This window comes from Mytilus californianus, unplaced genomic scaffold (assembly GCF_021869535.1).
Source record: "Mytilus californianus isolate M0D057914Y unplaced genomic scaffold, xbMytCali1.0.p SCAF_11, whole genome shotgun sequence".
In the NCBI taxonomy this organism is placed as follows: domain Eukaryota; kingdom Metazoa; phylum Mollusca; class Bivalvia; order Mytilida; family Mytilidae; genus Mytilus; species Mytilus californianus.
The window spans coordinates 37,424,784-37,486,220 of NW_026262593.1; the positions used below are offsets into that span (position 1 = coordinate 37,424,784).

At 32.2% G+C, this 61,437-nt stretch overlaps 1 protein-coding gene and 1 long non-coding RNA gene across 2 annotated transcripts; both read right to left on the minus strand.

The window, feature by feature from the left end:
- Positions 1 to 42,869: 42,869 nt before the first annotated feature.
- LOC127720887 (deacetylase EF_0837-like) lies at positions 42,870 to 46,412 on the minus strand. Its single transcript, XM_052227629.1, has 2 exons — positions 46,382 to 46,412; positions 42,870 to 43,558 (listed from the first exon to the last, which is right to left on the minus strand). The coding sequence occupies exons 1-2, from the start codon at positions 46,410 to 46,412 to the stop codon at positions 42,927 to 42,929; spliced, it is 663 nt and encodes a 220-aa protein (XP_052083589.1). The 3' UTR covers positions 42,870 to 42,926.
- A 6,530-nt stretch (positions 46,413 to 52,942) lies between these two features.
- On the minus strand, positions 52,943 to 57,866 carry LOC127720025 (uncharacterized). Its single transcript, XR_007990586.1, has 2 exons — positions 57,694 to 57,866; positions 52,943 to 53,339 (listed from the first exon to the last, which is right to left on the minus strand). It is a non-coding gene; the product is annotated as an uncharacterized LOC127720025 (long non-coding RNA).
- Positions 57,867 to 61,437: the final 3,571 nt, after the last annotated feature.

Sequence of the window (61,437 nt, forward strand, 5' to 3'; positions counted from 1 at the left end):
GACCTATAAGCACTCTGCAACACTGATTATTAATTCGATTCAGAAGTTGTTTTGATATAATTCTATTAGCACACGCTCACTCGTTTTAGCAGATTAATTGCCATGTTTTGGATTTATTATGATTTACCATTTTAATCATGTTTTATGACGCGTTTCAAACGATAGAAAACGGGTTTAATTTATTTCGATATATAATATATTTATGGTATTGTAAATTATGGGATAAGAATGTTAAAGTCTGGAAGTTGTAAAAAATAAACTAATAGGGAAATGCCTTCATAAGAACAAAAGATAGGAATTGTCTAATTCAGTTTTGAATTGTTTATAATGTCTCCACTTTCGTATACGATGTAGGGGTTCTAAGTTTTGCAGTGAATTACAATTTCTTTAGTGAGACAAGATTTTTTTTTGTGTGCATAAAACAGCAATATTGTGAAGCTTTGTCTCCTGGAACAACAACATTTTTATCGTGACGGAAGTATAAATCATTCACAACCTTTAACGTCTTGAAAGGGGTCAAAAACTCGTTAACTCATTGTACACAGTATATTTTGAATGAGCTTCTGAGTGCATGAACGAACAGTTTTGATCCATTCAGATAAAGTGTACAATTTTTGTTCATCTGATTAGAGTTTTATTCATTTTCTGGAATAGTCATCAACTGCATCAATCATTAGCCTGCAGTTTTTCGTCCAGTTGATGGGCTTTGGAATTTGATATTTCGGGCCTTTGGCTAACAATTGGCTTCCTATGAGTTGACTCGAAGTAGCCATTAACATCTGTTTGATTTTGTCGGTAAAACGATCCGTTGTATTTACCTTTTTTTCGATTGCATTCCATTTTGTGTCTAATAAAATAATTTTATTGAGTTTAAAAGAGAGGCTAAAAATACCAAAGGAATATTTAAACTCATAGTCTAAAGTCGAATACAAACTGACAATATCATGGCAAAAATACGAAATACGATCTAAAGACAAGCAACAGTTTACAACAAAAACATTGAAAACTAAAGACTGAGCAACAAGAACCCTATAAGTTATTCATTGTTTACGATGCCAAGGTCTCCAGTTATGATCAGTGGGGAAATATTTGTATGGGGACGATACACAAGAGCAATCAAAAGTTTTGGGTTAAAGATACCAGAGGGTAAATGTCTCGTATCCCCTTTCTGTTGAAAATCATGGAAGCAATAGGTTTGGTGTAGGTATATGAAATGGCAGGTATAGTTGAAACACGAGAACATAAATTTAACGTTTGACTAAATAACCTTTATTTCTAGATTTTCCAAAAGATTGAAAGATCAAGCCAATACATATGGGTTTAGTAAACAGTTTATTAATAAATATGACCATAGCAATGATAATTCATGTCAAAACAGAAGTGCTGACTACTGGGCTAGTGATGGCCTCAGGGAGGAAAACTCCACCAGTAGTGGCATTGATCCAGTGATTGTAAATAAACTCATCATTGATATCAGGATTCAAATTGTTTATGCCAAAAAAGATCACAGCCGGAATTAATGTCTCCAATCTCTACATTCATCATGATTAAATCATTACTTCTGAAAAAGTACGGACAATGCTATACGATTGACTCATATCATTTGGAAAATGTGCATGTACAACTAAAGGGACAATTTCATAATTAGTTTGTCGCAATAGCTCAGAAATGTCTGGAAAAGATCAAATATTTTACATTATCTTCCTTAATTGGTAAAAGTGCTTGTCCATTGTAGTGCGGTGACCAAGGACATATTTTTTTTAATTGATCGCCCCACCAAATACACACCTTATGTAATTATCATTAAAAAGAAGAATCCTTGTACTTTAACAATATCCCTGTTGAAAGGTTCAGATATGGTCACATTTTTTTAAAACTAAGATCACTGGACAACTTAAAAAAATCTAAGAAAATTTGGACGGGTTTCAATTTTTGACGATTTGTTTTCCTTTCTATGTTCTGTCCTATAACATACTTAAACTTATTAATCTTAAGGTATGATGAATTGTATTTTAACAAGAAAATCCTAGATATTTGTTAACGCACATTACTCAAACGAAGTATATACAGTCAAAATGACATTGACCTTACAAATCACATACATTTCACATAAAAATCATTTGTAAAGAAAGACAATACTTCACAATCATTTTTAAGTAGCATTATTTGAATTGTATCAGCTCAGAAGCAGTAACATAGTTAGGTTAAAGATGACCTCATAATGATTTTGTAATGTTTGTTTATAACCAAGATTAGTTTCGCTGCTTCTATCAATCTGTTTCCTATTGGGTATATTAATCTGTTAAACGTCTTTTTTGATAGCTCGTTTCACTTCTTTATATTAACCCCAAGGCTGACTCGAGAATATTGTCACTCTTTGTCTTCATCCGACCAGCACAGCAGTAAAACCCTTGCTAAAGTGGGGCGTCCGTTTTGTATATGCGACTTTTTGTGTTTCTTTGGTTCTTATAACGTGACTCTGTACTTTAAAAGATCCCGTCATTATGTTATTGTTCTATTATATGTCATTATGTTATTGTTCTATTATAAATTTGAAAATACTTTGAACGACAAACGACAAATTTATTTTACTCGCGTAGTGGTATTAACCATATGTGGATTCTTAAAAATTCTAAAGAACTTCTGAACAATTTTAAATCTCGGTTTATTTCTGAAATTAATTCTAACATAACTTTTGATTTTTTAACCCTGTATACCAACATTCCCCATGTGAAATTATTAAATTGTTTTGCATGAACATTGAACGACAAAATTTCTTCTTATGTGACGTTTACATTTTCTGAAGTCAGACACGCGAAGCAATGAATGTGGTTTTTAATTTGATAGATGCGTTTGTGCTTTTTTGTAAATGATTGTTTGTTTTGATATTGTAACACAGTGATGACTGCTGTACCCATATTTTGACTATTTTATTTATTATGTCTGTTTTGTTCACGCACCGTTGTAAATATAACGGAATTTGATGAGACTGTCGTACAAGTGAGAGGTTTAGCGCTATAAAACCAGGTTCAATCCACCATTTTCTACATTTGATGTTGCCTGTACCAAGTCAGGAATATGACAGTTGTTGTCCATTCGTTTGATGTGTTTTGTCATTTGATTTTGCCATGTGATTAGGGACTTTCCGATTGAATTTTCCTCGGAGTTCAGTATTTTTGTGATTTTACTTTTTGCTGTGCGGGATATATAAATACGCAGACACTTCCGGAATGGGGACGTTATATTGGGTTCATTGTGTCGAGATATTTCCACGCTTTCTGCATGTTAAGAACCCTTGTTACAACACTTTGAGGGGTCCGTTGGTAACCTGTTGCAAGGCAAAGCTTCTGTCCCTATCAAATATACCCTCATTTTTCAGTGACCTTCATCCTGGATGGCCCCAATACAGGACCTACCTATTGTATTTATTGTTAATTTGTTCTCATCCTGAACAAGCATGAAATATTTGCCACTGGACGTTACGCAACCAACAACTATTAATCAATCTTAACATTCATATAATAGGTGTCCGTTCTATTCTTGCAGATTTTTAAAGTTCTAAGGTATGCTCTTCTTAATCGCCATTTTCATCCTTCTATTCAAGATGTGTTTTCAGGTAACCACCTAGTTTACTTGCATAACCTAAACTTAATGGTTGTGCTTGACGGATTATGTTTAAAGAAAACAAAAACTTCTGATTATTACAATTGTATAATAAATCGATTTCATGAAACACCAAAATAATTGGACAGTAGGAGAGACAACACAAACCTCGAACACGCGACTCCTCCGAAAAATTAAACGTACAGCGGTAAATGAAGGGTCCAGATAATCTGGCTGGTACAGGCGAAAAACGAGTGTTTATAAAGCTTTAAAATGCCCACATACTTTCACCTTGCCTTTCTATATCATATATGGTCACAGTTAACACGCAATAGAAAAGTCAAGGTATTGACATTATGATCATTAACTTGGAACACAATATAATAAAACTTTTGAAAAGACGGTACCTTCTTTGAAAAGCCTTTACCTTTTAAGCAAACATAGTTTGGATAATGACACTAACGAGAAAAAAGAAACAGCACTTCTTATATTTTCATAAAGTCTAAACAAGAGATCAATTGAAATCGGCAGACCTTCGAAGATCAAACTTTTTGATTGCATCACCATGCATTCCTTGTTTAAATATGTAAGAACGTTTCCGACTTTAAATATAATCGTCACAAAATATACGTCACTATTTGTGGCGTTGATCCATTTATGTGACACGCAGTTTATACTTCGTTTGTGGTGTCCTGGTGTGCTGTTGTAAGTTCATGTGAGGTTTCCGTTGTTATTCTGAATGTTCTATTATATTATTTATTCATATATTTCTCTGTGCTGAGGGTTCTTGCGTTTGTTTGTACTGTATTCCTGTCACGTAGTGTTGTCATTTTAGCGGTATTTTTAACATTGCCATATAAGCGGGAGGTTTGGCTAGCCATAAAACCAGGTTCAACCTAACATTTTTTTCTTTAAATGTCCTGTAACAAGTCAGGAATTCGGCAGTTGTTATCTTGTAGTCTGTTTCTATGTATGGTGGCGTTTGTTTATGTTGCAGTTCAGTGTTTCTGTTGTTCCGTTGTTTACATCTTATAGTTGATGTGTTTCCCTCGGTTTTAGTTTGTAACCCGGATTTGTTTTCGCTTAATCGATTTGTGACTATTGAACAGTGCTATACTACTAATGCCATTATTAGTCTTCATTGTTTTATATAATTTACGATATTTCTATAGAATATAGATGTGATACACTCTCTTAATTAAGTTTGAATGAGACAATTATATTAAAAGATATAAAGCCGATAAGGACTTAAAAGAAGTACTTGTTGGAAGTCCAAACCCCATAATTATCACACTTCCATTAATAAATATAACTCAGAACGATGATGTTAATCTGATTTCATGTGCCTCTTAGTTATCACTAGAGTAAAATTTTAATCCTGGTATCTATGGTATCTATTGTATCACATTTGTGATACGCACTTGCAATGAAATTTAATCAAACAAATAATTTAGGTAGAGATGATTTGTAATGGGATTTTGTGTTGATTTCAGAATTTCTATAATCAATTAAAAATTTGTTCATTTCTTTCCTCAACTCGATGTTGTTATTCCATAAACACCTAACAGTGTGTGTTTTTAAAAATCTGTATGTTAACCTCTTGATGTCTTTTTTAATGGATTAGTTGCAGGAATTGCTTTCTCCTTGACATATATCTCATATCTACTTGTTTTGGGTTAAATTTTGAAAAAATATTACCGTATTAAAAAAATAGTATGAAAAAAATTGACTTTCAAAATTTATCCTTTTTCTTTTTTAAAGAACACTTGTTTTTCACCTTTCAGAGAATATATCAAAGAGGGCCACCAAAAGCCATAAATCAGATAAAAACAGACCAGAAGTAGTCAAAGAGAAAAACGAATAATAGAAAAACTATAGTCTACAAAATAATATACTATAAACTATGGTCTAAGCAAATATAAACCCCTTTCAAAAACCCGGTATGGATAGGTTATCTAAAAACGTTAAGTAGGTAACGGTCATCAGGTCGCACGTAAGGGCATACGATACAGTAGAGTTCCCTCGTTGATATTTTCTTGAAATTTTGGTAGAAGGTCAATTTCAATGTGTACTTTTGAAATATGTAAAGAAAAATATACCCTCATAACTTACTTTTTGAGATAATTTGGTTTGAAATTTGCATATTTGAAGTAAAAACCATAAATAAGGACTTTTACGGAAAGTAACAATACTTTTGAACAAACAGTCATAACTTAACCGGGTTTTTTGTGAAATGTTCCCTAGATCAATGGCATCAACATGCTGTAACAAATTTAAGGTTAAATCAAATTGTTATTTTCTGAATTTATATTACTATTAGTGAAATAAAGAAATTGACAATACTTTTGCGTCTATTCAGAAGTGCAGAAAAAAATCGATCGTTGATGTTTCTTAAAATTTTGGCGGAGCGTTCTTTAAACATTACTTGATTGTTTGCAAAAGAAAAAAACTGGGGGTCCATGTGCTTGTTTTTTTCAATAAAAGCAATAAACCTTGATTTTTAATGGCAAACGGGACGTTTGCTAATCACGCGCTAAACTACGTTGAACTGAGTTTTAATCGCAACAACGTCGTGAAATCTTTCCAGCCGTTCACGACTACGCTGTTAAGTTTAGTGGTATTGCCAAGGTTTGTTTTCGAAAGCAATGATATTAATCATCAAAATTTATAAAGCTGGTTACACGTAAAATAGCATAAAATATTTGCCAAACCTTTGTGAATTGTTACGAAAAAGGCATTCTAGAAAATTACTTTTAGATAAAGAAATGTTGGGAAACAAAAAAGATATATCTGATTAGAAAACAATATGCATCTCTGTCCGACATTAGTCCTATAATTCATGTAGACAACACAACTGAGCATACTAGTTTTAATTGTTCGAAAGGCCCCGACATGACACAACGTGAAACAATTATAACAAGTAAGTGTGATAATATAACAATGATAGTATAATGCATTATGTTATTTTAACACCAATGAGTTGCAATGTGTGAACACTTTGCTGGTCTGTCAGATACCTAATTCCCGAGTGCCGATACTGCGATTTTTTCTCTCTCAATATGTACACAGGGGATAAGCTTAGCACATCAACGGGTGCGTTATTGTTTTGGTCTATAATACGGGACTTATAACTGTGTCTTTTTAACTGACAGTTCTTCTTCATACTAATATATATTCTTCTGGGTTAAATTCTAAAAATGCCGTTTAACTTTTGAATGTACCTATTCAAAGTCAGGAACATTATGAGGCGTTGTCTTTATGTATTATGTCATTTTGTCATTTTGTTGATAGTCTGTTAAATTTATCCGTAAAATTCTCCAGACGATTTATAGTTTGCCAAACAGTGTAGATACAATATATATATATATCGATACCTAAATTACTTATTGGGCGTTTTGTGTAGTTGGGTTTCTGTCTCATCGACGTATTAATATTTACATATCTTTTATTCATTTCCTATGTGAAATAAAACACATACAAAGTCGGAAAGCAAGTCCTTGGAAACGTCCGTTGTCGTTAAGCTCTATCGGCAACAATAGCAGGGGGAATTAATTAGGTGGCGCTACAGTCGTCGGTGACGTTAAAGAGTCCGCGAAATCTATCGGCTAAATACTGACGTTTAAAGTATTTTTTTCAACTTGTCATGCTTTTATTATAATTGATTTTTAAAGTTTGTAGGTTTTGTGAACAATATAGTTTCAATACGAAATAGAAACATTGTCAAAATAACTTTTATTTGCTATTTCATGTTCCTGTCCGTTCTAAAAAAATTATCAGCCATCTTGTTTGTTCGCCAAAAACATCGAATTTAAATAACTTGACGTTTGCGTATCCAAATACGGAAAAGAACGGTAAAAATCTTAAATGAAACCGGGTAACCTATTTCAAATTTCTACATAATTATGAAGCCATCATTTTTTACTCTAATACAACAATTTTAGTTTCTAGTTTAAAACGGTGAATGTTCATTTTCTTTTCATTGTACCTGTTTCCAAAATACTCTAAAATACTGATTTTATTAGAGATATGAATGAAATTGTGATTAAAAGTTGTTGTTTTCACAATTCCATACGATATCTCCATTTCAAAGTAAATAAAATCTTTCTTGATCCCCTACACAAATTGACGGTGATATTGTTTTCTTTTTCAACATACGTCATATAACGTTAACAAAATATGTGTCAGGATCATGTGCATAGTGAAAATTTACACATCATTGGAACAGTGAAACAAAGATCATCTTTATTGCGTTTGAAACTGTTCGTCTTAGAATATTTCATTCATACTGGAAACAAATCTGAAAAATTAATGATAGCCTATGGATGGACAAAAACACAAAAAATAGCAAGAGAAAATGCCTTGCAGTGAAAATTTCTGTAGGAAAAACATATGAAAAAGGAACTGAAGGTCAGTTAGTTGTACTTATAAGTTAAAAACCTTGCTTATTTGATTATCTCTTTACTAAATAAGCTACAGTAATTAGTGCAAAAACTAGCCTATCAAGTCATACAAGAAATTTAATTCATAGATATGTTTTCTTACAAAATTGAATTTATTCAAATGGCAAATTCTTTCAAATTTTACAATCATTAAGTAAAAGGCACAAGATTTGTCCCACCAACTGTCATTTGTGATATAAATATCGAAGTTTTAAGGTAAAATATACAATACTTTGTTTATAAATATGTATACCATCTGATAAAGCAACCTGAAGAGTAGAAGCCCCATTTTGTTTTTTTCAAAACATTTACTTTCATTATCTATAAAATACACTGAGAAATTTGGCAAGGGCTACTAGCTTAAGTAGCTAATCTAATAATTGAATTTTAAAATAAAAATGATTTTAAAATTCAAAATTATGTCACTTATAATTTTAAATTTTATTTTTTTCTGTAAATATTTTTGGTAAACTTATCTTTTTTTCTGTAGGATATTTTCTAGGCAGTACTGTACTGTTCAACCAAGAAACATAGGATTGAGCTAAAATGATTTTTTACTTTGAAGAAACAACTTTGACTCTTGGTCCCACTGTTTTATAGAATATAAAATTTAAATGATCAGTATTATTTATTATTTCTATTTCAGAAAGATTATTTAAATTGTGTAAAGTATGTTTTATTGCATTAAACATTGTTAGAAGTATTTAAAAACATTTCTAATATGAGTGATCCCATATCCCATTATAAAAATTACAAAGTAATTTCATCAGCCAGAGCTAATTTATATCAATTCAGCTAGGTTTCTAGTTGACATTTCTGAATTTTGACCAACTTTTTGTCTTTTAATGTTTACCTCTAATCCCTCTCTGGAAAGTAGAGAAGTCTTTCTTATTATTATAATAACATACTTGTATATCGAATTTCATTCATTTTCTTCTTAATTTTTGTAAAGTAAACTCCTTTTTATTCATTTTGCTGGGTTTATATTTTTGACTGGTGATATCAAGTGGAGATAACCGCTTACACAAGTTGGCAAAAAAACTACCGCTTCGTGTTAAAAAAAACTTGAAGTTTGCGCATCCAAAACTCAATTGCCTAGATATTCATATGAGTGTTTGTTTTAATGAGATGCTTCATCAAATCTAAATTCAGCCCATCATTTTTAGATTCCTCGAAAATATTTAGATTTTTCGATCAGGAGACTTGACAATTGTCATACAAACTTCAAGTTTGAAGATAAAATAAAGAAAAAAGAACTTTGAGTTGACGTGTAAGTTTTGACGAGATAAAACTATGTATATTCAAGATTATTTTGATCAATAAGTTTTTATCATGACAGTGGTATTTTAGTGAGTGAAAATGAGGTTTGGCTCATCCGTAGTTTTACTGAATTTTCACGGTCACGTGACTCTATTGTTGCTGATAGACTTGGGGTCAAACCGTGACCTACTTTCCAACTGTGATATGGACGATTTTCTTAGCAGGTCCTTTTTTCAAATCCATACAGCCGGGTTTATGACGTCAATGGATTTTCCGCAAATGTGAATACATCTAAAGCGATGTCGCGAAATGTAATCGTTCTTATTAGAAACATCGCGAAATTACATTTTTCTGTTTAACAACGTCGCGAAAACAACACAAACATTTTTGGAAACGTTATTATCTGCCCCTGCTACTGTATCGTATGCCCTTAGTGTCTTACTCAATATAGGTAAAAATTCGGTGATATTCGAATCCATAACTAAGACTTTTATACCACAGACACGAGTTGCCTTTTCGTATTTGGCACAACGTTTCGGAATTTTGATATTTGTTTTGGCATCATATCTGTTTTCATTGAGCGCAACTGATGAGTCGATACACGAATCTGGCAAACCATGTAATAATATCAAAAAAAAATGTGGTTTGATTGTCACCCGAGATCAAGATGGCAAGAAAAGGTCAACGAATGGCCGTAAACAATGAACAGAAATCATACCACATAGAAAGCTATACAAGCTATAATCATGGTATCTTGATGACTTCATACAATGTTAGCCAGTGATGGCACGATCGAGGTGATGATGACGAATTGTTACTACGACAAGTAATTTGACTAACGAATAACCAAGCATTTAGTTGTCCGTGAATATTTTGAGTGATGACATGACATAAACTATCATTGTAACTTTTGATACCTTGCTTCCTGGTAAGTATTAATCCTCTAGCACGGTTATCATGATAGAAAACACAAGCCATGGAATATCGATCTGACTTTAAGATAAATGTCCACTGTAAATGCGTTTACTATAATGTTGCTATACAGAAAAAGGCAAATTGAAATCGTGGTCAATTTCTAGATGGAAGTCAATGTATGCAGCAGAATCAACAGTATTATTTGTATCCTTTACTTTAACTTCGATGGGATAGATTAACATAGTCTCCAAACTTATCATTCAGAAAAAGGACATAATTTATACAGTGAATTGTGAAGATAAAAGTTTATGCCAACTTCCTTTCATATTTCCTGAGACAATTTAGCATTTAGTCTACTTAATTAGACCAATAGAAGCAAGTAGCAAGACAAGGAGATAAGTTGTGTTCCAATAGTAATGTAAAATGTCTTTTGACAAAGCACGTTCTTCAGCCGTACCAAAGATGATATCACTAGAAATAAAAAGTATCCTGATGGTATCAATTTTTCACAGAATTGTTTGTTTGAGTGGTGTTATTTACCAGGTATCATTTGTCCCTTCCTGACACAGCATATTTTTATTTGCGTTTTCCATTCTTTCAATCTCTGACGTTTAGGTATAAGAATAAGTGTGTGATAAGAGTAGGGAAGCTAAATATTATTATTGCAATAGGAGATGGTCTTAGCTTGTATGTACTTTTTCAGGTCTTTGGAATTTATGGTATTAAAATCCGGTTTGCATCGTCCTTAGAGTAAGTAGTTACTCAAACGGTCTGTTTTGATTCCTCTCACAATAAATCTAATTAATTTAGACAAAGTTACGTGGAGAACTTGGCAGATCGAGTAATTGAAGTTATTATTTTTATCACTGGTGTATTTTTGGTATCTAGTAGAGTAAAGGGGGATACTTTCTTTTTGGTTCGTTGAAATTTAAATGTACATCAAACAGATCTATGATTGTACAGAACTTTCTATGAATTATCATTGAGTGTCTCTGGAGTTAATGTTTGTTTAGTTTCTAAGTTAAAAGTAAATACTAGTATCTTATTAAGTTAACAATCAGTTAACATAATGTTTTTTACAAACTTTAACGGTATTTTGAGGCTTTATCTGAGGGCTGGGGAAGAAACGTAATTGTTATGTCAGGACAAATGCTTAGCATCATTTTGGTCTCTGAAAAAAATGAGGCACGAATGATCATAGGTTTTATGATTCTGATTTGTATCAAGGAACTCACAGGCTTAAATATTGAAAAGGTATACACATGTTCATCTCCTTTTTCATGTTTTTTTCATTGACTTGCACACTCAACGAATGCCTACTTTGGTATTTTGAAGTTTTGTATTCGATTCATGTGTTAGGTCTACGATATTTCGACCGTGTAGCGAACACATGTCTAACAAAACAATTGCAAATGTTTAGGTCACGAGTAATAACGAGGTCAACTGCATTATATCTAATATGCAATAATGATTTCTTTTTAGAAAATCACTGAACATGTTTATAAACCAATGTCCTTTAAAGTTATCAATAACTGAATATATTTGCTGCACTTAAAAAAAATCATAATCACCTGCTCCCAATAGAAAAGTAATATCGAAAAGGTGTTAAGGGTACAAACAGTTAATAAAAACCGCTAACTATTCTGAACGAAATACTTAGCATCTTATATTTGAAAAAAAAACAGTTTTTACCCATTGTGTGTCATACCAGTCGACAGGTGTATTCTTTAGCATTAATAATAATGATATGTTATGAAGTACGATTTTTGCCTACATGTACGAGGTTCAAAATCATCAATTTTTGCTAATTATGATGTAATAAATAGTATTGTGAAGCTAAAGAAGACTTTTCCATAAACCGAACAAAGATAATTATGGGAGATCACTTTCTGGAATATATAATTGAATGCACACACTTTTCTAAATTAAGGTTTTACCGTAGGAAGCTGATGCCCAAATCTCGTTAATCGGTTAGGAACATCACGGTTACAACAAAAACGTGAGGGAATTGTCTGAAATCAAAAGAAGAGAAATCGCATGCATCCAATCGAGCATCTCCTGTTAAGCATCATCTAAGTACTTATTTTTGTTTCATTCCCGCCAAAGTTGATATGTAAGATTGAAAAACTTTTCCAGTATTAAAAGTTATTAACTAGTGATTTCTCCATAAAAATTTATACAAGGTAAGTGCTTAATGTACTCTTTCAAAAATAGCCCAAAAATATATGTCACCGACCTTTAAAAAAAGTTATGAAAATGTTCATGTTTTTTTTTTTTTTGTCGTATTTTTTAAGAAAAGAGTTGTCTTTCTTTAGAGTACTGAACTAACGTCATAGAACAAGTTTCCCGTAGTTTTTGCAAATATAGCAAATTAGACGTTAAGCACCCACATTCAAATTTTCAATAATAACATCAATATACACCTTCTTTATTATCCCATAATACAACAGTTCACAATTGCATGTATCAGTGCATTTGGCTGTACCTGTAGAAAACTTATTAAAAATGGTATTTCATAGCCTAAATTTTACGGTTATATTGTACTTAAAGCGCGGAAATCACTATGCGATCCGTGTAAACTCATCGAACCTTTAAACAAACTTATTAGTAAGGGTTATCGTACCAATGTTGTAATTAGATCTCTGAATATAGTTTACATTGGCACTAATATCGATTTTGTCATTAGCAAATTAAAAAATAACTAAATTGGTATTTTCTTTTCAAACGGGATGTATAGAGACACACACACGTACACTTTTATCTATAAAGAAGTCACTCCTAACTATTCTACTACCTGTCGATACATTTATTTTTGGCAGTGCACAAGTCATGTCTTCTTTGACTGTTCATGACGTTAAAATACTAAATCCCTGGGATGTGTCTTAGTTGATTTCAGTCTCGGATGCATGATGTTTTATTATTAATTGTTTTGGCTTTTAACTAGCTGTCAGTAACTGCGAGTACTCTCAAATCGTACTTTCTTTTTAATTTGATCTGTTGATACTATTTGTAATGCTTTTTTGTTATTTAATATTAACATGGATCTTGTCTATATACCAGATTTGATTATTTGGTATTACTACAAATTTTCACTTCTTCGTACTATGAACATCAAAATTATTTCATTTCTTCTTAAATACTGTACAGGAAGTTTTATCTAGCACTTATTGTATAGTTTTATTGTTGATATTCACCCCATATGTACCAAGTGTTAAATTAGTTTTATTGATATTAAAGAAATTTTTTGGTATTCCTAAACGGAAGATTTTATACACACAGAAGAAGAAGTATACTTAACTACAACATTATTTTCATTTACCTGTGTATAATATAACGCAGGTTTTTTTCAAAAGTGATCATTTTCTCAATATTGTTTAACATTTTACAGTGGTATTACACTTTAACTTTGTTTAGACCTGTTCATTTACTTTTGACCTTAATTATCTATCCCTTATAATTTTTATTAACTATGTATTTGCATTCAGGTATCACAGATCAAATTTATTCGTTCATTGTGTGTTAATTTACGTTTTTTTGATTGAGTTAAGCCTTCCAATTGATATTTTATAGTGTATCTTTCTATGTTGTGATGTTATACTATTGTTTCAGAAAAGGAAGAAGGTTTGGTACTATTAAAACGTTTAATCCCGCTGCAAATGTTTGCACCTATCCTAAGTCAGAGGAGTCTGATGTACAGTAGTTGCCGTCTGTTTATGTAGTTCATTCGTGTTTCTCGTTTCTCGTTTTTATATAGATTAGACCGTTGGTTTTCTCGTTTGAATGGTTTTACACTATTTTTTTGGGGGGCCCTTTATAGCTTGCTGTTTGGTGTGAGCCAATGCTCCGTGTTGAAGGCAGTACCTTGACCTATAATGGTTTACTTTTATAAATTGTTATTTGGATGGAGAGTTGTCTCATTGGCACTCAAACCACATCTTCCTATATCTATTGTGATTTTTTAGCTGCACAAAATTGGCATTAGGAAACATCAATTACCTACTGGTCCGTTAGTAATAGAAAGTTTGTTTCCACTTCCCCCAACTCTTTTGCAAAATAACTGAAAGTAAAAGATGAAAAAGAAAGGGGACACTTACACAGACACTGGGTTTCTGATTGTATCATATTATGACTGAGAACATTGGTATTTACTTATATCAGATATATATATAGCTGGAACTTGCATAAATTGCTTTTGTTGGTCCATGTTGTTACATATAATTACGTGTTTTTCTAACAACACCCCTTTTCCAACTTGCAGGAAAAAGGGGACACAATTCTTAATTACAATTTATGCTTTGACTACTATATTTAAGTTTAATGAACAATATCTGATGAAAATAAGAAATATAGGTAAGAACATTGTTATTTGAGTAGATATCAACAAATTAGAACTGATATTAATTGAAAGAGTCTCATTTTGTTCACTTGCGTATATGTTGTTACAGGCCAACTTGAGCTTGACTTCAGTGAACTAGTGTTTTGACACAAGCTTTATATGTTTAAATTTGTTAGAAATAGATCATAGAATAAAATTAAGTACGGCAGCTAAATGGACAATTTCATAAATAGTTTGTCGCAATAGCTCAGAATTGTCTTGAAAAGATCAAAATTGATATTTTATATTATCTTCCTTAATTGGTAAAAAGTGCTTGTCCGTTGTAGTGCGGTGACCAAGAACATATTTTTTTAATTGATCTCCCCACCAAATACATATCTTATGTAAATATCATTAAAAAGAAGAATCCTTGCACTTTAACAATATGCTTGTCGAAAGGTTCAGAGATGGTCACATTTTTTTTAAACTAAGATCACAGGACAATTTAAACAATCTAAGAAAATTTGGATGGGTTTCAATTCTTGACGATTTGTTTTCCTTTCTATGTTCTGTCTTATAACATACTTAAACTTATTTGACGTATGATAAATCTTATTTTAACAAGTAAATCCTAGATATTTGTTAACGCACATTACTCAAACTAACACAGTCAAAATGAACTTGACCTTACAAATCACATAAATTTAACATAAAAGATCATTTGTAAAGAAAGACAATACTTCACAATTATTTTAAGTAGTATTATATGAATTGTATCAGATCAGAAGCAGTAACATAGCTAGGTTAAAGATGACCTCATAATGATTTTGTAATATTTGTTTTTAACCAAGATTGATTTCGCTACTTCTTTCAAACTGTTTCCTATTGGGTGTATTAATCTGTTAAATGTCTTTTTGATAGCTCGTTTCACTTCTTTACATTAAACCTAAGGCTGACTCGAGAATAGCAATATGGTCACATTTGGTCTTCATCCGACCAGCAGTAAAACCCTTGCTAACGTGTGCGTCCGTTTTATTGTGCGGGATATATAAATACGCAGACACTTCCGGAATGGGGACGGTAAATCAGGTGAGTTGTGTAGAGATATTTCCACGCTTTCTTCGTGTTAAGAACCCTTGTTACCACACTTTGAGGGGTCCGTAGGTAACCTGTTGCAAGGCAAAGTTTATGTCCCTATCAAAATACCCTCATTTTTTTCTAGTGGCAGTCTAAATTTTCCGACCTTCATCCCGGATGGCCCCAATACAACATGTACAAGACCTTCCTATTATATTTATTGTCAATACGTTCTCATCCTAAACAGGCATGACACATTTGCCACTGGACGTTAAATAACAAACAACCATTAATCAATCTTAACATTCGTATAATATGTGTCCGTTCTGTTATTCTTGCAAATGTTTACAGTTCTAAGGTATGCTCTCCTTAATCGCCATTTTCATCCTCCAAATAAAAGATGTGTTTTCAGGTAACTACCTAGTTTACTTGCATGGCCTGAACTAAGGACTGTGCTTGACGGATTATTTTTAAAGAAAAGAAAAACTTCTGAATATTACAATTATATATTAAATCGATTACATGAAACACCAAACTAATTGGACAGTAGGAGAGACAACACAAACCTTGAACACGCAACTCCTCCGGAAAATTAAACGTACAGCGGTAAATGAAGGGTCCAGATAATCTGGCTGGTACAGGCGAAAAAAACGAGTGGTTATAAAGCTTAACATGCCCTCATATTCCACCTTTGCCTTTCTATATCATATATGGTCAAAGTTAAGACGCAATAGAAAACTGCAAAGTCCAGGTATCAATATGATGATCATTAACTTGTAACACAATGTAATAAACCTTTTTAAAAGACGGCACTTTCTTTGAAAAGCCTTTTCAAAATGTGTGCATTACTATAGAAAGAAAGCATAGTTGCAACACATTTTGGTTAGATACTGACACTTACGACAAAAAAGAAATGGTACTTCTAATATTTTCATAGAGTCTAAACATGAGATCAATTGAAATCGGCAGTATTTGTGACAGGCCAGAAAGTATTTGAAGTCGGCTGACCTTCGAATATCAAACTTTTTGTTGAATCACTATGCATCCCTTGTTGAAATATATAAGAACGTTTTCGATTTTAAATATGTTGGTCTTCAATTTTATTTTTTTTTCTATAATTTATCGTATTTCATTAGAATATAGACGTGATACACTCTCTTAAATGAGGTTGTATGAGACAATTATATCAAAGATATAATGCAGATGTGGCGATAAGGACTTAAAAGAAGTACTTGTCGGAAGTCCAAACCCCATAATTATCACACTTTCATTAATAAATATAACTCAGAACGATAATGTTAATCTGATTTCATGTGCCTTATAGTTTACACTAGAGTAAAATTTTAATCCTGGTATCTATGGTATTTATTGTATCACATTTGTGATACGCACTTTCAATCAAGTTTAATCAAACAAATGATTTAGGCAGAGATGTGGATTTGTTAAGGGGATTGGTGTTGATTTCAGAATTTTTATAGTCAATGATAAATTTGTTCATTTCTTTTCTAAACTCGATGTTGTTATTCCATAAACACCTGACAATGTGTGTTTTTTAAATCTGTATGTTGACCTCTTGATGTCTTTTTGAAGGGAGTAGTTACAGGAATTGATCGTTGACATATATCTCATATCTCCTTGTTTTGGGTAAAATTTTGAAAAAATATTACAGTATTAAAAAACAATAATATGAAAAAAAATGACTTTCACAATTTCTCCTTTTTCTTTTTTAAAGAACACTTGTTTTTCACCTTTCAGAGAATATACCAAAGTGGGCCACCAAAAGACATAAATCTGAAAAAAACAGGCCAAAGAGAAAAGCGAATAATAGAAAAACGATAGTCAACAAAATGATATACTACAAACTTTGGTCTAAGCAAATATAAACCCCCTTTCAGAAACCCGGTATGGACAGGTTCTCCAGAAAAGTTAAGTAAGTAACGGTCATCAGGTCGCACTTAATGTGTTACTCATTACAGCCAAAAATTCGGTGATATTCGAATCCATTACTAAGATTTTCATACCACAGACATGAGTTGCCTTTTCGTATTTGGCACAACGTTATGGAATTTTGGTATTTGATTTGGCATCATATCTGTTTTCGTTTGAGCGCAACTGATGAGTCGTATGTCAACGATACAAGTATCTGGCGAACCATATAATAATATAAAAATAAGATGTGGTTTGATTGTCACCAGAGATCATGGTATCTTGATGACTTCATATTTTGTTAGCCAGTGATGTCATGATCGAGGTGATGATGACGAATTGTTACTACGACAAATAATTTAAATAACAGATAACTAAGCATTTAGTTGTCCGTGAATATTTCGAGTGATGACCTCACATTTACTATTATTGTAACTTTTTATACTTAGCTTTCTGGTAAGTATTAATCCTCTAGCACGGTTATCATGATAGAAAACACAAGCCATGGAATATCGATTTGACCTGGAGATAAATGTCCAACGTATATGCGCAACTGAAATGTTGCTATACAGAAAAAGGCAAATTGAAATCATGGTCAATTTCTAGATGGAAGTCAATGTATGCAGCAGAATTAACTGTATTCTTTGTATCCTTTATTTCAGCTTCAATGGGAGAGATTAACATAGACTCCAAACTTATCATTCAGAAAAAGAACTTAATCAATACAGAGAAATGTGAAGATAAAAGTTTATGCAAACTTCCTTTCATATTTCCTGAGAAACTTTTGCATGTAGTCTACTTCATTGGGCCAATAGAAGCAAGTAGCAAGACAAGGAGATAAGTTGTGTTCCATTAATAATGTTAAATGTTTTCTTGACAAAGCACGTTCTTCAGCCGTACCGAAGATGGTGTCAATAAAATAACAAGCAGCTTGGTGCTATCAGGTTTTTTTTATTTATAAGATATTATTTGTCCCTTCCTGACACGGCATATCTTTATTTGCGTTCGCTATTCTTTTATAAATCAATGTTAAACTAATTCTTTCAATCTCTGGCGTTTAAGAATAAGTATGTAAAGAGTAGGGAAGCTAAAAATTATTCTACTGCAAGAGGACAAGGATTTAGCGTGTATGTACTTTAAATGGTTTATGGAGTGTCTGGTATCCACATCCTCATCGTCCTTAGAGTAGGTAGTTATTCAAACGGTCTGTTTTGATTGCTCTCAAAATAAATCTAAAAAAAGTAAACAAAATTACGTGGAGAATTTGGCAGACCGATTAATTGAAGTTATTATTTTTATCACTAGTGTATTTTCGGTATCTAATAGAGTAAAGGAGGATACCGTTCTTTTTTTTTTTGGCTGGTTGAAATTTAATGAACATCAAACAGATGTTTCTAAGGATAAACCTTGAGAAACTCTGGAGTTTATGTTTGTTTAGTTTCTAAGTTAAAAGTAAATACTAGTATCTTATTAAGTTAACAGTCAGTTAGCGTAATGTTTTTTTACAAACTTAAACGTTATTTTGAGGTTGATCTGGGAGGTGGGGGAGAAACGTAATTGTTATGTTAGGACAAATGCTTAGCATCATTTGGGTCTCTGAAAAAAATGAGGCATGACTGATCATAGGTTTTATGATTCTGATTTGTATCAAGGAACTCACGGGCCTAAAAATTAAAACGGTATACACATGTTCGTCTCCTTTTTCATGTTTATTGACTTGCATACTCAACGATTGCTTTCTTTGGTATTTTGAAGTTTAGTGTCCGATTAATGTGTTAAGTCTACGATATGTCGACTGTTTAGCCTAACAAAACAATTGCAAATGTTTAGGTCACCAGTAATAACGAGGTCAACTGCATTATATCTAATATGCAATAATGATTTCTTTTTTAGGCAATCACTGAACATGTTCATGAACCAATGTCTTCCAAAGGTATCAATAACTGAATATATTTGCTGCACTTTGAAAAAATCATAATCACCTGCTCTCAAAAGAAAAATAATATCGTAAAGGTCTTGAGGGTACAAACAGCTAACAAAAAAAAACTATTTTGAGCGAAATACTTAGCATTTTATATTTGAGAAAACAGTTTTTACCCATTGTGTGTCATACCAGTCGACAGGTGTATTCTTTAGCATTAATAATTATGATATGCTATGAGGTATGATTTTTGCCTACATGTACGAGGTTCAAAATCAATAATTTCTTATGATGTAATAAATTGTATTGTGAAGCAAAAGGAGACTTTTCAAAAACCAAACAAAGATAATTATGGGAGATCACTTTCTCGAATATATAATTGAAATCACACACTTTCCTAAATTAAGGTAACCGTAGGAAACTGATGCCCAAATCTCGTTAATCGGTTAGGAAAATAAAAATCACGGTTACAACAAAAACGTGAGGGAATTGCCTGAAATCAAAAGAAGAGAGATCGCATGCATCCAATCGAGCATCTCCTGGTTATCATCATCAGACAGACGCACGAGTGGAATATGGCATAACATAATGCGTCCAATCTAAGAAGGGCGTACAAAACTATTCCATCGACTTTGTGGATTCGTGATTTCTGAATATTGAGAAATTATAAGAAACTTGAAAATTATATGTAGAACTTAAATATTAGATGCATTTGGTCTATTATGTAATACGATCTTATGTATTACTATTTCACGGGCCTTGAATAAAAAAGAAAATTTGAAATGATAAATCACAAAAACTACAATGCACTTCTTTTTTTTTTTTTTAATCATTTCATCCATTTAGCTTTTTAAATAGAATTTAACTTTATTATCAGATTGAACAATATTTTCATGTTTTATTGGGTTTCTGATTGTATCATTTTATGACTGAGAAAATTGGTATTTACTTATATAAGATTTCAACATTCTCACTTGTAATACAATTGTCAACCAGTTTAGTAAGTTGTCTAGCTGGGACTTACATAATTTGCTTTTGTTGGTCCATGTTGTTACAAATAATTATGTGTTTTTCCTAAAAACACTCCTTTTCCAACTTGCAGGAAAAAGGGGGACAAAATTCTCAATTACATTTTATGTTTTGACTACTTTATTTATGTTCAATGAACAATCTCTGATGAAAATAATAAATATAGGTAAGAACATTGTTATTTGGGTAGATATCAACAAATTGGAACTGGTATTAATTATAAGAGTCTCATTTTGTTCACTAACGCATATGTTACTACCAGGCCAATTTGAGCTTGAATTCAGTGAACTAGTGTTTGGACATAAGCTTTGTGTGTTTAAATTTGTTTAAAATAGATCATAGAATAAAATTAAGTAAAGCAAAAGTCAATACAGCAAGTTTGGTTCTGTAATAGGAAAAAGTATGGAACCACTAATTCGAACGTACAAGAAAGAAGTACATATTTTAAAAAAAATAGTTCTTACACATAGCTGTAACTTTGTCAATTAGTAAAATATTCGGATAACTGTTTGCATAAAGTTTCTTTAAAAAAAACAAAACAATAAATGATCAAAAGTACAGGTTTTTTTACTAACCAGTTTCCGGGAACCAGTGCCCTCTTACATGCAATTAAAGGTATGTTGATTTTTTTCACCACAAGTCAGGATAAGGTATAGTTTTTGACATAAATCTTTATTTAAACTTATGACAAAATAGCTATGAATGGTTTAAGTTGCAGAATTTAACAAATAAAGCATAGGGCTATGAATTAGTGGTTTTATTCCTTATCAATAAGTTAAAATACTCGTATTTACAATTATAATGATAACTTTTGGGGCTTAATCTTGGAGATGTGGAGAAAACGTCATTGTCATGAGAGGAAATATGCTTAGCATCATTTGGGCATCTGAAAAAAAGATGTAGCATGAATGTTCAGTGATTTTCCGATTCTAATTTTTATCAACGAACTCACAGCCTTAAACCAATACGCATGTTTTGTCCATTGGCTTGCTTAATCAACAATTGAATCCTTTTGGTATCTAAAAACTTATATCAAATGTATGAGTTAAGCCCACGGTATTTCGTCCGTTTAGAGAACACATGTTTAGAACAAAAAATGATAATGTTTAGGAAACCAGTTATTCCGTGGCAAACTGCATTATATCTGAATTACAATAATTATTTGTTGTTTATACAATCCTTGAACATGTTTATGTACTAATTTTCTAATAATATTAGTAATAATAAAAGGTATCAATAACTGAATATATTTGCTTTATTTAAAAATAAATATCATATTCATCTGTCTTTCATTAAAAAAATAATATTGTAAAGGTCTTGAAGGTACATAACGTTAGTACACGCTAACTAGTCAGAATTGGGTCACACTTAAAAATCAACAAAACAAACCTCGAAAAATGTTATAACCCATTGTGTGTCACACCAGTGGACAGGTGTTTGGTTTAACATTAACAATTATGGTATTGTATTAGGTACGATTTTCGCCTACATGTATGAGGTTCTAATACAATAATTGTTCAAAATTAATTTAATAAATTGTTTTGTGAAGCAAGAGAAGATTTTTATTTAAAACCAAACAAAGATAATTATATTAACGAATGCACACAGTTTCTAAATTTAGGCATCAGTATCTCGTTAATCGATTAAGAAAATACAAATCAATGTTTAGATTAAAAAGTGAGGGAATTATATGAAATCAAAAAGAAACGACATCTCATGCAATCACATTTACGTCTCCTGTTATGCACTTTTAAGTGATGAACATTTCACCATTGAAAATATGAAAAGAAATGTATGTTTCCTGAGTGAGACAGGAGAGACATTTGTTGTGGGGTGCAACTGAAAAGCGTTGGTGAATGAATCAAGGTAATAGTATTTTACAAATCTCGTAAATCGTAAAAAAGGGACAAATCAAGGTAACAAGTAAAACCGGAGTGAATTTCATGAACACCTCCAAAAGGAGGCACGACAGCGTCAGCATCTACTGCTATGCGTGTGTTGTCCGCCTTGATAATCCACATTCACTCAAAACTTCACAATAGGGAATAGGACACAATCGATATTTACAGATCAAACATTTAAACTGGTATCTGAACATCTAAGATCAAAATTTATGTCCCTAGTGAGTTGAGACAACGAAACATCGTATCGGCCTACCGATTCATGATGTGACAATCAAACTTATGTAGTGTTGGTTTCATCGTTCTTCCATTATTAAAAATCATAAAACAGATACAATAAAAAAAAGTTTTGAATAGCACAGCATTAACTAAAGGCGACAGTAGTTTAGCGATGTTCTTAATCTCTAAAATCGATTTGAAGAGACAAATCAGGATAACAAACAGAAACTTCTGGATTCGGATGAGCTCCAAAAGGAGCGAGACCTGTTGCATCGACAGGGTAGTAGTAAAATAACAAATCAGACAACTATACCGGCATCTTCAGATCTGAGACCGCGAAAACTTGTTGCTAATGAGTTTCGATACGAACGCAACTAAATTAAATAGTAAACCGTTTAGTTATTGCAACTGTTCAAGTTGTGGTAATGTGAAAACTTTAAAAGTGCTCAAATCCGCATAAATTTAATCACTTTTTGTAAGGAAACGCCCAAAATCTTCATAAATCGAGTGCTTGGTCAATGGTGTATTCCACTGTTGTTTTTAAGTTTTTATTTCATTATGATATAAGATAATTTTTTTATTTGGATTTATTAAAAGTAGATTGATTGATTAATTGATTTTTAGTTTTTAACTCCACTTTCATCACAATGACTATTTCGTGGCGGCTAGTTTTTTTAATCGAAGAAGTGGAAGTGCCTGGAGAGAACCACTGATATTTGGCAAGAGTTCTGAAGATATCCTTGTTTTCAGTGCAAAAAGTGCACATTTCTGTTTAATCACATTTAAAAAAAAAAAGTTTAAACCTATAAGTCTATCAGTCAGGATTGTACTTCGTCAAAATTATCTCCCCTTTAGCACCTATAAGTCAATCAGTCAGAATTCTACTTCGTCAACATTATCCCCCTTTATCACCTTTCAGTCTATCAGTAAGGGTTCTACTTCGTCAAAATTATCTCCTCTTTAGCAGCTATAAGTTTATCAGTCAGGATTGTACTTCGTCAAAATTATCTCTCCGTTACGCAACCTAATGATTTCAATCGTGAAAAGGAAAGCTATTGTAGGGATGAAGCGCTGTCAATTTAGCTCTTGAAAACCGATAAATTTATCCACATAGCATCATTACGATCCTTTCATGACCATTGTATTTTAAAACACAAATGTAACTCCTAGCTATTCAGGATCATTTATTTAACTTTTATGCATTTTGTCAACTTAAAACTATGGCCTGATCAGTTGTCAGGGGAAATTCTCGCAAGTTCAAAAAACATTAAAACAAATCTAATTATATATTATTGGAAGGGCAAACTAAAAATGTTCACAGGTTGAAGACAAATAACCTTAGATAATACACAAAAAATTATATATTTTTCAGTTACGCCAAAAATAGATTCACAAGTAAAGTCCGTCGTCAAGGGCTTTCAACTAAAATTAAAGGGGTGTTATGCCTAAATTTTAACTGAAAAATAAGCGAAAGAAAATTACATAGAACACAAGTAAGAAATACACCTCAAACTTTGACATTTGCTAAACCACGAAGCTTTTTTGGTTGTTATTCAAACACCCTTACTCTGTTGTTGTGATTCATTTGAAAGGTATTTACCTTCACTGATATACTTCATTTCTTGGTACTGTGAATTTTAATGTTATTATACCAACATGTAACCTAAATGTATAAAAATAATGGAATCTGAACAGAGATGATGTATCAAATACTTTTGCTTTATACGTTTTTCAAGACATAACATAACAGTCAACTCAGGCACGCCTGAAAATAAAAACCCGACTTTCTCTTTTTGATGAGATTATTGCCCATTTTTAGGATTTGTTCCCAAAAGAAAACTGTTGCCGGGAGCAGAAATGCAAATAAATGCTTTAAAAAGATCAATCTGTTATCTTTCTGTGAAAATTTTATTTGGCGGAATATTTGCTTATGCAAAAAAAAGATCCACATGTATTTGTACCTACTGTAATTAACTGTTTTGTGGAGATTTGTCTTAAATTTAAAAGTTTACAAATATCAAGAAGTTCCATACTATAATGTAAATATAAAAACGTATATACGATGCAAAACATTCAAAATTATGCACCTACATTAAACTTTTAAAGCCCATAGAAACAGATGTTAACAATTCATATATACCAACTTGGCCATTTTTACCTTCTTTAATAAAGAGTTTTATTTGTTTTATGGAATTTCAATTAGATATCAGCCTGTTATAACTTGAACTGGATATTTTGAAGTTTTGAATTTCAGTGGCTTGAAAAGAAATGGAGTTATAAAACGAGTAATATAAGAATACATGTTGATTGTAAAGAATTTGGTGTTGATTCCAGAACTTTGATGGTCCATGTTAAATCTATACATTTCTTTCTAAACCCTGTGCGATTGACATCTTGTAATTTAAATGTATGTATGTTGACGTCTAGAAGTCTTTTTTTATGAGGATAAGTGTAGGGGTTGCTTTCTCGTTGATATATACCTCATATCTCTGTTTATGCATGAAGACAGCAAGATCTATACATTATCTATGATTGTTAAGAAACTTCTATACAGTAACCTGAAGTGTCTTTTGAGGTTATGTTTGTTTTGTTTCTCAGTGAATAATTAATACTTGTAACTTATTCAGATTTCAATCAGTCAAAATAATGTTATTTACAAAAATGAACGATAATTCTTGGGGCTTAATCTTGAAAAATTTTCATTGTAGGAATAACCCAAAGGATCATTTGGGCCTCTGAAAAAATGTTTTCTGATTCTGATTTTTATCAACGAACTAACAGCTATATGTTAGTCTCTTAAGTCATGTTTTATCCATTGGCTTGCGTAATCAACAATTGAATCCTTTGGTATTTAAAAACTTATATTCAATGGATGTATGATGCCAACAGTATTCCAACCGTTTAGCGAACACATGTTGTAAGAAAATGATAATGTTTAGATAACAAATCAATATTTATTGTTTAGACACGGAACATTCTTTTTGAACAAATTTTCTCCCAAAGTAACAATAGCAAAATATATAAGTGTTTTAAACAAGATTATATTTTTAAAATCCACTCAGGTTTTTTCAAAGAAATTAAATATCATAACGATACCAAGGTTTGCTAACAGATAATTACAAAAACAAGTGTCTTTCTGAGTTACATTTAGAAATCGACCTTAATTACGTATCTTATGTTGAAGATAACAGTTATAACTCGCAGTTTGTTACAACAGTCGACAGGTGTACGCATTAGCATTAATTATCATGACATGTTTTCGCCGAAATTTAAAAGGTTAAAACTTTTTTTTCATTGTTATTATTTTCATGAATTACAACAAAATACAACACATCAATTATATATACAGTAATATTAGCAATACATTTTGAATATCTATTTATCTATAACAATAAACATTGTTGAAAATTCATTTATATGAAAACAGAATATAATTACAGAAAGAAAAGATAATTTGAGTTAATGTTTATATTTTATGAAAAAGGAAGAATTTAAAATATTCTGTAAGATTTCAGTACATAGTAAATTGTACTATTAGATAAAATGATATATTATGTTAGTTTTGACAATAAGTATTTGCAAATAAACGACAAATTGAATTATGAAAATAATTCTTTAATTGATTCCACATGGTATCAAAGTGCCCTTTCCTTTATATTTGACTGCCATTATTGTTTTCTAAATTGTACATATATTTTAACTTTTCTTTATTGGCACTGAGTGCAAGATCCTTTGAAAAACATCTACTGTTGTTTATATATTGTTTCATGTATAGAAAAATCAAATTATATGGATCACCTTTTCGAACTTCGATATATCTCCAAAAATAAAATTTAACTTATTCAATGGCAGGCTTACCCTACCAGATAAAAACCAAGAATCAATATCTTGTCAAACATTTTGGATAATCTCACAATTCCACAGAATATGTTCAACCGTTTCATCTTCTTATTTACAAAAAGTACATAAAGGGTTATCAATAAGTTTGATTTTACATAAAAATTTATTTGTGGCATGGATTCTGTGGTTGATTCTGTACCGTAGCCACTGTAGTTTAGTATTGACAGTGACTGTAAATGGTAGTTTGAATATATGTTTCCAAATGAGATCTTCGCCTAATATTTCACCCCACTTCAGTTGTCCTGTTGGAGTCACATTGTTATTAATAAGCATTTTATACATATCTTTAGAACCAAAAAGATTCAAAGTTAGATTTTAATAAATTGTATTGTGAAGCAAGAGAAGAATTGTGTTCATAAAGCAAACAAAGATAATCATGCGAGATATCTTTCTCGAAAACATGAACGAATGCACACACTTTCCTGAATTAAGGCAACAGTGATCAGTCGATGTTCAAATCTCATCAATCGATTAAAATGTACAAATAAAAGTAACAAACAAAATTTGAAGGAAACGCATGAACTCCAAAAGTAGAGCAGCACCGCAAAGAGTAACGTCTCTTGATGTTTTTTACTGGATGAGGTATACGAAAAAATAAAGGTTTAAAGAAACTGAGGAAAGTAAAAAGAACTAATTATATGGTTAAAGAAATATATATTCCAACACTGCATCAAGTGTGTTGCGATATTTCTCCGCTCGAGGCAATTAAATTTTAATATTTCAAGCGCGAGGTTTGCCGAGCTTTTTAAATAATTAAAATTTAACTGTTGAGAGTGACGATATCTAAACAAAATTTATCTTTCCTTTTCAAAGATTTGGAGAAAGTAGTCTTCTTTTTATGTGACGTCATAAGGCATGGTCGCCTTTTTTCATGACGTCACAATAGAAATACAGAAGAAACCAAGAAAATTTGACATCATAATTAAATTTCGACAAATCATTTGCCGAGAACAAAGTTTTCTCTAGAAAGGAGAAATATTTTTCTCACACCGATCGAGATCGAAAATTAGAGAACAGTAAAATGAAGATTAGACCATACAATGGCCAGATAAAAAAAGGTCTTTACTAACATAAAGCAACAACAGATAACATAGAAAACTCAAAACTGTGGTTTAAACTTACGACCTGGTCCTTCTTAATAAGTAACAGCATCGATACAATTGGTATCTCTAACACACACACATATAACAAATGTAAAAGAGGATTACATACAGTTCGATTAATAAATGAAAATAACACTTAGACATTTAGTTTTTCTGTGGCGCTTTACCTAATCAACCTTCAATAGGGACGCTAATATCCACACTTGATAATATACGATGTATGAATATTTGTATACCTGATGGGTTATGTGACCAGCATGTTCGAAAGGGAATAGTCAAAGTCACCTTAAGTCATCATTGCCTTTGAGTAAAAACTTAAAGTCGACACTCAAGTTCAAAGTGTGTAGTAATAAAATAATGGCTGTGTGTTGTTTATTCTTTTTGTCGTGGTGAAACCATTCTTTTTGGCATTAAAGTGCATAAAAAGCACGAAAAAACTAATCTGAATATTTAAGCAATGGGTTTGATAAGGTCTACTGTAGACTCTACGATTGACAGTTACAGTCAATAGCAAAACATGGCGAAATCGCAATCGACATTTTAAACATATTTCAAAAATTTTAGTTTGGATATTGTCCGACTACTGCATTAGAATATATAAAAATAGTAATATGCTAAAAATGTTTCGTTCGCAATTTTTAATATTACGATCATTAAAAAGACTACTTTTAAAATTGTTCAACTACGTGTTGCCGTATAAAACACTATTCAAATCCTTTTTAAAACAGTACAGTTATTTCTAGCTATTAAGCATAAATCAATAAATCAGTCTTGCTTATTTCACTTACATGAACGTAAAGAGGGTTTGAATATACATTGATTAGAAAACAATCTATATTTTGTCTGTATTTTATCCAAGTATAATAAGACATGATATACACCATTATTCAAGGTTTCTTTTGCTTGAATAGTTAACAAAAAATCAATGGAAGCTCAAATTCTATGGTCGAAAATTCGTATGTTGAAAAACAAACAATGAAATACAAAAAAAAAATGAATTGAATTTTGACAAGACAAGGTCTTGAAATGGTTTTGAACTGATTGCCTCCCATGATATCCATATATGAATGTCAACGTTTCAAATTATTCCTAAATCACAATTTTTACTTGACAAATTATTGGATCTGACTTTTCATTCAGAACATTTTCAGTAAAAAGAATGAAACAAAAGAAAAAATGTGGATTTTAAAGAGAAAGAACTAAAAACAACCCATGAAACAAAATTTAAATAGTGGATGTCTTTATGATATTTAAAATCTCTTTCACCGAAAAGAATGATTAAGTTTGAATAGTCATTAATTGATGCATATAGTTTTTTATTGACAATTTGCCTTTCCTTTTCTCACTTTTGAAAATCAGGTTGGAATGCATACATTGTCACAGCTATCGACAAGTGTGGGCGTTAGAATAAATAATTGTCATAATTTATTAAATGCGTTTCTCTGAAACGTTATAACTGAAAGCTAAATGAAACGTCCTGTGAACTTAGTAGAGATTTTTTAACAAATGAAACAAAAAAAAACGGAATAGAGAGAGAGAGAGAAAGGGGGAAGGAGGTATATAAGGAATATGTAACTGAAAAGTGTTTGGTATTAGAAAGATACAATAAGTTCACAGTAAAAAAGTAACAACATCCCATTTGTAAATCTTATTTTTTTCTTGTTATGTATAAGTTGAACATAAATAAATCAACGAAAACGTCCATTGTTAATTTTTTCTCAGGTAGAATGATTGGTCAATGTTGTATTTACATTTTGATAGTAAGGGATACGTTTTATTTGTGTATGCCAGATTGTATTTGTTTCTACGATAGTTACATTCTACTCTTACACTTAGATCAGTGGGTAACAATTTTCAATGTTACATTATCGTGTAAAATTAAATATTTGCATGACGGTTTTCACACTTATGATCCTACATCCTGTTGCAACTTGTATTTTGCAATTGATCACGGTCCGTCTTTAGTGTATTGATTATAATTTTATTATGCGTGAAAATGATTCATTTATTTGATTAAATAGATATAAGAAGATGTGGTATGAGTGCCAATGAGACAACTCTCCATCCAAGTCAAAATTTATAAAAGTAAACCATTATAGGTCACAGTACGGTCTTCAACACGGAGCCTTGGCTCACCCCGAACAGTAAGCTATAAAGGGCCCCAAAAATTACTAGTGTAAAACCATTCAAACGGGAAAACCCAAGGTCTAATCTATATAAAAAACGAGAAACGAGAAACACTTATGAACCACATCAACAAACGACAACTACTGAACATCAGATTTCTGACTTAGGACAGGTGCAAACAAATGCAGCGGGTTTAAACGTTTTAATGGTACCAAACCTTCACCCTTTTTCTGAAACAATAGTGTAACATCACAACATAGAAAGACACACTATAAAATATCAACTGAAATAGCTTAACTCAATCAAAGGACATATTAACACCATTGAACATACACTGAACAAATAAATTTGACCCATGACACAATGTAAATACAAAATAAATAAACTAAGGGAAGAATAATAAAAGTAACATGTTATATCGGTAAGATATGTTAAACAATTAAAGAAATAAAGGTTGTTTTAATAACTCATCAGGCTTATAATTGTTAACTTTTCAACCATCTTTATTACTCAAATACGGAAAAAGACAGATTTTTATAAATTTTAACATCTCTTTTTCGTAATAGTAAAAGTTCAATGAAAAGTTAATATTGACATTAAAAGACCTTCGAACAAAAAGTGATGTTGAGATCCCCAAGCCCGAAGGGCGAGGGGATTTAAACAGCTCTTTTTGTGGGGAGGTCTCTTAATGTCAATATTAACTTAATCATTGAACTTTTACTGACTTACAAATCGTCAAAAACATAAGAAAAGTACGCAAAAAAACACTTGCAGAAGCCTAATTCCCCTGAATTGGACGAGTCTAAATGTATTTAACTTAAATGATGGTTAAACAGTACTCGGACTGATATATACAAATAACAGTTACCTAAAACGGACGATTAAATGGCAGTACATCATTTAATTATCTAATAATTATTATTTTTTTAGCATTACAATAACAACATAGGATATTTTTATAAAATTAAGGGGTACATTTATATTTTTTGATTCCAACTTTTCAAAATAACGATTTTTTATTTTATAATGAGTAAATCAAAACCCTCTACATACATTATTGACAAATGACCAATGAATGTTCTGCACAAAAACTTCTTGTTATATACATTTGATGTTTTTAATCTGTCAGTAATCATGAAATAGATTCGTAAAGACCAGATCAGATGAAAACAGTAAGTAAACTCTTCCATCAATTAGTTATTTAAATCGCTTGTTTCACAACTTCTAATCGAACAGACATAGACGCATAAGCCTTAAGGTCCATCACAATATTCAGGTGAATGTTCATTTGGTTTTTGATTCTGTAATTTTCCTACACTTCGTAACATGCAAATGCAAAATGATTAATGTTGTCTGTTCAGACCAATAAATTAATAAATCTTGTTTTGTTTGTTTGTTTTTTTTTTTAATAAGAATAAAATCGTATTTAAATAAATGTAACATCTTTAGAATCTGATCATGTAGGTTTGAGTGACTCGATCAAAACGTGTATAGATGAGATAGTTTTGCAAGGTTGATCATCATTCTTAAATTGGAATACAATGTACCATATGAAAACAAATACCTTTATTATAATCGTCCGTTATTCCCTTTACACGTCTAAATAAAGCATAAACCTCTTGAAAAAAACCCTTTCACCTTTCTATATTCAAAAAAAAATTTATTAGTGTTTTGTCATGAAGTAAATTGCAAAAATTAAAAAATAAATTGCACTGTATTATTGAGTGAATTAAATGGAAATTTTACATTATATCATTGTACAAGATCTTGCCTTCGTGTACTATGTACATGCAATAATTTATGAAGTTGATTGATTGTTTTTTGTCTTACGTCCAGTGACAAATATTTCATGCATGTTCATGACAAGAACACATAAATTTTAAGTACAATAGGTAGGTCTTACAATAGGAGGTCGACAGTGAGGTTGGGCGTGAAACTTGGAATACCACTAAAAAATTGAGGATATATTTGATAAGGACAGAAATTTAGCCTTGCTACAGATGGCCACATCCGGAACCCTCAAATAATTGGTGCAAGAGTTTTTAAATTTGCAGAGAACGTTGATCCATGAAATGTACTCTGAAGTCGACCATCGATATTTACGTGTAGTTTCCATTATTATTTAACGTATTTACATTGTAATTTAGATTAGATATTTTTAGCTTATTTGACTGTTAGAATTCTGTTAAACTTGTTTATTGTACTTGAGTTTTTTGTATAATTTTCCAGACTATCGACCTCCTGGATAGACTTGTTGGAGCGTGTTCGAACCCCGACCGCGTCAAACAAAGACGTTGAAATTGTTTCAACGCTTAACACGCGGCATTTAAGAGTAAGGGCAAAGACTGGTAGGCTCGGAGTCATAAATGTGTCCGGGTAGGGTGACTTTTCTTCCTGTGGACTGTTACCTTGTGAATTTACACGTTAAAAATCTCGCTGAGCGTTTCGGTCTAGTACAAAGCAGGGCTAATATTAATATTATATTTACATGTTGTAGTCCTAAATATGCATTTAATTTGCCGCTAGACCTTAAGCAGCAATCAAATAACATCATTTATTTTACCGTTACTATATAGTGAAGTGTTTTTCTTCTACTGGTTTATATTACACTTTCCTTAATTTTCACTGATCGAAATTAAAAAGGCAGGAAGTATTTTTCAACCACACACTTGTGTCTGTTTGGATATCTTTGATGTTAAATGATATTAAATTAAATGTGCCTGTTGGGTTATCTTGGACGGTAAATATCATTAAATTAACTCTGAATTTTAGTCGTGTGGTGATTTTGAGCTTATTAATCTGTATAGGCATCTTTCTATTACAAAAGACTGTGTGTTGACTCTTGATGTTTTTATTTGTCTGTGTCGTTTGGTTGATGTCGCATTAATATTATACCTTTATCTGCTTTTATTCAAAACCAAAGGATTGAATTGGGTATAGAAATATTGTCATCTCTGGACTTTTTTCGTCCGACAGTATACCCTTGCTAAAGGGGTGCGTCCGTTTGGCTGTTCGGATGTATAAATACGCATCTACGTCCGGTCGAAATAGAGATGTCGTATATCCGATGCCTTGTGTAGTGAGTTTCTCGCTATCTAAACGTTAAACTGAGAATCGTTTGAATAACTCTTTGAGGGGGGAATGCGATCTACGGACAAGCTAAATGAATGAAATCGTTAAACAACAACAAATGATAGATAAATCTTTAAATAAGTCGCATGGCTGATTTTAACACATGTGTTGCGCCTTTTACTCCAACAATAATTGTAGATGGAGAAAAACTTTAAATAACAAAACCGATCAGTAAGACTATATATCTAAAAAATAAATAAAACGTCAAAATAAGTTGAATCCTTATATAAATTGTTGCCCCTTAAAACATTTTTTTATCCATATTTGCTTTTCTGACAAACTATATCAGATTAAAAACAAACTTAGAACAGCGAATTTTGACGAGACTGCCACCGTTGTACGCTTCAATATATGAGTTATTGCCACTCAATGAACATTTTTTTCAGTACTACTCCCCTCCTATTATGGCTGGATAGGATACAATGTAACCCCTGATATGGACTACATTATTTCATGTTTAAAAAAAAATGGAAAGAGAAAAAAAGACTAATGAATATACGTTACTAAATAAAGCTCATTAATTGATTGTTCCCTTAATGTCCAGTGGCAGATATGTCATGCATATTCACGACGAGATGCAACGTGGATCGACCTGAATCAAATGATAACAATTTTAGAGTGACACTTTAATAAGATAGAGCGTTGGCTAGAGGTAAAACGTAAGCCGTCTTAGAATTAAGTTGAACCCTGATCAAAATCGTAAGTAAAGCTATTAGCCCCCCTCTTTTTTCTCCACGGTAGACGAATGCCAAAAACAAAACGACATGAATTTACAACCAATAACGGCCACTATGAGTAAATGAGATATGGACTTATTCCTATTTCATTCAACAATTTCCGGTTTCGGACTGGTTTGTATTTCCATTCAAATACCGTCTGATTATTGATTGGAGATAATCAACCAAAAGCACTTTGATTCTCTGAAATTGTAAATTATGGTATTTTGCTAGCTGTTTTTTCACGATCCTATCCTGATTCTAAGAGGGCGTGTCTAATTAGTCATGCCCGATTAACTTGTAGTTAATAGAACCTGAACTTAATGACCTACACCGGGTTAACAAGTTCGATGTACAATAAGTAAACAAAAGAGATCCTTTATGGAATGAGTCGTCCCAGGTATCTTAGATACTTATTTTGCGTTGAATAACTATGAAAAATGCACGAACAGGTTTGTAAATCTTTTTAAAGTTATTAGTGATAGTTTCTCGTAAGCTTAATTTTTATCATGGGCTTTCATATAAAAAGTAAAATAACAAAAATACCGAACTCCAAGGAAAATTCAAAACGGAAAGTCCCATATCAAATGGCAATATCTTATTGTAAATACTTGTTTATGTGAATTAAAATACGATGTAAAGCGCCTAGGGTAATTTTCATATTTGGTAATGCGTTGTTAAACATACTGTATAATAATAATATAATAATACGTATACATCAGATGTTAACTCTGAAAGGCCGATGATGACATTCTGTTTTAATGATTTCTCACTTCTATATTGACATTTTTACTTCCATATTAACTTTTCATACTGTACATTTCAATTAAAATTGATATTTCTAAGTTCCAACTTGACATTGATCATCTCAAGCTTTACATAACTATGTCCATGTTGACGTTTCCCACCTCTAGTTTTACATAACTATGTTAAAACTTTACCTTTAACACCTCCATCTAAACATAACTATGTTAAAACTTGACATTTTCCACCTTCAGCTTAATTTATTCCAAATTAAAACTTCCATGTTTGATTATATTCAGTTTCTTTTGCCATTGTGAAAAGAAATATTATTTGCAACAAATTGTTGATTTTGTTGATTTTTTTTTTTTACACTAGCCTCGTAAATATACGGAGTGTTGGAGTATATTCTTGTGACATAAACATCAATAAAAAACCAATTTGCGGTTGGTGCCATATGAATATGTTCGTATAGCAACATTTTAAAATAATTTTATATTAAAATCATCTAGAGTGCCGTTCCCTTTTTTATAATTTATATAGCAAAATTATAACTTGGTTTTATTGTATCTTTTCTTTCAATATTATTACTTACCAAAACCGTTTTCTTATTAATAGCGACCTTACGGAATACGTGATACCAATTTAATTTGTATTTAAGGACAAAATCTTTTTTTCAGGGGATTTTTTTCGTTTTGTTTAAGAATTTTTTTCGTTCATTTATGATTATTTTCATGAAAGCTTTAATAAAGGCAACAATAGTATACCGCTGTTCAATAGTCATAAATCGGTTAAGCGAAAACAAATCCGGGTCACAAACCAAAACCGAGGGAAACACATCTATAAAAGGAAAACAACGGAACAACAGAAACACTGAACTGCAACAAAAACAAACGCCAACATACATAGAAACGGACTATTTGATAACAGCTGCCATATTCTTGACTTGGTACAGGACATTTTAAGAAAAAAATGGTGGGTTGAACTTGGTGTATGGCTAGCCAAACCTCCCGCTTATATGGCAATGTTAAAATGTTATATGACAATGTTAAAATGTTATATGACAAATTTTGCTCAAAAGTACGACAGGTTGTGATAACATTATCAAAATACATGTATGAAGCTGTGCTCAGTAAATTTGAATAAAGATTAATAAAATTGAGAATGGAAATGGGGAATGTGTCAAAGAGACAACAACCCTACCAAAGAGCAGAAAACAGTCGAAGGCTTCCGTTGTATAAATTTTTTAAAGTGCCCATAGATTATGAAATAAGTATACGCAAAATTGGAATATCTCTTTTTGATGTTAGTCATATATGTGAAAAAAATAAAAACGATACTAGATATATACCTAGAGTAAAAATATGTTGTGAGACTTAAATATAGGCAACAGTAAAACTGATATTGTGTCATTGATGAATAACCAATATCAATTCTTTTCTACTATAAGAAATTATGACAAATAAAAAGTAGGTAATGCCAAAAAACATAATTAACAGCACATAATTGCGATTAAGAGTCTGCCCGGTTTCGGTCCCTCATGGACCTTCTTTAGATTAAAAGTGGCCCACTATTTATAAAGTGTTAATAATGTGTTTTTGCATTATCTACTTTTTATTTGTGAAATTGTTTTTATCCGCTGATACACATAATATGGGTTCAACTAACGAAAGCCCCATTAGAGCTATAATGTTTAGAGACCTCTTAATGTCAGTTTTCAAAAAATGAAGGATTCCAAAAATCGTGTCTTTTGCATTAAACAGTTCTCAAAATCTCCCTATTACTTTTTATATATTTTACATGCATACATGTTAGTTTCATATCATGTAAGCTTAAATGTTTCTGTTTTAAAACTATTTTTACATTTTTATCTTATCTACTATTTGCAATTCATATGAAAGCAAGAATTGCATATTGATAAATTCCATGATTGGCGTTGTATGACCCTCCGTTATTTTTAACTCCAATGACTGAAACCTTTAGTAATATACTAATATAATATACTATAGCTTAAGGATGTTCTTAGGTCAGGTTTAGGAATTTGTCTCAGATATTCGGACTCCTTGGTTTTTTTCCTACGATACAGGGTCATATATTTTGCCCCTTAACACCCATTTTTCTTTTCATATAAGACTTCAATAGCTCATAAAAAGTCATTTACCAAAATTTAAGCAGATTCTAGATTTCTTTTCTTTTGATTTGAGACCCAAATAATACCAATGCAAATATAAGCTAAAAGTCAGAGTCAGCCTTTTCCCGCCATTTTTGAAAAATTAAATATCTCGAAAAGGAGCTCCATTACCTATCAGTATTTTTCGCTTATCTTGTTCCTTTAGTAATGCTCTTCTGACTTATAGTATCAATTTTAAGTTCTTGATTTTTTTTAATTTCACCTAAGTACATCCTTAACACCAATAAAAAAACAGCATAGGTTGTTGTGCTTATTCAACATTATCTAGTAATAATATGAATAATGAGAAGTATTGGTGGATTTTAGGAAATTTTGTCTTGATGTTGATTTTTGATAATCTCTGTTACATGTTTTGATTATTTTTATAGACTCGGAGCTATCTAGAGCCTCCTGTCTATGGTCGAAAATCTTATGTTGACAACCATTTATTTGGTTTTTTCTAGGGTTGAGTGGATTATCTCTTATTAACGTAACCTCAAATCTATCGTTCAATAAGAGCAATATATCGACACAGTTATAGGTATAAATTTTGAAGGCTTTGTACGGGTGACTCTGATGTGCATTTCCCTCAATATTTGATGATATGGCACTACAAAATTAAGTTAATACGCTTATTTTATATCGGAACGAAAATTGAAATTTTAATGTAAAATTGCAGTCTGTACAAATTCAGTACTTTTCAGACATTCCATCTGGAGTCAATCTAGTCATGTACAGTCATCATGCAAGTTCTCCATTTGTTATGCAGAGCGTTGGTAGATAACAGATACCAACACTTGAAGTTAAACTGAAAACAAAAATTGCAAACGAGATGTCTCAACAAGCGGTGCAAATATGTGTTAACATTCTGATAATTTTCTACTCTAGAATAAATACTGAACACGATCAAATTGTTTGAAAACATTTCAAGGTAGGGACATTGCTTTCACCGGTTATCTTTAGTAATATCACTAGCTGGATATAAGTTATTCTAATAAATTCTAGTGCAGGTAAACGGGTTAGACTTTCAAAAATGGAACAAATAATATTTTTAAGGGCATTAAACACTAGATGCTGAATTTGGTATGAATTGTGTCTTACAATTCTGAAAAGTATTAATTTTCCCTAAGTTTTCTCACAACTGTTTTAATTTTTTAAAGTAGTCTGATGTTTCTTGAATTTGTGTCTTTACAGTCTGAACACTCTCTAAATATGGACACATCACATTTTTAACAATTTTAACTTAACACTCTATGGATTGGTCTCAACCTTAACGTTCTTAACGCATTCTGATATTGTCTTCCATCTGAAAAAGTCTGTATACGTATATTTTTAACTGTCTAAATGTATTCTGTAGTCAGGGGGACTTTCAGTTTTTTTTTTTTTTTTTTTCTATCACTACAATACAATATCGAATGAAAGCTAATGAAATGATTAAAACATGGAACTTGCGTTTGTAAATAAAAGTTAACAATGAAAAAGAAGTATCATTGGCCTTTTTGCTACAATATAGCGTATTCAAACCTTTTTATTATCTAATTTTCAATTTCTTACTGTTAATGACATGCTCGTTTTGTTTCTATCCGTTTCCCTGTGATAACTCCAAAAAACTATCTTCTTTAATAAGATGCTTCTAAGTTTTTCACTCATAATCACATATATAATAAAATTAGAAGCACAGCCAATTACCATGAATATTTTTAAAACCTCCATCAAAAGTTTCAAATGTTCAAGGCTTATATTCAAATTTCCCCAGATGATGTTCAGTATATAGTTCATAGGTTCAGAGTAAGGAGTAGATCCAAGAATTAAAAAGGGTAAAATATTGAACAACAATGGGAAAATACTATCTCCACAAAACACGTGTTTGCCTTCAAAATCTATGTTAATCCAATAGATATCAAAGTCATCTATTTCATTACAATAAAGGGTAGTTAGAAATCTTCGGAATCTTCCACTGAAACTGTCTTTCGTTGGTGCTTCTATCAACTGTTCTGTGTTACTGATTAATTCTTCATAATTATTCTTGATCTTGTCATCAATTTCGTTTTTTATATACCACAGATAACCTGACCATTCAGCAGAGTATCCCACATACTCTTCAATTTCTTCCTGTATTTCTGAACTGTTAGTTACTCGAAAACATGAAGATATCTCCCTTTGTATGTTCCATTCGGAAATGAATTCATCCTCGATTCTGTGATAACATGCCAGCATTTCATATTCTATTTCTTTACCAACCTTATATGATGCTATGTTCTCATTCTGTGTATCATAAATGAATGTTTTAAAAACAGTTCCATAAATAACAATTCTAGGTAGTTCTGACAATACAAATATGCTCATAACAGACAGAATTAATACACAAGACTTCCTTTCACAGTTCGATATTTTAGCATGACCTCTGACATGCTTCCGGCGGCACAAAATTAATACAATGTAACATGCAGATGAAATCATCACTGCGATAGCTATTGTTAGCAAAATAGCGAACAAGATTGGATAAATGGTTAGAACATACTTTTCAATTGTCTTTGATGGTTTTGTCACAAAACAAGAATCTTCATTTTCGGATTTTATACTTACTACAAACATTCTTGGGATATTTAAAGCCATCGAAAATAAAAAGCATGAACAACAAACAATTACAGACTTACGATTTGTTATGTTTATTCTGCTCCATATTGGCAATGCTAGAGCTAGTATTTTCTGTATTCCAAGTGAAGTTGTCAAAAGAACAGATACGAGGTGGAAATTATCAGCTAAGTGGCTCAAACAGTAGTGCACAACGCAATACGGATATTTCAGGTCTACAAGATTCTGTGTTTCTTCAATTGAAATTTCAATTTCATATCCGTAAGTATGAGAATAGGAATCAACTACACTAGGAGAACTAGGTTTACCGATGTTTTCGTAAAACAAATTGAAAATTGGTTCCATACCGTATGTGGATAATGCAGTTATACCATCTGCAACAGCCAAACCCTGCATTAAAATTGTTGATGGTGTTCTTATTTTCTTATCAAACAAAGTCACAAACACTACAATGTTCATTACAGTTGAAATGTAACATAAAGTTGGTCCAGCTACGGTATTTAGCCCGAATGGAACTCTTGCATACAACGTGAATAACATGGTTAAATTCTACCTTAAAACTAAAAACGAAATAATTTCACTAAAACAATATTTCCAATAAACACTCAAATATTGTAAATGTCTGTGCAATTTTCTTTTTCATCATATCCACATATTTGCTGTTCCGTATTTTAATAGTACTTAAAACCATTAACCAAATTAAAAAAGAAACCCACATAATATTTGATAAAGCATTTGACTTAATTTTCGTAAATAATTCAAAGCTTTTAATCTGAACGTGACAATTATTGCTCTCCCAGGCGTACGAGGAAGTTGATTTTATGGCGACACATTTCCTCATGAACAGAGGTTTGTTTGGTGATTCATTTGTTTAAAGTATTTCAGAAATTGTGCTATGCTGTTAATATGAAAATAATGTGGCTTTCTCTTTTTTTTCACGTTTTATGTATTGATTGGTTCAAAATGTAAAATATGTCAATTAAAATGATGATAAATAAAGGCAACGGTAGTATACCGCTGTTCAATAGTCATAATTCGATTAAGCAAAAACAAATCCAGGTAACAAACTAAAACCGAGGGAAACACATCAACTAAAAGAGGAAAACAACGGAACAACAGAAACACTGAACTACAACAAAAGCAAACGCCAACATACATAGAAACTGACCGTCTGATAACAACTGCCATATTCCTGACTTGGTACAGGACATTTTAAGAAAAAATGGTGGGTTGAAGCTTTTTAACACATATCCAGTTATACTTTATATTTGAAACCGCATTTTGTCAGTATTTTAGATATATCTTAGATCCTAGCAGCGCCTGCATACGGAGTATATATCTCCCAATTGATACGATATTCCAGGGCTTGTGTTTCCTATCATGATTTCATTGATAAAGGATTGCTGCTCACAAGGAAGCTATTAAACCAAGAGTTCCAAATGGTGAAGTTGAAGTCATCCCTTCGTAAATTTTACGGACGCCATCACGAGTTGGTTGACCGTTATGGAATAACCGTTTCACAGATGATATCGGATATGTTCCTTATGTCGTAACTACACTACCCTCCTTTTTCACGAATGTGACTTACCGAATTAGACTATTTACCGGATTTGTAATAACATAAGCAACACGACGGGTGCCACATGTGGAGCAGGATCTGCTTACCCTTCCGGAGCACCTGAGATCACCCCCAGTTTTGGTGGGGTTCGTGTTGCTTAGTCTTTGGTTTTCTATGTTGTGTCATCTGTACTATTATTTGTCTGTTTGTCTTTTTATTTTTTGCCATGGCGTTGTCAGTTCGTTTGTTTTCGATCTATGAGTTTGACTGTCCCTCTGGTATCTTTCGTCCCTCTATTAGACAAATCTAAATTTAAAAAAGAGAGGAGAAAGAAGATACCAAGGGACAAATACAACCATATATTAAGAACATCAGACAAAACCATCTTCAAAAACGAAGTGAACAGAGGTGCTCTAAAAAGGTGAGCAAATCTATCCAAAAGGTTTAACTTTCAAATCAGTAATCAATGATAAATCAGAGTAAAGGAATAACAAGGCCGCCAATGTTCAAACAGAATGAAGCGTTAAGCTTTTTATTGAGATTAGTAATATATACATTAAACAATAGGAGAGTGTCAATATTCCTTACAAAAGTATCTCGCCACAAAGAATGTGTGAAATCGTACCTTGAAAGATGGAAAATAACTACTTATTTCTAGAATGAAGTGCTCCCCTTTTGTTATCTTTTTATTTTTGGCAAAATTATGTGCAAACGAATCTTTATTTATTTTAACCTGCTAAGTATGTACATTCAGTTACATATAATTCATACGTTTCAGTAACATTTAATTTAATTATTAAAATCATAGAAAGTTATACAAACATAAATAATCTTAAGTTGACAAGATGCTTATAAATGTAAACAACACTTTATAAATGTCATGCGCCAGAAGCGCTTTTATTGATTACCCTTCATCAGGAACGCTCAACGCCGAAAGATTTGAAAGCCAAGAATTTAAAAGAACAGTTGACGAGCTTTATGACAAAAAAGGACCTCAAAATAATAGCCAAACTCTGTCTGAGGGAGTTGAATTTACATAACTATAAGGTGGCACCCGTCGTAATGTTGATTAGAAGTAACAATTTGTCTTTGGACACAATTGGTATAATCCCAATTTGGAAATGACCTGATAGTAGCAACAAGTGTATCCTTATCCTGGTCATCTGTGAACCAGATATATACATAAAGGTCAACCAAATAATGACGGCGTCCGTAAAACTTCTCAAGTGATGATTCCAGCCTTACCATTCAGAACCTTTACCAGTAACACTCAATACCGAATGTTTGAAAGCCAATGATGTTTAAGAACCGAAATAGTTGAAGAGCTATATGACCATAAAGGATTTTAAAATAATAGCCAAATCAATCTAAGGCAATTTTGGCTAAGGAAGTTGAATTTACAAAACAACATGCTTATTGGAAGTAACAATTCTGTCATTTAACGTTTTCGGTGATATCCCAATTGAGGAGATGATGTGATAATGGCAACAAGTGTAATATTTCCTTGTGAAACAGATATACATATAAAGGTCAACCAAATAATGACGGTGTAAGTAATGATTCCAGCCTTACTTTTCAGAACCTTTGGTTCAATAGCTTCCTTGTAAGCAGAATCTCTGCATCAGGGAAATTATGTTAGAAAACCCAAGCACTATAATATCGTATAATTTTGGAAATATGGGGCCCATATGAAGGCGCTGCTGGAATGCTGCTTGACAGTAATAAAAGGTTCACAATAGGACAAATTTAAGTCAATTGTAAACAATATCATACCGTATTAGTTAGAGCTCATATTTACTTTAAACAGACTCAAAGGACTTAGCATTCTAATAAGAATTTATCTCATCCCAACCTATAATGTCGGTTGCAGTACTTCACAAAATATTTCATACAGTAACGTCATAAAAGTAAAGGTATATAAACTATCCTGGGAATGCCAAGAACAAACTAAACTTAATTTCAATGCAGAAATACAAAACAATAATTCGAGTCTTGCTTCAAACCATGAATTATCGAATAGATGTGTATCCACAGTAAAACAAAATGCGGTATTGATCTATGATTTATCTTTCATCAACCTTGTTGGTTCACTATCTTATATTTAATACAACTGACGTAAATTTGAATGTTTTTATCGAACGTACAACACTATAAATAAGTTTAAAAATATAGAATTGAAAATCTTTAATAGAATAAACGAGAATAGAATTATAGCAGTAAACTTTAAATATGCACGATGTTCCACTTTCATTCGATACAGCCGTAAACGGTTTGAAACTCTAAAGTGATATTACATCGCGAATTATGTCATTGGTCAATTTTTGAGCATTTTGAGCTAGAACCTCGGGGTTTGGAAAAACACGTGGCTTCGTTATCTGATATTGTTTTCCACCTTTCCAAACAGCAATAGGTATAATTACTTTCTGAATTCGTCTGGTTTGAGATCTACCATCTTCTAGGTCATGGTCAACATCTTTAATTTTCAAAACTGTGATGTCAGCTGATTTCCCAGTAGTTAGACTTCCAATGGAATTCTGCCATTTAATTGCACGTGCTGGAGTTAAAGTGGTTGCTTTTACTATTTCTATTAAAGGCATTCCAATATGTAAAAACTTTGACATAACTGTTGGAAGATCATATACTGGACCATCATGATTTCCTGTGTGTAAATCACTCCCAATTATATCTGGCCAAAATCCCGATTTCGCACAAATTTCAGCAACGGGCCAACTAAAAGCTTTCTGACCATGGCCTACGTCAAAGAGAACTCCTCTTTGTTTTGCCTCGATTACATCTGGGTAAATAGATTTCGTAGAGGCATCTATTATAGTACTTTTGTGTCCAATAAATGTGTGCGTGTAGATGTCACCTGGACGCAGATCACGTGGACAGCACAATCTGGATGAAATCTCTGAATTGAAAAAATAATATAACAATTAACCATGGCATAGTAAATGTACAATCAGAGTAGCAACCTCACGTTCATGTTCAATCAATTCTGTTCAATTTAAAGTTCATTGTTACTCGTCAAACATTCTATCAAAATAAATTTAGTACCAATTTTTGGACTATCAAATTGATGCATTGTTACTACTGTACCCAAATTTTTGACATTTTTATATATTAGAGCTTTCTTACAATTTGACGAAAGGTACGTACGCCTGACGCATCATACGTAAGACTCGTTTTAGGGATCTTTTATTTTGACATATTTATGTAATTGTAATCGAAGCGTCATGAAACATCGATGGCATTTCGCCTCAATGTTTGCCTATTAAGGACCATTACACTGAATGCAACATGTAAAAAATATAATACCACCAGGGGGAAGGAGATAACTCTACAAAATTTCCTAAACATATGGTCGTCAGAAGAAAAAAATACCCTAAAAATAATAGAGTGTGCTCAACTCCACATCACCCACCCCCACCCCCCCCCCCTTTTAAAAAAATTAACTTTGTATTATTTCACCTTAAACAATACCAAGGCAAATAAATTGGCTTCTCCCTCACACAAAAAAGAAGATAAAAAAAATACTTCCTAAATTAAAAAAATTTGCAACCCTAAAAATAGTAAAATTGGGAAAAAATGACCTTAGAAATATCATATGCCGGGGCTCGTTTAATAAGTTGCAGAGATTCCCCGCTTCCCCCTGCTTAATATCCATTGTCGCCTTGTGGTGTGTCCATACACCAGAGTTAGGTTCACCTATTGAATCGTTCTTTCAGCGTATAATTGCGATTTCGTCTTAAACATTTATGAAATATTTTCCACTGGACGTTGAGCGACCAATAATCATCAATCTTCAAAGCATATTTTCTGTTTAATCGTCATTATTAATTCCAAAATATATACATGTATAGTGCAAGATTGTAGATTTATTTGCTTGATATTCATTTAGATGTTAAAATGTAGATGTACAAATAATATCTATAATTAGTTGATCTTTAATTAGAGCTCGAGAAAAAACGTCATCACAAAATCTTTTTTTCTAAGATTTATTTCACATTACTTTTTCGAAACATTGTAGCATCCTACTTGCAAATTTTTATGATCCATGTTGACGCATACTCATTAGAAGTAAAAATAATTGTGAATCTTGTCGTTAGATTTAGAATATCATACTTCAATGATTTCATTAAAATATTAATGGTGAAACACATGCTTGAACAATTCCCGTGCAAATGTGTGTAATCGTGGTTAACATAAATAACGTATCGGACGTAAGTGTATTTGAAACTTTTTTTCTTTATTTTCAGATATTAAAAGCGTGTTTTATTAACGATATGCTTAAATTTTTAAAGATTCGTTTGATTCAGAAAAAATGCTGTTTTACCAGATGGAACATTGACTCTAAGTGTTATCGTGGAAATGTAATACATGCTCCCTTTACGTTCGTTCGTACCTTTCGTCAAAATGTAAGAAAGCTCTATTATGTCTGTTCGTTTTGCTCACACTTTGTTGTCAATATAATGGAATTCTATGCGACAGTCATACAAGTGAAAGGTTTAGCTAGCTATAAAACAAGGTTTAATCCACCATTGTCTACATAAGAAAATGTCTGTACCAAGTCAGGAATATGATAGATGTTTTCTATTCGTTTAATGTGTTTCAGCTTTTGATTTTGCCATTTGATAAAGGATATTCCGTTTTGAATTTTCCTTGGAGTTCGGTGTTTTTGTTTATTTTACTTTTTACACATCTTTATCCCGAAAATTATATTCATAAGCTATGGCAGAGTCATATCAATTTCTTAACTTGATCGTACTAAATTTATTTGATAAGTCTAGAAAGGTCTGAATTGTATATTATTTGTCTTAACAGTTTTGAAGAGTACTCGACTATTTTAATATGTTTTACAATAACATTAAACGGTATCATTTTACAACAACAGATACGATTTTTTATAAAGAATGTTTCTCCTGTGATTCTAGAAGCAAACAAAAACAAATCCACATCCGAATACACATTTTGATAAGTTAAACTGACCTAAAGTAAGGATTAATTTAAAGATTGTTAACTCAATTCGATGATCCACATATAAACATTCTAAATAGAATGTAATCAAGTTTAAACGAAATTTACCATGAGTGAGGTATTTTTTAAGACTTCTTGTCTGGATATATATGAACCGTTTCGTGAAACTTGTATTTGAACTTATAGAATAACTGAAATATACCATCTGACTGTGTTGGTATTGTAGATATAGTATGATGAACCATCAGTGGAAGTCCAACTCGCTTTGATACGTCCAGCGATCTCCTAAAACAGAATTTATGATGAAGATATCATTTTCAATACCAATACCAAATAAAATGTCATTGCACAGCAATACGTGTGTCACAGTTTAATGTCAATCGTTTATATAGTATATGATATTTCGTTAGGGATTATTAATCAGGTAAACAGTAGAAGACAACGCTGCAATAAATAAGAAATCAAATTTTAACGAAAGACAATAATTAGAAGTCAAGGAAATCCGTCAAATGTTTGGACACATTTCTGATTTTTCGATTTTCGTCAAGTGCATCGGCGTTCCGTTCAGTCTTGGTGAAGTCAACCTTTTGTTGGCTTTTGATTTCTTTAATTTAAGTACGCTACAGTTCATTATAGTTTAGCGATTTGTAGGTTTGAATAGGGTTTTAATCATTCAAATAATGATATTTTTTGTAGGGTTTAAAATATGAAATTCACGATACCGAAACTTAATTTTAGATCTGCATTATAGAATTACCTGTAAGCCTCTTCTTCATTTTTTCCTCCATTAGATATTGTTTCAGAAAGTCGAACTTTTACACCAACTATTATATCCCTGTTATTTTCAATACACTTTACGCATGCGTCAACATTCACTTGATTTAACGAGTCGATTTCTCCACCTGAAACTGAAAGAAGTCAAATAGTTACTTGTATTTTGGCTACATGGTTAGACTAACATGTTTTTAAAAAAAATCAGAAAATCTACAAAGGTTCACACATGTCTTTGCTACTTGCATGATAAACTATTTCTTGTTAGCTATGTGTTTAAAAACTTACCTCCAGCAGCACACCCAGAAGAAGCTAAACCATGTTGAACTATGTGAAGAAAACATAACACTCTTGCGTGACTTTTTTCTGCTATGAATTTTCTTAAACCAGGAAATGTCGATTCTCCTAGAAAATAGACAAGGTTTGGATCACATATAATAAACATTTGGTTCTAATAATTAAAACAAATATATACATTGTGTTGATAAGATTAAGCTTAGGCTTTATCCAAAGAATTGTTTTAAAGTATCTTTATAATTCAAGGCATTTAGGTCAATAAAAAACTATTTGAAATGCTGACCTAGTAAGAAATCTTTCTATGGAACATTGACTTTTTAGAATATAGCAAAGTACTCTCGACCAATGAAATTGTAGAATTGGATGCCTCTTAATTGTAAAGAATGAATGTAAATCATGTTCTTAGAAAGGGATTATCCTATTTACAGTTCAAAACAAAGAGTTTCTATAAATGAGTTACAACTGCCCCGAAGCACATTTATCAGATTGAAAGGTTTTATCACAAAGTGATTGAAACTGACTAAAAGTTGAATTGTGAAACAAACAAAAATCTCAAAATAAGTTGAAGTTTACTGGTGCAGTAAAATTGGTACCGTGAATTTTATTATGAAAATATGAATAACTTCAAATTACTATAAAATTAAACATTACAAAGCAATGCAAAAAAAAAGAAAAAAAATCTTTCAGATAAAAAAATAACCTAAATCTTTAGCTTTCCAAAATTTGATTACTTGATCAGAGGTTGGGGAGAATAGTTATTTCCAATACAATTATTCCGATAAAAAACAGGAATTAAATTTTAAACATATTAAAAACTTTTAAGGGCATTATTTTTGAGCATTTCCCTGACATAATGAAACAGTATTTGATGTTTAAAGCCGGACCAAATTATTGGCTGTGAAATAAAAATAGTTGTAACTCTAATGTATTAATTGATTTAAACTGTAAATAAAACAGGATAATTCCTCACTAAAATATTACATGATTTATATTCATACTCACAATCAGGAAACATACAATTCATACCTTTTCTTTCTACTGTGTGTCACCTAATATCTATAACGCATTTTTTTTAAAAATATTTCCCAAATGATAAGAAAGTCCTCACATCACTAAAACTTATCCATAAATGACATGCCGAAAAAGGAAGTCATGCATCAATTATAAACATTGCACTGACAATGAAACTAATTCTTGAATAGATCATTTCAGCCTTGAGCACTTTACAATATTCTAAGTTTGTAAGAGAATGATAATCCCTTACTTCATGATAAGTACTCGCTAACGCTCGTACTTATTCATGAAGAAAGGGATTATCATTCTCTTACATATACTTAAAAAGAAGAGCAAAACGTTGTTTATATCGGTTAAAGCGAATAATGTTTTGGTACTTTTTTCTTATTTTGCATGAACGATAATTGCATCTTATATATTCCTGACTTCCAAATTGTTTGAGTTTTGGTGTTCCCTGGTAAAGGTTAAAATCTAGAATAGAGTTCAATACGCTCAAAATTTATAAAGTTTTTTTTTTCTATTTCATCATCAGTCATATTGGTCTGGTCCAGTCTTACTCCAACCTGAGCTGATAATTACTATCGTTTGAGAATGAAAGAACCGATAAAACACATACCAGAACTTCCTGCATCTACAACCGTCGTCACTCCTCTAGATAGACATCGCTCATCTGGATTAATCCCGAGAGGTGTTACATGTTCGTAGCAATGCACGTGACAGTCGATTAATCCTGGTGTTATTAAACAACCCGTTGCGTCAAACTCTGTTACGGCTTTCATGTTTAGATCTTCTCCAACAGCTTGAATTGTACCATTAGAAACTGCTAAGCTTCCGGTTAAGTCGATTCCATTTGCAGGATCAATAATTCTTCCATTTCTAATCAAAATATCAGCTTCTGTCATACTGAATGATCAAATTATTTACTGTTTTCGTTTCGTATTTCAAAACGTTATCTATACCATTACATGAACAATGATCACATATAGGTCAGTTTAATTTATCTTTCCTTATTTATTTCACAACATGTCAGCAGTTATTGAGGTAAACATGGAACATCATTATGGAGGTTTTTTATGTGTTGACATGTGGTGAAATTGTGAAGATATTTATTTTATTATAACACTATTTGATAAACTAAGCCTTCAAAAAACAATTGAGTGTGATTTCATGTAGTTTTATAAAAAGGTATTTTTGGTAAAAGGTATTTCAACACTCATTTAAAAACAGCTGCAGGGTTTTAATTGGTAAACCAGGCACGCCATTCTTCTAAATAATACATAATACTCACCAGTGTTGCTCGAATCACAACAAGTGTAAAACAAAATCAACGATGAAGTTGAAGAACAATGAAAACCAAACATTTCATAAAGTTGTGCCAAATCCGGCCATGCCAGGGGGTGGAAAAACTATTGTTTCAATAATGTTAACATTTTATAAACAGTGAGCTTCATTTTTCGCATTTGATACTAATGTTGTTATGTCGATGTTACACATAAACTGTAAGTAAGAGATACCTATATGAGGTTATTGGTCCATAAGAAGTGCATAATGCATAAAGGTCATGAAACCGCAACCGTTAACGATTAAAGAATTTCGTCAAATTATGGTTACGACATGTCGCAACATGAATATATATTAAAACACACTTGTGGCGTAAATCTATTGTTGTAACTCTCCATTATTTTCCAGGAATGGAGAGTTATTTCAGTCTTATTGTCCGTCTTTAATTAGGCGTATGAAATACCCTGAAGGAAAAATCTTTGTGATTAATACCTAGACTTTGGAACCGATGAAAACAATTTACCTAGAAGACTTGCCACAAGTACATTTGATATTTATATTTGTACCCTCTAACATTGTTTCCTATCAAAATGCAGTAGTTTTACTTAAAACCCCCTTTTGAATTAATGTTCCATATTACTGCGTATTTTTATAGGAAAAGTGAAAGAGAAGAAAATAAAAATAAAAAATGTACTTGTAAGAAGTGATTAAAAACATCAAACAAGAAATACATATGTATTTATTAAAGTTGAGCATACACGTGTTTTCTATTATGTAAACAATCACACGTGATTATGTGTCCGCATAGTGGTCATCTATTGGTGTTTATATTGGATAAACAGGTTTGTGTTTTAAATATATGATATTTCGGATTGGTCAATATTTGTCGCGTTGCGTAAATATATTGAGTATGATATTTGTTATGTAAATAGCACGGGATTTTTAAAGCGCGAATAGTTGTCTTGTTTAAGTAATTTAAGATATATGGTCATTCGAAGCTCGTATACCGTTCAGTAAGGCAGCTTAGTTTAGGTTAAGACCCCTCTCCCCCCCCCCCCCCCCCCCCCCCCCCCCCCCCCCCCCCCCCCCCCCCACCCGGATTAAGATGCTTGTATATTTGAAATGTTTTCACGCATAGATAGATAGATATTTATAATATCAGTAGGACATTGTTTGTTTGATTATTAAGATTTATATGTATATACGATTTCTGATTTTGTTTTTCTATTTTGTAGGCTGTCGTGTACTACGCAGCGGTGTTGCCGATATCATGACATCGGGACTCAATATTTTGTTTTAATAAAATTTAACAGTAAGCTGCACATGCTGGCGAGCTATTCCTATGTAACAAGTGTTTGTTTTTATTTTATAAATACTTTATATGCGTTTGAGGTGACGAATTAGAATATAACTGCACTTGTGTTCGTTGTATCGGTGTTAAGAGGACATGACGACTGAAACTAAAAGAAAAGAATATAGGAGCACTGCATATTAATTACTATACTCAGACATTTCCAACATCAAAACACAACACTGACTGAAATATTACACTTCACTTCATGGAAATATTCAATGTAATTGACAAATTGTCATCAGATTTGGATATTTTGAACTTTCCGGAATCATTGTTTTCACTATCGGTTCGTCCTTGGATAACGGAATTGATTTTCCTTTTCTGATTTTCATTTGTTCTTTTGTAATTTCTTACAGCATTCGATCTATGACCCGTGACCTCGCATATTAATTGCTCATCTACACCAGCGTCGTACATCCTAGTTGCGACAGAAGCTCGAAGCGAGTGGTTAGTGCGGTAACCACCTATACCTGCTTCCTGACAAATGCTAGCTACAATGTTAGCGAGGTTATGTCTACCAATTGGTTGATCAGCATACCAAATGTTTCCGTTTGGAATTTTCAAAGGTCTCAAGTACAACGCATCGGCTTTCCTAGGAAACGGTGGACAGTGAGAAACATACAATTCAAACAAATTCACAACGCACCTAGCTTGATTTTCGGTATTTTGATATGCCACCACAGATTTTCTTTTAACGTTTTTATGCTTGATACCTCCTTGGTCTGCCTTTGATTTTGCTTCAGTATAAATCAAACACTTTGAACCATTTTTTTCATTTATTTGAAACTGCGATGAATTTCCCCCTTTTAATTCTCTATGTTCCTGGACACATCTTAATGCAAAGTTTAAACCTATTAAATAGACTAACGTATTTAATAAATGACGAGCGTTATCAGATCCTAATGAACCACTTGCCCATAACTTTTCTTCCTCCTCCAAAGAAATTTCTTCGGCCTGTTTTTTAAGAACGCGAACTTCTGCTCGTAATTTCATTACATTATCTAGGGAATTTTTATCTGAATAAAGCTAGAATCAGATAGAAACTTATGATTATATCCAAGTGTATCCATGTATAACTGTAAACAAATAACTAGAGAATAAAGCGTATCTGGTGGATATTCAGTTCCATCCGTTTTACGAACTTCACAAATAAAGCGGGAAATGGAATAATTCAATTCACCAAGCGACATTTCAGCCAGATCTACGCGAATTGGACTAAGTCCCACATTTGGATCATTCGCCCTAATATTTCTGGTAGATTTCCATTGTTTGATTAAGGTCGTTGCCCACTTGATTTTGCTCATGGTACTGTCAGAAAACCTACAATATTAAGAAACAATAATAAATATTCAAGCAAACACGCAGCAAAAATACATATCTACTCTATATTTCAATAATATTAATCGAATATTGCAGTTGAGAGAGAGAGAGAGATCAGTAAAGACAGTTGAATTTATAAAAGAGTATGATTAGGGTAGACGTTAACGAGACAGCAACCTAACGATATAAAAAAAGGTCTATGAAGGTCAGCATACACGACTTAAAAACAAATGTCTATAAAACGAATATTTTCTAATAATGTATGAATAAAGGGAGACGTGGTGTATACACCAATGAGACAGCAACCCAACGATACAAAATAAAAGATATCTAGATAGGCGACAACATATACAGTTTTCAACAATAAACAGCTTCATATCGTCCCGAGTTTTAAAAAGTTAATAACTTAACACTAACTGTCAAAGATCTGACAATACGAAATTCCTAAAAAAAATTACACAAAAAAACCAAGAATATAGGACATGCAAATATATGATTGTTTTATGTCACTATTTATATCTAACTATAGAATTATACATTGTCGGGCCTCCGCTCCATTATTTCCCAGGAATGGACAGTTATTTGGACTTTCTCTATAACTGAAACGTGTTCTGCTGATTTTATAGTTTTCTTTCCTAAATATTTAAAATAAGCTGTTAAAGGTAGTATTACTTCTAAACCATACATATAAGAGACCTTGAGATCTATAAACACTGGACACTTTTAATTTGCAAAACACTCATTTGCAAATCCGCCGCCGCCTCTCCTTAGACCTACAGTGTCGTGTAAATAACCAAAATGTGCGGAATTACATGGGATTCAATAATTTCATTGCTTTTCTGCTGTTATTATTATATATATTTTGTAATTTGATTTAGAAAAACATGGGATTTTCAATATCCCATGGGATAAGGCAAATCCCATGGGATTGACCATTATCCCATGGGATTTTGGTTAAATCCCATGGGATTTTTTTTGGGTCCCATGGGATAATTGTAGTCCCATGGGATATTTGTTGTCCCATGGGACAAAAAAAATCCCATGGGACTATAATTATCCCATGGGATTTTTAATATCCCATGGGACAAAATAAAATCCTATGATTCAAATTATAAATATACAGTAAATAAATGTGTATGTTACAATGAATTCTGTTTGGTAGTAAATTGTTTTAAGATGAATCTTTTTAGTTGAATATCTTTTTTTTCCTTGGAAATGTTAATGCAATTATATTGTTCTATAACTGTTCAAAACTAAACTTTTAAACAACAAAGCAGATAATGTAAGTATCAATATATGTTTATTTATGAATTCTAGAACACTTTTTTGAAACACAATTTTTTCCCATTTGAAATCAATGAAAACTCTATTAATAGGCTTAACATACTAGTAGCTTTTTACTTAAATCTATTTTTTTTTCAGGATATCCCTCCAACCAAAAAATTAATAGTTTCTTATCATCCAGCATTGTGTGATCGTAATGTATAGTCCACTTTTTTGCCATTCAGCACAGAACATTGTCATTATTGTGGTTTTAATATCTTTAGATATTTAATAGAACTGCAATTCATTGGCTGAGTGATGAAAATAATAACTGATCTGACTTTTGTCTTTGAATTTATTTTGGTCTTGTTTCTGTGTTTTCTCCTTCTATTCTCAGTGATGAATTCCAATCCTTCTGAAAAAGAACCAATAAAATCCGAAGTTATGGATAATAAAAAATTGTATACATACATGTAGCAAGAACATATGATTTTCAATAAAAATAGCTATGCGGTATGGATTTTACTGATTGTTGAAGGTTGTCCAGTGTCATCAGTTGCTAACCTCCTACATCCTTTGGTCTCTGATGGAGAGTTGTCAAATTAGCAATATACCACATCTTCCTATTCTAATATTATATAACAATCAATTTATGTATTCTTCTTTATAAAATTTGGGTATTTTCCCCAGTTATATATATATAGATCAATGTTAAAACTTTAGGCAATTACAATAAAATTCCATTTTTCACAAGAATTTGCAATATATTATACAGAAAGCCAACAATAGAAACAGCACTTCTTTAAGCTTCTGAAGTTCGGAAAGAGTTCCACTTGTGTTTTATTTCAATTAGAAAATACATTGAACTCTTTGGACATGTTGGAAATTATAACATTGATACAAAAAATTATATTGGTTTTTTTTTCTTATTTTTGTGTTGTTCGGTTGCTGTCTCATTTTTATATATGGTTATACATATATCCTAAATCTTCTTTTTTATATACTTAATCATTAATACACAATGTAGTAAAAATGGGATATTTTTTATTTTGATAATCTCAAAACATTATTATTCTATCAAATAACTTATTTCCAAGTTCACAAAACACCAATGTGTCAGATATTAATTTTAAGACATGTATAAACATGATCAACAAGCAGTTGACAGGATGTCATGCAAAAATCTCACTAATATTAAACTTTCACAAAAACTCCATACTCAGCGAGTACTATTAAAGTTCTTAGTACAGGACAAATTCCTAGTACAGGACACAATGCCTGGCAAACACTAGCATGTGTCAATGTCTAGTCAATCATGTAATCAGGCTCAAAATCTTAGTTTGGCACTGAATTTAAAAATTCACCACATAATGAACATGTGCATGAAATTCAACTTCATGGTAAGCTATGTACCTTAACCTAAGAATGTACTATAATTTCACATGATGACATATGTTCAGTGATCCATAAAATCAGGGTAAAAACAGTAAATGTGGTGTTTAATGTATACACAAGAGTGCACACGCTGAAATGTTGCGCCTTCTTTACTAATCATTGATATCATGTTGATAGTCCTAAATATAAAGCTTTACTACAACTATCACATAAACTCAACATGATCCAAGAAAATCAATTCAAGGTCATATAAACCTGACAAGAAATATATGTACACCTTACAATCATTCAAATTACTAAATACAGTTGACCTACCGGTATTGCTTATAGTTTCTAAGAAGCAGACTTAACCAAGAAAACTAAACATTGACCAATGAACCATGGAAATGAGGTGAAGATCAGATGAACCATGCCAGGCAGACATGTACAGCTTACAATCCTTCCATACAACACATATAGTTGACCTATTGCTTATAGATTAAGAAAAACAGACCAAAACACAAAAACTTAACACTGAGCAATGAACCGTGAAAATAAGGTCAAGGTCAAATTAAACCTGCGGGACTGACATGTACATCATAAAATGTTTCCATACACCAAATATAGTTGACCTATTGCATTTAGTGTAAGAAAAAAAGACCAAAACTCAAAAATTTAACTTTGACTACTGAACCATGAAAATGAGGTCATGGTCAGATGACACCTGCCAGCTAGACATGTACACCTTACAATCATTCCATACACCAAATATAGTAGACCTATTGCATACAGTATAAGAAAAACAGACCAAAACACAAAAACTTAACTATAACTACTGAACCATGAAAATGAGGTCAAGGTCAGATGACACCTGCCAGTTGGTCATGTACACCTTACAGTCCTTCCATACATCGAATATACTAGACCTATTGCTTATAGTATCTGAGATATGGACTTGACCACCAAAACTTAACCTTAAATATAAAATAGAAGATGTGGTATGATTGCCAATGAGACAACAACTCTACACAAGAGACCAAATGACACAGAAATTAACAACTATAGGTCACCGTACGGCCTTCAACAATGAGCAAAGCCCATACCGCACAGTCAGCTATAAAAGGCCCCGAAATGACAATGTAAAACAATTCAAACGAAAAACTAACAGCCTAATTTATGTACAAAAAATGAACGAAAAACAAATATGTAACACATAAACAAACGACAACCACTGAATTACAGGCTCCTGACTTGGGACAGGCACATACATACAGAATGTGGCGGGGTTAAACATGTTAGCGGGATCCAAACCCTCCCCCTAACCTGGGACAGTGGTGTAACAGTACAACATAAGAACGAACAATAATAAAATGCTCCGCTGGGGCGCAGCTTGATACGACCGCAGAGGTCGAACCCTGAACAGTTGGGGCAAGTATGGACACAACATTCAAGCTTGATACAGCTCTGAATTTGGATTGTGATTAAATATTTGACACAGCATAGGTTTCTGACACAGAATGAATGTGGTCTAAGAACTTAAAAAATTTTAATTTACCTATTCAAACCATATCATAATTATTTGCTTTTATATATAAATCAGAAATAACCAATTTAAAATGGAAAATTTTAAAGAAAAAAAAAGGAAAAAAAAATCCCCCCCCAAATTTTTTGAACCCCCTTATGATTTATCACCCCAAAACTCAATAACAGCCTTCCCTTTGTGGTATGGAACCTTGAAGTACAATTTCAGAGAGATTCATACACTTGAACACAAGTTATTGTCTGGAAACTAGAAAAATGCTTGTTTTTTGGTCCCTTTTTGGCCCCAAATTCCTAAACGTTTAGGGTAATTACCCCCAAACTCAAACCCAGCTTTCCCTTTGTGATATGGAACCTTGTAGTACAATTTCATAAAGATCTATACACTTACACACAAGTTATTGTCCTGAAACTAGAAAAATGCTTGTTTTTTGCCCCTTTTTGGCCCCTAATTCCTAAAATTTTGAGGCAATTACCCCCCAAATCAATCCCAGCCTTCCCTTAGTGGTATGGTACCTTGCAGTACAATTTCAGAGAGATCCATACACTTGAACACAAGTTATTGTCTGGAAACTAGAAAAATGCTTATTTTTGGCCCCTTTTTCCTAAACGTTTTGGGCAATTACCCCCAAACTCAATTCCAGCTTTCTCTTTGTGATATGGAACCTTGTAGTACAAATTCAGAAAGATCCATACACTTACACACAAGTTATTGTCATGAAACTAGAAAAATGCTTGTTTTTTGCCCCTTTTTTGGCCCCTAATTCCTAATATTTTGAGGCAATTACCCCCCAAAATCAATCCCAGCACTCCCTTTGTGATATGGAACCTTGTGGTACAATGTCAGAGATCCATACACTAACACACAAGTTATGTCTGGAAGTTTCAAAAATACTTATTTTTGGCCCCTTTTTGGCCCCTAATTCCTTAACTGTTGGTACCATAACCCCCAAAATCAATCCCAACCTTTCTTTTGTGGTATTGAACCTTATGGTAAAATTTCATAGAGATCCATTCACTTAAACTAAAGTAAGAGTGCGAAAACCAATGTGTCTTCGGACGACGACGACGACGCCAACATCATACCAATATACGACCGCAAAAAAAATCAGTTGAAAGAGGCTTAACTCATCAGATGGATAAAAATACAAATACTACAAATACAAGTGGACGTGGCCGGGTACTTGTACATCCAAACAACAAAAAGACACTAAGTACAGATCTGAGAGTACTCGCAGTTACTGACAGCTAGTACAAAGCCACTAACAACTAATAAAAAAAATCATGCATCTAAGACTAAGTTCTTGTTCACTGATCCATGAAATGAGGTCTAGGTCAAGTGAAAACTCTCTGACGAGCATGAGGACCTTGCAAGGTACGCACATACCAAATATAGTTATCCTATTACTCATAATATGAGAGAAATTAACATTACAAAAAATCTGAACTTTTTTTTCAAGTAGTCACTGAACCATGAAAATGAGGTCAAGGACAATGGACATGTTTCAGACAGAATTCGTATCATGAGGCATCTATATACAAAGTATGAAGCATCCAGGTCTTCCACCTTCTAAAATATAAAGCTTTTAGGAAGTTAGCTAACGCCCACTGCTAACGCCACCACCGTAACCGCCACCGGATCACTATCCCTATGTCGAGCTTTCTGCGACAAAAGTTGCAGGCTCGACAAAAATACATGAACATTTTAAAGTACTAAATTTTGAGTATATACATGTAAAACCACAAGTTACTAACTGAAGTTCATGGTGAACTGTAACCAAAAACTTAAAGTGAATACAATTTAGAGAAAGACAGATGGATGCACAAACACTATCATAACAGAGCATAAAACTTACCAAACAAGATGTTTTACATTTATCCTTCAGAAGCAGGAAAACTGAAGTGTTTCTTTTCTTTCTCTGCCCTCCATGATATAAACTTCAAATTCATTCATGCAAAATATGAAAATCTGCAAAAGTAGGACCTTGTACCGCAGCTTATCCACATTTTGACTTTTGAACTGCATTGTTCATTTCATCTTGCTGGCAACCTAAACATAAAAAAAAATGATAAACACATAATTCTGGATTAACTTTCTGTATTTATTTTTGTTGGTACAAACAATTTTTTCCAACTTTAAACTAAATCTGCCTCTGCTTTAAAAAACAACTGAAAACCATGTATTTATCTTGATTGAAAACAATTTCTTGAGTTTTTCTCATTTGTATCACCCTGTTATTATATATAAATTTTACTTTTGTCCCTTTTTAAAAATAGGAATGGTTCAAATTCCTCAATAATCATGATAATTCTAGTCAGTCAATTAAAAATGTATAAATAAATTATTTAACCTGTATACTATTAATATCAATATATTTCATTTTTGATAAAAACTAGGCTCTGTGTTGAAGACCATACCTTGACCTATAATGGTTTACTTTTATAAATTGTGTGACTTGGATGGAGAGTTGTCTCATTGGCACTCATACCACATCTTCCTATATCTACAAACAGATTCTATGGGCGAGCAGACATTATACCCTGGAGGTGGTTTTAAAAAAAGCATACGACTTAGATGTACCATAAGCATGGAAAAACAATTCAGCAGTCAGTTTCACAAAAAAACTTACAAATAATATTGATAGTAATTAAGTCATGTACAATACAGTATACTTACGATAAATTGTAAGTTTTTTTTTTTTGTAAAACCGACTCAAGTATACTTATAATCAATCTTAGTCGTAAGTATTAATTATTACATTGGTAGCATTGGATTACATTGATTTCCCAGTCAAATAAAAACCGATAATTTAACATGTGAAATAAACGTGGTTATTTCACTCTCTGACGTCATACAACAATAGTTGTCAAGACGTTGATAACGTCGGATCAAAACAAATTGTGAATGCGTAGAAAAAAGATATAGTTCCTTACATTTTCTACATTAATTTCAGTAAAAAAAGCCATTTGCCAATGTAATAAAAAGAATAACTAATCAAAGAATTAATGTGTTGTTCGGTCATTCGTTGAATATTTTTCTCTATTTGAATTCTTCGATTAGTTATTCTATAAGTATTATTCATCTTTTGGATAATTTGTTGGTTTATTTTATGAATATACAGTGGCAGATCCAGAACTTTTCATAATGGAGGGCCGGCTCCAGTCATGCTTCAGTGATCCCTATATAATCAACCAAATTTTTTCCAAGAAAGCCCCCCCCCCCCCCCCCCCCCCCCCTCATTTGGGAAACTTACAAGTTCACAGCATGCCGGTGCCTGTGACTGTGTTCAAAGTGGTGGGTTTTCACCCTCTTTGTATTGCGGAATAACGATTTAGGCAAATTGAGAAAAACATCATGTCTGTGGTTGATAATAGTGTGTGTGCATTAATTTAATTTTCTATACCTTCTTATTTAATATTTTTCCAATTTTGAGTACTGACGGCAAGTGTTGTAACCAATGTCTTGAGACCAATGTGCTATTTACAAGTGCGATCGAGAAATGCAGGGGAAAGAAACTTATCAATTATGTTTATTCTTAAGACAAAACTGAGCCGCCGTAAAAATGAACCGTGTCGAGGAGGTTACTGACACGTAATAGGGCAGAGACATATTTACACATATGTGTATATATGTCTCTGTAATAGGGTCATCCCTCGAGAACATTAACTAGTACATTGATAGTTTACTATGCAGTCAGTATCCCGTATGGATGCAAAACGCTTAGTGGTTTCGGCTGACTACTAATACGTGCACTTTGTCTAAAAAATATCCCGGCAGCGTCACAGTTGAAGTCAGGATCTTGGGGGGGGGGGGGGGGTCTTCTTTTTCTGTGTTCTTTTTTTTTTTTTTTGCTATATTTCTACAAACTTACACTTTTTGCTCATTACTCTCTTTCCTCATATTTTAGCATTTCATTATTCTTTAATCTTTATTGTTTGCCCGTTATTCTCTATTCTGTTAACCCCCATCCATACTTAAGCTTTCGGTAGTTTATTTTATCCTATTTCTGTCTAAATACATTATTTATCACAAAACAAAAAGTTACTAAATATTTTTTTATGAAGTCCTCACCAGTTGCGGATCCAAAAAATGTCATAAGGAGGCACTAACTGTCATGCATAAAGAGGGGGCCCGCTTCATTGATTCTCTAAATAATCAACCAATTTTTTTCCAAAAAAGGGGCGGCCCCCCATGCCCTCACCTTAATCCACCTCTAAACCCTTCCCACTTCGTATCCTTGAATTCAGATTCAAGATCTCTCTGACTAAAGTAAGTAAGTAAGTCACATTTGCTTATATCAGGTTTTTGAATTGATAGTTGTTTCATTACCAATCGTACCACATCTCCTTATTTATATATATACGAAAGCTTTATTCATATTTTTTGGTGTATTGATGAATGTGTAAAGATGCAGCAATTGTAATACATTTTAAAATACAGCACAAGAGATGCAGATTATATAAAACCAATCTCACTATACAAATCCTTGATAAAACTTATAAGTCGAAGACATACTGACAAACGCCATGGCAAAAACTTAAAAACGACCAAATGACGTACAACAGTATATAAAACTTGACTATAGCATTTAAAACACATAAGAAGCACCCAGACAGTCAAACAGAAATTAAAAGAATAAATAATTTGTAAAGATTTTCAACTAGGCCTACAGCTATATTTTCTTATCGTGTAACAGTAGGCTAAACATAGGTTCTGGTATTATGTGATAAGTCATTTTTTCATGCAGACCCAGTTTTATTGATACCTTGAACTTAAAGTGGTTTTATGCATATCAGCCCAGATTTGTGTGTGTAATTTTATTGAACAATTCAACAATACACGTTCTAAACAGGTTAAATTCAATTTAAAAATTTACAAATTCAGATCTACTGGCATTCAACACCCAATTACTTACTTGCTGTATATTGCTAACTTTGATTGTATATTGTCAATCCCTCCACATCGTGAATACGCCATGCGAGGTGTTGGATAAGTTTGATACAGGGTGGCGGCTTCGAAGCGTAGAAAAAAATCCAGGTAAATGAAAGTGTAAAATTGTGTTGTTGAAAATTTTAAGTACTAAATTCCTAAATTTGTACTTAACTCCGTTCTACGGGTAACATGGTTGTTTGATATGAAAATAGGATAAAAAGCATCCGGAAAAATTAATTATCACGTTATAAGTATTCGTAAATGGATATGAAAAAACTTAACAAGGAATAAGTATTGGTAAACGGACAGAAAGTCGCAGGACAACGCTTTAGATTAATTATTTTACAATTGTTTAAATATATGAGAGAAAGTTCTTGACGAATTGACTTTATTTATAGATAAATGTATTTAGTTGAGGAAATGATTAATTCGCCTTCAAATAGTTTTTTTTTATCAATAACTTATAAAAAGGAGACATTTTTGACAGCATGACTTCAGTTAATTACCAAACCACTTTTGCAGATTGTTTTCTTAACAATCATTGTTCATATTAATATTCAAAAATAAATTTTGTTTACAAGTCCGTTTCCTTTTAAAAATGTTTCAGAAAAATACTGAAACGTTTTTAAAATTAAGTTTATTCTAAGAAAAAAATATCCCAAAACTG

Coding starts and splice junctions, on each gene's coding strand:
- LOC127720887 (XM_052227629.1), bottom strand. CDS start 46,412: ATGGAGGAAAAAATGAAGAAGAGGCTTACAG. Junction 43,559..46,381: donor AATGAAGAAGAGGCTTACAG/GTAATTCTATAA, acceptor TTTTCAATTCAG/AGATTTCATCCAGATTGTGC.